This window comes from Amphibalanus amphitrite, unplaced genomic scaffold (genome assembly GCF_019059575.1).
Source record: "Amphibalanus amphitrite isolate SeventyFive unplaced genomic scaffold, NRLGWU_Aamphi_draft 000727F_arrow, whole genome shotgun sequence".
Lineage (NCBI taxonomy): Eukaryota > Metazoa > Arthropoda > Thecostraca > Balanomorpha > Balanidae > Amphibalanus > Amphibalanus amphitrite.
In genome coordinates, this window is record NW_024882221.1 from 70,905 (window position 1) to 131,852 (window position 60,948).

At 54.8% G+C, this 60,948-nt stretch overlaps 1 protein-coding gene across 1 annotated transcript; it reads right to left on the bottom strand.

The window, feature by feature from the left end:
- Positions 1-6,441: 6,441 nt before the first annotated feature.
- On the bottom strand, positions 6,442-56,463 carry LOC122365280 (homeobox protein aristaless-like). Its single transcript, XM_043336374.1, has 4 exons — positions 56,372-56,463; positions 30,195-30,645; positions 29,393-29,438; positions 6,442-8,033 (listed from the first exon to the last, which is right to left on the bottom strand). The coding sequence occupies exons 2-4, from the start codon at positions 30,572-30,574 to the stop codon at positions 7,404-7,406; spliced, it is 1,056 nt and encodes a 351-aa protein (XP_043192309.1). The 5' UTR covers positions 30,575-30,645; positions 56,372-56,463; the 3' UTR covers positions 6,442-7,403.
- Between the last annotated feature and the right edge of the window lie 4,485 nt (positions 56,464-60,948).

Below are 60,948 nucleotides of genomic sequence, written 5' to 3' on the forward strand. Positions count from 1 at the left end.
GGCCGGGCGGCGCGTCATGTCGATCACTGGCGAAAGCTGAAACCATGGACCGCTGTAAGACTGATGGATTTTAACGAATATTAGTTGAGCACTGTGTACTGTGCAGACGTTAGAATAATAGAGTAAATGAAAGTTTTCGATTGAACGATTGCAAAAAAGTATTGCTGCAAAGAGAGCAGTGCGAAGAGTGAGCCCGTTCAACAACATCTTGTGGTAAGAGTTACTTTATCCATATAAGCAAACATTAGTATCTTCCCATATGCAATGTTTTGCAATATGAATGGGGCGGCACAATAACAGGCTCCGGCCCGCCTCCAGCAACGTGAAACGGTGTTCGAACGAGAAGGCAAAGCCAAGGAAAACAGACATCGGATAATAATGATGGTGCTAAATAAGGATTTCACCATAAACTTAGCTTAAGATTGATATAAAAAATGCTAAAAATGAAGCCAATAAACGCCTAATTGACTTGTAATGGTCCATTGAAGTTGAAAGGCACCGAAAACAAATGCTTAAATGCAGGATTACGTACGAAGAAAGCTAGTTTTAACGTATGCATGCATCTTCTTTAAGCCGTCTAATTTGGTCATCAATTTGTTGTCATCTTAGCCGGCGTTCCATCGATTCAAATACCTGCGGTCTGTCGTGGTCGTCCCGTCCGCCGGCACGCCGCTCCGCTGCTCTGCCCTTCTCCCGGCCTCTTTCCTCCCGGCCTGAGAGACGACCGCGAGACGCGGTAAAACCGATCGACGGCGACATTAATGTCGGTGGCGACAATCGTCGCGACGCCGCGCACTTTTGACGACGAGATATTGTGACGCTGCCGCCACCGGACGAGCCGCTCCGCACGAGGTGGTCCTGTGACGTCTTATGTGGTGGATGAGCCAGCCAATGGGAGTGCTCATTCATCAGTGAGAGTCGGTGAGAAGGGTGCATTGTAACGGTGCACGGGATGCACAGATAGATGGCTGATTACGATAACATTGGCGCCTGGATATGCTAAGCTGAATGAATTACGGTGTTGTTGGACAAGCAAAATTTAATCTGACTTTGTCAAGTAGAAGTTTGTAGCTTTTTTCATGAAGTGAGCACATGGGTAACTACTCAAAATTTGACTCAAATCATGCAACATTTTCCTATGGTGTGAGATTTCAACAGAGGCTTTGAAAAGAAAGTTGATGCAAGTCCTATAGGAATGTGAAAACTAACGCAAGTCACGTTCTTAAAATACATCCTTCGTAAGAATGTATAAGCAAGCACAATCCATTCGGTGATGTCTGGATCAAATGCGTGAGAACCGAGTGACTTCAGCGCACTTGTAAAGCCAGCATCAGCCAGAGGTGTGCACATTTCTAGTCCGCTTGTTTGTATAAACCCCATCAACATGATCGGTCCGTCTCGCATCGGCGGCTGTCGGAGACATCCCTGGGGTGGGAGATAAATTCCGCCGCGGCGCCGACACCCGGCGACGTGCAGTGGACAGCCTGCAAAGTGGCGACGGGCGCCGAGAGAAATGGCCCCTGCCACGGCCCGCTCGGCGGCAGCGTTCGACGGCCGACTCCCACGGCTCCGGGAGGACCGGGAGGAGCTGCCGGCGGTGCGGCCCGGCGCGGATTGTCCGGGCCGGCACAGACGAGCTGTACAAGTGGCGAAAACTTAATCGGAGTTCTTATTCAATCAAATCGGTAATATGTCGTAAGTTGTTTTGAGAAATGAGAAAACTCAACTTTGTGTGGACTGTCTGAAGAAGTGGTCAGAATTAAGAAAACGAGTCATAAAAATCGAGTACAGGTAATTAAACAGCTAATTGTGTCCCGCTCTGTAAAAGATCGCAGGCCGCCCCACGATGCCGTCAAGCTTTTACCATGTCCCTGCCGTCGTGAAGAAGCGGAGCGCTGCCGGACTGCGGACACCGAGTCGCCGCCGTCCCGTTCTGTGCACGGCGGCCTCCCGGCGCGGTGCACAGTTGATTGAGAGACCAGCCGTGGCCAAATGAGCCTCCCGACCCCCCGGTGGCCGCCCGGCGAGCGCCGTCTCTCCGCCGCCGTGTCGAACACTCAGTGACGAGTCGAGTCGAACACGGCCGCCGGCGTCACGGCGACGCTTCGTGACGCTCCCGGAATCGCACGGGTCACGCCTGTGACACCCCCGCGAGCTGTCTCACGTCAGCGAGGCGGCTGTCACTCTTGGACGCAGCGCCGCTTTCGCCACTGCCGCGCCGCGACCGCCTCCCGCGCGCCGTCCCTGCGGCGCATTTTACGGTTTGTTTCGTCTAAATTAAATGCATGCGAGACGACGGGGTCCGTGTAACCCGGTTTAATGCCGGCCGCGGCAGCCTTTGTGGCTCAGCGGGGGCCAGCCGGGCAATTGTGGCGCGGGGGTCGGCCCGGCGCGGCGCGGCGTGGCGCGCCGCCCCCCGTCGACAGGAATCATAGCCTGTGCTCGGCGCTATCGCCGCCGAGAGGCTGCTAATTGGCCCGGCGGTGGGACGAGCTGACCCACCCCCGGAGTCGGCAGAGCGGCCCGGGCAGAGCAGGGGAGGACTGGGAGAGAGGAGTGAGAAATGGACGATGAAAGAGTTAGCAAGCTAGCAAGAGTGAGGGCTGGGGCGAGGCCCATAATGTTTTTTTTGGGGGGGGGAGGCGAGAAAGAAGCAATATATTAGGCGAAGGAGTAGGAAGGACGAGCAACAGAACAGAGCGAATAGTAGATGATAGGATAAACGAGAGCTGCAGCTCTCGTGGTCTCACCATGGTGAAAGAGAAAGGACTGGCCGAGAGAGGATGGAGGACTGGGTGAAATACGAGAAAGGACGGACTGATATGAGAGGTAGGACGGGGCAATTGCAGGCATGGAACTGTGTGCTGTTTCCTTTTCAAGAACTGTTGTGGTGGCAAGCCAATATCTGATTAAACGCATGATTTAGAGGGGCTAAAGCCTAAAGCTTAAAATCAGAGCTGCGGTACCGCCTGCCGGCCGCCAGTGACTGAATGCAATAACATGAACAAAGGTGCCTTTATTCTTTGGTGAGCCTAAGCGGTGCACATATGTGCCAACAAAGTCAGCGTTTAGCACTGACAAGGAATGCGCCAGTATTTTGCATTAACATGTGCAACCGTATTCTGAATCTCGTGTTTAGGCGTCTGGCGCGTCCATGAGGCCGTGAGTCACTGCAGCGGCGCGTGGAGGCTGCTGCTGGGAGCGCGGCCCGCAGATTCCTCCCGGCACCCGGTTCCCACGAACAGGTGAATAACGCTGGCAGCGCGAGATGGCCACGCCACGCTTATCAGCACGCCGTTCGGATGCCAGCGCCATTCATGCCTGACTAAATTTGTATGGGTGCTTCACTTTTACGAGCTCCAGTAATGAAGAGAAATTCACTAACCAATAACACCATTTATTGCAGAAATACTGCGGCTCGCTCCTGCGCTAATACTTAGATAAATCCACACAATTGATTGTCTGCCTATTGGCGATCAGTGATTCGCTACTTGACTCCGGCCACGTTTGGGATTTATTCCGGCGCCGGAGCGCCGGAGCGTTCGCGCAGAGTAATTGGTTTTCAGTGTAGCGCTCCGGAGCCGGCCGCTCGAGCTCCAGTGCGCCTTACAGACGGGGTGGTTCGCCCGGCTCATCTGCTCAGAGCCATCGACCGCGAGATACGACTCCGTCCGCCAGTAATTCTCTGTAAGCATCGCGCCAGGTTAGCCGCGCTCCGGTGAGCCTGTATCTTCATCAGGTCAATTACACTGCATCAATATTTCACAATTTAATTTAATATTACGATGAAGGCTGTGCGCCGATGGGCGACTCCTAATTACCGGTCGGCTATTAGTGGGCCGCTCCCCGCTGCTGACCACAAAGGCGCCGGGACGCACCAGAAAGGATTTCGGAAGGAAATTAATGAAGCCGAAAATGTTCACAGGGTCTTAATAGGATTACACAAGAGCCCATTAAGGGGGCGGACCCCGGGAGAGCGCGAGCTCGCTCTCCAGTCGACAGAAGCGGAGCAGCGAAAAAGGTGGCTGCTCTTCAATTGATGAGAGAAACGACAAAGGACGACCAGCGGCGGGTAGCGGGTAGCGGGCGGTGGGCGATGTACTTACGTCGGACTTGGTGACCGGCTCGTGCCGCGGACCCCCTCCCGCCGCCGGGGGGCGGGGGGGGGGGGGGTATCTGCGGACCGTGAGGCGGCAGATCAGTTTAGAGCCCTAATCGGCCGCCTTGCTAACGGTCTGCGCCGGGTTTTCCGGCCGTGCGCCGCTGCCCGAACGTTCAGCTCCGGACCAAAGCCGGCGGCGGCCGAGCTTTTCGGCGAATAAAAATGTCCTGTACCGCCGGCAAGTGGCGTGATTTGCGAAAGTCACCCGGGACCATCAGGCCAAAAACGGACAGTCAAATCAATTTACCTTATCTCCTCTAACGGCTATGTTCGTGACGATAATATATTCACATTTCAGACAGTATCAGCTTACTGCTTTGGAAATTACCGCCATATTCACTAGCACCTGGCATAAAACTCCACCCTGGGGCCTCATAACGGTGATGTAAAACAATTTCATATCCATCGATAAATCAATGCAGATTCACCTTCATATCAACACTTCAGCGGCACAAAAACGGTTAATTGCCTGCTCCTCAGGACCAACAACAAAGCCGGGGGTGGTCACTCGGAGGCCGATTACCCTTATTCAATCGGTGAATGTAAACGACACGCTATAATGACGGCCAAGGGAGGGACGGTCGGCTTTGATCAATGAACACCACTACAGACACACAGAGACGGACTGGAAAACACGGGGGCGCGCCCCGCACTGCCGAGGGCTGCGGGCGCTCCGCTGAGTCGCTGAGTCGGTGAGTCGGTGAGCTGGTGAGTCGGGCGACTCGTGACGAGGGGAGAGAGGACGAGGGGACCGCGACACGGAATCACTCATCCCCGCCGGCCCACCGGATCCCATTAGGGCGTAATTACAGCCGGAAAATCGTTTTATTTCCTCGCGACTGACATTGCCGATAATCCGATAGGCGTTGTAAAAACACTGCACGCACAGATACGCCGCGCCGCCGCGAGCCGGGACTCGTGGGTAGACTGAGCTGGGGTCTGCTGGGGAAGAGAGAGAGAGAGAGAGAGAGAGAGAGAGAGAGAGAGAGAGAGAGAGAGAGAGAGAGAGAGAGAGAGAGAGAGAGAGAGAGAGAGAGAGAGAGAGAGAGAGAGAGAGAGAGAGAGAGAGAGAGAGAGAGAGAGAGAGAGAGAGAGAGAGAGAGAGAGAGAGAGAGAGAGAGAGAGAGAGAGAGAGAGAGAGAGAGAGAGAGAGAGAGAGAGAGAGAGAGAGAGGAGAGAGGCAGAGACAGAGAGACAGAGACAGCTTTTATAACAAAACAACTTTTCTTGCAAAAGATAATGCTTTATCATTCGCTGACTTAACTCTATTTACGTTTAGCCGACATTATTCTGGGGCAAACAACAAGCATAGGAATATATTCCGTAGCCTGGAAGCATTATGAAGCTATTTATATGTTCTTAAAGCCCTTACAGAAACGGTTTGTCCTAATAAGGGATAGATCCACTGACCTTATGTTGATACTATTCCCCCAACTGTGCCTCGGTAATAGAGACTAGCATAGATAAATACATGCGATCTACCTCGGGACAACGATGGACAAAACCCTGTCATCACTTAGCTGATGTGGGGAAACGGTCGGATAGTCCCAGACGGCACAGACGTCCAAAGCCGCACAGCCTGCGGCACTATCGGCAAATCGCCCGGGAGCCGTGTATAGCAGCCGTGTATCGGTCTGAACTAAGCCAGGGAAACACCGCTCCGTTTGTTGGGAGACAAAATCGACTACACCAGCCGGCAGCTGGAAAACACCGTTTCTGAGACGCTGGACGGCGCAGAAATCCCCGTGAGACGGAACGATCAGCGCGCCCGGTACCCGAGCCGATGGCAGATTGTGTTCGGTGGCGGCGATTTCCTAATTTTCGTGACCTTATCAGCGATGTACCGGCCCAACAATCGGTGAACGGGTGTGCGGAAAATGCTGTTAGGTAGCGCAAAGAAGTGACGTTTTTGGATGTTTCGATATCTGCTGTGATCACTCGCCGATTCGGTGTTGTTGTAGTTCATGTTTGGGCCGAACAGATGATTTGTCACGGCCTTATAAAACTGGCGTGCTGTTTAGAATCGATTAGATGACATCTGCAGTGTCGCTCTTTGTGCAGCTGACATGTGTATGCGGCTGATTGATGGTCGTATGTGACGGCTGCCGCCGACCGCGCCGAACCGATCCGCAGCCGACAGCCCCGCCGCCCGAGATGAGCGACTGCAATCCGACACAGAAAGATATCCCTGAAGTCTCGCGAGAGTGCCTCAAACGCCTTCTTTGGAAACTGCAACGCGTCACAGGCCTCTAACCTGCAGCAGCCCAACACACTCTGTGTACCATTTTATCAACAGCTTTATTATATCAACTTAATGAGACACTTTATACACCAAGCTTTGGTAATATTAGCACGGCCTGAGACCGCTGTATCGGGAGCGCTCACTCCTCCCGGGGTGACGTCACACACACACGCACACAAACAGACAAACGGACGGACGGACGGCGAGCGTCGGGACGGCCGCCGCGCCCAACATTGACATTGACCACCGTCCGACAGTGACACAACGACTCTAGGACCATAGGACTCCGGGCGTGATGCTGCACCCGTGCGGATATTTGTGTGCTCAAAGCGCCACTCCAAGGACGGAATGCTCTATTAAATAGGAAAACAGTCACAACATGCGTCGTCTTCACGGTCAAAAAATGCACGGCAAAGTCAAATTAGGACCACCAACAGATCGACACGCACATTTGCTGACACCTATGCAGCGTGCTGCAATTCATCATCACACTCGCACATTTTTACCATTTGTTCTTTAAAGTACTTAGCTACCTATCTATTTGCGGCGAGACCACCGCATGTGATTGTCTCTCTTGTTGCCGTTTAACGTGAAAACCTCGCATTCAAGGCACATCAAGTCAAATTCAAAGGACTGCAAATACTGTTACAGTTTAATACTTCCGGTGACTACCATTCCCACCCCCCGACACTGCGCCATCGTGATTCAGTGCACCCATCGCCACCTGTCTCGAACTCGGAGCAGATCGGCGGTATACCTACCGCGTGCTCCGACTACCCATATCCCAACCAATCAGAACGTCTATCACTCTTTTCTCCCGCGGCGCACACAGCTCACCCAGCTCACAGAGCTCACACAACTCACACCATGTCTCACCCGGCTCAGTTTCACACCCAACAACAAGTCTGTCGCCGGCCGTGTCTCCCGGAAAGTTCCAACCGAGACGCCCGCGTCGCCTATCACGCCTTTCCGGCCGCCGCCGCCCGCCTAACCGCCCGTCTAACTGCACAGGTCACCGTTCTTACGCAGCAGCTCGAGCCTCATCTCGTGCTCGCGCGCCTTGAGCCGCAGCGCCGCGATACTGGAGGTGCGCAGCTCGGGGCTGCCGGGCGAGAGGCCCGACGGCGCGGCGGCCGAGGGTGGCGGCGGCGGCGGGCCGGCCGACGGCGCCGCGGCCCCGCTGGCCGGTGGCAGCGGTGCAGACGCCGGCAGCGCCATGTTGGAGAGCAGCGCCTTGTACTCGGGGGAGTCGAGCGGCGGCCGGTGCGCCGACAGGTTGGCCAGCAGGCTCTGGAACGTGGGCGAGTACGGGCTGCCGAAGGGCACCAGCGGTGGCAGCACGGCGCGGTAGTCGCGCAGCGCCGACAGCGGGTGGCCCAGATACCCGGCGCCGGGCAGCAGGCCGGCCGGCAGCAGGCCGCCCGACAGACGCGGCGCGCCGCCAGACAGGAACGGCGACTCGAACGGCTTGCGCAGGTAGCTGAGGTGCGAGAACGGCGGCTGCAGGGGCGAGATGGACGGCGCGCTGGAGGGCATCGCCAGCGGCGTCTGGTACGGGTTGTACGGGTGCGCCTGCGGACCCACCTTCTCCTGCTTCCGCCACTTGGCGCGCCGGTTCTGGAACCACACCTGCAACAGCGGAGAACCGGCGTCAGGGAGGTGTCCTCACACACAGTGTCATGCGAGGCGCTGGATATACTCTTGTCTGGATTCTTTCTTCATGTCACAATGTTTAGCGTTCACGAAACAGTGAAGTGCGTGTCGTATAGCAGACAGCGTTAAAATTATCGAGAGCTCGCAACTAGTTCGGCGCATGTGAAATCGTTGATTCAGTCACTCAAGCTGAAATGTGAAAGCGATTATCGGATGGCCAATCGTCTGTAAAGCGGCACACTTCACGGCGTGAAGGGAGGGGTTAGGAGGGAGAACTCGTTTCGCTAATGCTCAGTATCCTCTATCCACAACTGTTTGTCGACTGTTCCATAAGTCCCGAACAAAGAGCACCAACGTTTGTACAACTCGGGGCAATGGTAGTAAATGCAAACCTCTATATTCCCATACTTCACGCTAATAACCACGGAGTTTTTCCGAAGCGTCCGTGAGTGCCTTTGTCCTGCAATTACGGGCCTAATTAGAAAATGTACATTGCTGGTTACCACTGCATACTTAATGGAAGCGCATTAACGCTGAGTGCAATCGTCAGCTCTGTAAACACGTACACATCAATCAGCGCGAACATCAAGGAAACCCAAGTGCAGTGGCCACTCACAGTTTGATGCAGTTTTATGAACGGCAATAATCGTTTATAGTTTAGTCATTGCCTACCTACATTGCGCTATATGGCGGGCAATGTCATTCAGCGCATTCAGTCACCGAGTCATTCGGGGCACAACGGACGAGGACAAGCGGCTGGCCCGGGCCGGGCCGGGGCAGAGGGACCGGCCGGTATGCGATCGGGCCACCTCCGGTCGCCGGTCCTCCACGCGGCCCGGTCGGCGCTACACGGAGAAATTATCACATCATGTCGGCCCGTCCAGGCTCCATCAGCCAGCCGTAATTAAGTCGTTATCGGACTTTTTGTCCGCTTTTTATCGGTGTCTATTTAAGCTGCACTGTCGCGGCCATGTGACCAAATTGTCTTTCATTGTTATGAACCCTTTTTCTATTATCTGTCGGCCTTGGACGGGGTTAATTGGGTTATTCGGCCCACTGCGGCCGTGAAATGAGTAGAAGAGATGGACTCAGTGAAGCGGCCAGCCGAACCGCTACCGAGGAACGCAGGAACTAACGACAGGACAGCGGGCGGTGGAGTCCGAAAGGGTCACTATCCGGGAGCGAAATGATCCGTGTTCGGTGTTCATCTAACCGGGAAAGTGAGCGACTTGTGAGACTGCTGGCGAATGTGCTTTGGATAACGCGCTCTAGAAAATTGTTTTTGAGTGATCACATCGTTAATGAACTTAGGCTATTCCATGATTCACCCTTTGCTATTGTGATGCAGTTTTCAGTTTTCTGAGTGTTATGTTATTTCGGTCCTTAAATTTCAAACCATGGCAACATCCACACCCTTTTGAAACCCACCCTATCTCCATGCCCCCCGCGTGTCCCTCACGTTGCGTGTATACTGTATATCGACACCAATCCCCCATTTGTCTCCGTGTCGCCATTTCCGGCGCACGCGCCACTATCGTCTCACCTCGCCTGCCAGCTCGTAATGTGAGCCGGGTCCCCGCGGCGCGGCGCGCGACATCGGCGCGAGGGACGGCCGCTGCTGGCCAGACTGGGACGCCCGGCGCGCCGGCCACCGCCACAAAAACCCAGCACAGCGCGCCGCCGGTGACCGCCGCCCGGTCTCGTGATCCATGCACATCCCCGCCCAACTGTCACGTGACGTCGGCACAGTCGCGATAATAAATTTGGTCAACACTTTAACAGTAGAAATCAATTAGCCAGCGCAATAAATAAGGCGTGTAAGAGGGAGTGAGACCATCCGAAGCGCCCTCCGATTGTGCATAAATTGTCCGTGCGACAGGTCGCATTGTATTTGCATAAGTAATGCTAATTTGGAGCCGATAAGAAACCTCAGGCCGGGGCGGAGCGGCGCAAAATGAAGCGTTTAATGCTATCAAAACACCGGATAAGTTATAGCACTAGTGTGCCGATTGGGAAGCAATAACGCTGGTCACGCAAAGAATTCGCAATTTCTCGCGATTACGTGTGGGCGTGTTCCGTAAACAGCCCTCGGGCTTCAGAGAAGGTGTCTGTGAGATTGATGGCGTCATCAGACGGGATTTCTTGCCGATATATTAGCAACTGAATTTGCCTTGTGTCGCACTCATGACTTTTACAATAGCTCTTCCCCATCAGCAAGGTCTTTTGAAAACTTGTAGGGAATAATGCCTCACACGATTCCATCAAAGTGGAACTAATTCAAAATTCTTGTTCAGCTAATTAAACAAAACTTGCTCGTTATCCTTTCGTTGGTGTTTTAGACATTTCCCGGCACGCGACATTATTTCTCCACCTGTCCCTCTCTGCGGAAGGTCCCTGCAGTCACCGGGCCACCGGCCGTCCCAGTCGAGCGAGCAGGGAGGTGAGCCGGGTGGTGAGCAGGGCGGTGCGTCCGACTGCCCTGGTGGCGCCTCCATTACCGCGCGAGCCGTATCCAAAACGAATCACTAATTGTGACGATTTTTCATCGGCGCATCAGCACGATTTACACGACGTCAGGGTGATAAATCTGGAATTACCGGCGCTGATAACGGCTGCCAGCCATAAATTACCGGGCGACGTTGACAAGGGCGGACTGGGATCGGCCCGGCCCGGCGGACGGCGGCTCTCCTCCACAGAGACGGCCGCCCGTGTGTTCTCTGCCGCCCACGCACACTCGATCGCGCCGAGAACTTCAGGGCGCAGAGCAGCTGATTCTGACTGAACTGGTGTTATAAAATGCAATACCCGAGCACATGAAACATGAAGCAAAAAGGTTGATTGGATCCGTAAGATAAAGAACCCATCGAAAGGATGCAACGATGACTTAGAGAGGTGTTAATGAGATCACTTAGCGGGGCAGACCACTACAAAGAACTCAGTGTCGAGTAGGAACGGACCCTCTTTGCTTTGCCCCTCTTTGCCCACCCTGAAGGGGAAGCGCGTGCCAAAAAACGGTGTGCGGACGCGCTCGACGGGGCGCGAGTAAAACTGTTTCCTTGTCGCGTGCCGGGCCCTGTGCTCCGATGGCTATCAGTGGTTTTTGTGGGTGGTTCGACTCTCATTGTGCTCCGTTGGGGGTGTTGGTGACACGGGGTCACCCGGCGGGCCGCCGAGGTCGCCGACGCGACGGAGCTACACACTCCCGCACGCGCCGTTCAGAGGCGGAGTCGCTCCGCCGCGCGGGCATGTCGGCCCAGAGTGGCTGCGAGGCTGCACGTAGCACTGGAGCCTATAAAACTGTCAATTGCGATGTGATAAATCATCTTTTCCTTATTGATGGTGGTATATGACCGATATGGACTGGGGGCAGAGGCACCAGTCTAAGCCTGTTAAGTCTTTTTTTGCCATTTGTTTAACGGCTTTGCCCATTCACTACCTGTGATTTATTTTTGTTATTTAATTAAAATGGCTATATTCCAGGAGACGCCAAGGCCGAGCTTGACCATACTCGAGCCCGTTGCACCGCAAATCAATGGTATGTGAGAAGATAAGTGCTGTATGATAGAGCGTTTTGGTTGTTTACAACGGTTTGCTGCGAAAACTGCATGTGTTGTTTTACATCAAATGATGGTGATTCTTGCAAAATAATACAGTAATTTTGCCATTATCCTAATGAATGGAGCTCTGCTTATGGTTGAACATGGAAACATTCATTCAGTAAGCTCTGCAAAAGCAAAAATTAGCCGTATTTTGTCCAAACAATTAGTCGCAGAATTAGGACAATTACCAATAAACCAGCGTGACAATGAGCCGGGTGAGTCCTACCGTATAATTACCGGGAGTATGTGCTGCCACTGCCCTACCAAAATGATCAGCGCGGGCAGATTTAGATGCACCGGAGGCCGCTGTCGAACGGTTTCCGCACAAGGCCTCCTTTGTCCGCGGCATGGGCGGTAATCGGCGGCTAGCCAGCCACCCACCAGCTGGCGGGCAGCCGGAGCGTCCCGACCGAGCCCTGCATGGTCCGCGCGCGGTCAGCCGGCCGGTCTGTCCCGGCCCTAAATTTGACCCGACCGGCAGCGTCGACCGCCTGACGCCGTCCCAGATCTCGCCCTAATTGAAAGGAGAAGTAGCTGTTGAAATGGCGAGCCGCCCGGCCGGTGAATTAAGGTGTCACGGACGATGAAGAACTGCGTCCAGACGCGCTACGACTGGACGGAGACGGCATGGTTTCCCCAGAGAGGGCTCCGGTCCCAGCTGTCGGCACGCGCTGGATCCGCTCCGGACCCGCGCTGGGGGCTCGTCGTCGTCGTCGTCGTTGTTCCCTCCAGCCCCCTAGGGGGCGTAGCCGATGAGGCTCAATTGGGCGCGGTAGCCGGCGGCCAAGGCCGCCACCGCGCCGTCGTCCCTTGCCATAGACGCTTCCAGGTGAATATTACCCAGGCGCCGCAGGCGGCGTCCCGCCAGCGCCGGGCATCGGAGCAGGACGTGTCGTGGAGTGTCCGCCTCCTCGCGGCAGACGCGGCATCGTGCAGCAGGGCAGCCCATGTCATTGCACTGCGGGCAGTCGGCCTCGGGACGGCGGCCGATGCGGTGCAGGTACTGCGCCGAGCCGCTCCAGTGTCCTGCTCGGAGCTGGTGAATATCAACCGCGACGGCACGGTCGGCCTCCAGGACGGGGCCGGGACGGCGGTCGGCCCATATCGCCCGGTACCAGCCGTCCGGCCAGCTCTGCTGCCAGGCGCGCGCAGCGTCTCGTGCAACGGCCTTGCATATCGTGCCACCGTCGATCGGAGTGTCATGTTGGGGTAGGGCGCTGGCCTCGCGGGCGAGGGCGTCCGCTCGCTCATTACCGGGGAGCCCGCAGTGTGCAGGGACCCACTGCATGGTTACTGGCTGGCCCCCCTCGGTGAGCGCGGCCAGCAGCCTCCATATATCTGCGGCCAGCGGAGTCCTCTGGGCCGCCGGGCCGCTCCGCAGGAGGGCCAGCGCCGCCATCGAGTCGGTACAGACGACAGTCGGAAGGGAGGTGTCACGGCCATCCATGTTCAGGAGCTCCTCCAGCGCCGCTCTCAGGGCGAATAGCTCCGCGCGGGTGCTGGAGCAGAGGGCGCCTGCCGCGACACGCACCTCCCTGATGTCGCCGTTCGGGGAAATGATGGTGGCTCCTCCTCCTCCATTCAGCACCCCATCCGCGGCGGAGCCGTCTGACCATATCCAGGTCGCCTCGGCCGGAAGCTCCGCCAGACGGCTCTCCGCTGCCTCTCGTCTTGTGTCCGGGTGGCAGTCGCGGCGTCCCCCGGGACCCACCTCCAGGACGATGGTCACACCGGGGACATCGCGCCACGGCGGCCCGGCGGTTGCTAGCCGCGCTTCAAAGGTCAGCGGCGCGCCGCCGCGGCAGACCCGTGCTAGGGCCTCGCGACCGCGGTCCCTCCATCCGGTCGTCGTCTTGAGGCGGCGCGGCGGGGTCGACTCCGCCAGGGCTCGGAGAGGGTCGCCCTCTGGCAGGGACATCGCCAGGCCCAGTAGCCTGGCTGCCACCACCGAGCGGCGCGTGCATGCGGCGGGCATGCCCGCCTCCGACAGCAGGGCGAAGGCGGGTGTTGAGGCGGGGCAGCCGGTTATCACCCGGGCCGCCGCCCGCAGCTCCCTGTCGACCAGCTCCAGGTGTGAAGCGGAGGCCGCAGGCATCCACGCCCCCGCCGCGTACTCTAAGGCCCCCCTGATGTACCCGTTGGCCACCGACCTCAATTGGCGTTCGCCCAGTCCCCAGCTCCTCCCGGTCATGCGTCGCAGCTGGGCGACACGGGGGCGGACCTTCTTGCGCAGCTCGGCACAGTGGGCGCCGAAGTGAAGGAGGCGGTCAAAGGTCACGCCCAGGAGTCTGAGGGAGGGGCCGGCAGTCACCACGGCGCCAGACACCTTGATGCTCAAGCTCGACGCGTCGCGGGCCCATTGGGATAGGACGAGGGCCTGTGTTTTCTCGCCGGCGACCCGCATTTTCCATCTTGATGCCCAGCTGGCGATGATGTCCGCAGCTCGCTGGGCTCGGCGGCCGGCCTCTTCGACGGAGGCGCCGCTGCTGAGCGTCGCCGTGTCGTCGGCATACATGAAGATGTCTGTGCCTGGCACGGTCTTGAGCGCCGTGATCAGGTCGGCCGACCACAGCGTGTAAAGCGTTGGGGCCAGAACACTGCCTTGCGGGAGTCCGGCCCGGAATCGGGCGCTCGCCTCCTCGGCCGCCGTTGACCTCGACCGCAGCTCTCCTGTCCCGGAGAAACGCCCATATCCATGCGGACATGCACTTGGGCACCCCCAGGCGGAGGAGCTTGAGGCGGAGCATCTTGTGATCGATGACATCATACGCCCGTGAGAAGTCGAAGGCGAGGAGTACAAACTTTTCCGCGGTCTTGCCCTCTTCCGGTCGTCCTCTCGGTTTCGGCTTGTTCCAGCCATCTTGGACCCGCTGCACCAGTCTTGCCAGGTTCTCTTCAGCCGATCTGCCTCGTCGGAAGCCGACCTGTTCGGGCGGCACGAGCCCATCGCGCTCTACCAGATGGTTGAGGCGGGCGGCGATTAGGCGCTCGGCCAGCTTCGCCAGGTGGCTAGTGAGCGCAATCGGCCTATGGCTGGCGATCATCTTTGGGTCCTTCCCAGCTTTGGGAACTGGGATAATGGTCGCCCGGCGCCACGCAGACGGCACCTGGCCTGTGGACCAGGACAGGTTCAGCAGTCGGAGGAGAGTGGTCTTGGCACCCGGGCCCAGGTGGCGCAGGTGCTCGGCGCAGATGTCGTCTGGGCCCGGCGCCTTCCCACACTTCATGTTGCGTAGCTGCGTGTCCAATTCCTGAGGCGTAAACAAGGAACAGGCCTCGGTACGGGCATCGGAGCAGACGCAGGGCTCGGCGCGGAGCCTTGTCAGCTCGGACTTCGTCTTGCGGTCTTGGAGCTTATTCCGGACCTGTCGGCTGACACTGGCGTACTGTTTGGCGAACGCCGCGGCCTTGGTCCGGTCCTCCACGGCGCGACGTCCGTGGTCCCCGAGCGCTTGGCCGGGCGGAGCTTGTTCCGCCCCCTCCATCTTCCGGAGAATCTTGTGAACTCTGCCGATGTTGGCAGGCCGGTTCAGCTCCTCGGTCGCGAAGTTCCTGAAAGAGCGCGCCTTCGCCTCCTCCTCGATCTTCGCTGCGCGGCGTTTCGCCTCCACCCAGCGGTCTCTGGCATCTGTCGATCCGGGAGCGGCGTCCAGTGCTGCCCTCGCGCTACGGCGGTCGCGCACAGCCTCCTCCAGTTCAGGGTCCATGGCCCAGGGCTTGGGGTCGGATCTGGCCCCGCGGGGGACATGCAGCACGCTGCACTTCAGCAGCGCGGCAGTGAAGAGCTCGTTGAGTCGCTCTGCCGTGACGTCCTCCGGGAGCCCCGCGAGAGTTGACTCGCAGTCGTCCTCGTAGCCAGTCCAGTTTGCCTTGTGAAAGGCCCAGCGCGTCTTGCGTATCCGTCTTGGGCGGTGTCCGCTCATCGTGACGGTGGTGACCATCGGCAGGTGGTCGCTGCCGATGTCCGTGCCCACCGCCCACGTGCAGCGGCGGGCCAGGTCACGGTGGCAGAAGACGGCGTCTGGAGTGCTGGGTTGTCCCCTGTAGCTGGTCCTGGTGTGGGAGCCGTCGTTGAGGGTGGTGACACCGGTTTGTGTCATCCAGTCCGCCAGACGACGCCCCGTCTCGTCCTCCTCCATGCAGTGCCGATCCCAGGCCGGGTGGTGGGCATTCCAGTCCCCCAACAGTAGGGAGTCTGGGTTGGTGGGGAGGGCCGACGGGTCGAAGTAGTCGGACCTCTGGTCTTCTTCGCCAGGTCGGATTGGCGGCCGGTAGAAATTGTGGATGTCCAGGGTTGGCGCAGGACTGCTGCTCTTCAGGGCAGAGTTGCTGAGGTACAGGCGGATGCCGCACCACTCGGTAGTCGTGTCCGCCATGGCCAGGGGGGCGGTCTCCAGCTTGTCAAAGTTGAGACCCTTGCGGACGTAGATCGCTACGTCGCCCCCCTTGGCCGGGCCTGAGTTCCTCCGCCCCCGTGCCCTTCGGCGCACGGCCGCCGTCTGGAACCCCGGGATCTCGGTGAGAGATGAGGCGCTGAACTGTGCCTCTTGAACCGCGATGACGTCGATTTTCGACTCCGATAGCCAGCCTTGGAGCTCTGTCAACTTGCGACGTAGTCCCTCGGCGTTCCAGCAGGCGATCTGCAGGCGGCTTCGAGTCTTGAGGTTGGCGCGGTATCGGCGGTTCTTGGCTCTCCTGCTTCGACCCCGGGAGCTCCTTCCGGCGGACGCCGCCGCACCCCCGCCGCCGGCACTAGCGGCGGGGGGCGCCGACTCACTCATTCAGCGCAGGCCGGCGCCGCTGCGGACAGCCTCCAGGCGGCATGCCCTCGCGCGGCACCGGCCCGCTGAGCGTGCACCAAGTGTGCGGGTCGACGTGCAGATGGTGTAGGGACGACGGCGCGGTGGAGCGTCGGCCGCCGGCGCCCGGCCCCGAGAGGGCGGGCTGGGACCCGATTGGCTTCCCCCGCCGCTCTCCACGGCGGGGGCGGGGACGAGCCCCACGGAGTCCACCACGTGAAGGTGGGTCCCTCCAGACTCCGCGCTGGGGGCTCGCTGGGTCCGTTGGACTCGACCCTTGCTTGGAGAGGAAGTCAGAACTCATGGAACCGATTCGGGCTGAACGAATGTTTCCTCTTGGGTACCTTCCAGTCACGATTTATGGATGGACAGACGGTGGCCGTGGGGCCCAGTCGGCTCGCAACGGTTGAATTGCTAGCAGCAAGTCCTTGCAGAATTAAATACTGAAGACAATAATACGATAGGCAAGTGATAGCACACTATAATGCGTGATTGAACTTGCACTCCTGCGTAGTAAAGTAATTTTAAATGCGCTCCGCCTATGCAAATTGTTTGTCAAATTGGAAACTGTCCTTATGATAGCCACTTGTCCTAATCGGAGCATTAATTTAGTAACCAAGCGTGGGTATAAGTTGCTGGTCGTGCTAGCTAGCCTGGCCTGACCCCTCCGTCCGGCTCAACCGTACGCTCTCCCCCGTCATGAGGCTTCACCACGCTTTCTGCCCGCGGCTTTCACCCCCTGGCCGTGCCGTGCGGCGTGGCGTCGGTACCCGGCGCGGTCCTCCGAGCTCCGTGTCAGCCCGTCGTGTCAGCGTGTCAGCGCACGTGTCATGTCGGCGTGTCACCTCGACACCGGCTGGTTAGCGGGCGGAGGGCCGCCGCGCGGCCGTAATGGCGCCGAGGGAAGGGCTGCATGTGATTTAGCGTGGGGACAGGTGCCGCCGGGCCCGGCACACACACACACACCCCTAAACAGACAGACAGACAGACACACGCGGCCGAGTGGCGCCGTTAAGTGGCCGGCCATTGTTGGGGTGGCGGCGGCCATTCCACTAAATTATGCACCAGGACTGAATTGTAAAATGGATGGCCGGCCAAACGCAACGCATCGCCGCCACGCACTGGCCAGCAAATGTAATTTGTGCAACATGGCAGGACTTGGCCGTGAAAAGGTTTATGGGGAGGGTGACCATTTGGAACGAGTGTGAAACGGTAGGACGGTAGTCTACATTGGCAGCAGAACTCAACAGCAGGCTTATTGTTTTAATGTATCGTTTTGATAAATTAAGGTAACGTTGTTCATGCGATAAAAATGTTTCCAGGGATACTGGAGAATGCCTCCGCCAAAGAACGGTTCCAGATGGCAATGCCGGACATCTCCATCTCACCACTCACCAGTATAGGTAAGTAATGAAACAATGTATCAAGGGTTCTTCTCGTGGAACGTCTCTGTCTGCTGTACAACTGATAGTTACCCAGAGTAGCACCGTCTCTAGGGAACTGGCTCGTGCCCTTGGAGGTCAGTCCCTGCCCTGACCTCGTGGCGTTTGTGTGTGCGGGCCGGGCCGGCCCTCCCGCCCGCCGCGGGCGGAGCACCGTTCGACAGACAGACCGGCCGCCTTCGACTGCCCGCGGGCAGCGAGACGGTCGGCCCACGGGCGCTGACTTTTTGCGTTCGAGACCAGCGGCGCCGGACGAATGCGTTCACGGGGAATGATACATATTACGGCGGCGAGCATCATTACATAACGAGTAGTACCGCACCCGCCTAATGAAAAGGTACGACGAATGCGATACAGATTACACACCGTTCTGCCGAATTACAGTTTGGGGCCATTACGAGCGCCCGCGTCGAATTCAAATGCTCAGTTAATGGGTATGATTGTGTTACGACAGCCAACTGGGATGAGGGTGCTATTAATTGGCCCGAGCTGATATTAATAACAGTAAGCGGAGTTTAATGAGGGCCCGTCGCTGGAGCCCGTGGCACGCGCGGCGCGGTAATGGTGGCTAAGTATACACGGTAGTGGCTCTCCGCGCATGCGCCGAGCCCCCGGGGGTGGTGTCAGCCAAACTGGAAAACGAGCCAGGCCCTGTTTCGTGTGATAAAGTATCTGGAGTTTCCTGGGTGAAGTTTGAACTTTGCCGACATTGACGCGCCGTTATTTGTGTTTTTCTGTGACAGATTTGGGCATGGCAGTTGATATTATTTTATGATCTCACTTTCCAAAGAACGGACTTTCGATGCATATAAAAGGAGGAAGGTTTAGTGTCATTTATGCGGAGGTGGCATAGCTGTTTTGAAAGCTGCCTTCAAACAACCTACGGCTTGCCACTCGTGTGAGTTGCATTTGTATCGCCGTAACAAGCGGAAGGGAGCTTAACGGGATTACAGGAGCTCATGTTTTTCGAAACTGTTAACGAGAAGCATTTGCCTTTCAGTTTATTTTCCAGTGGGTGATGATCAAGAATCTGATGTAACTTATTTACAATGAAACGGCTGCTGCCTGCTGTTGCTAGGCAACCATCAAAACAAAGGGCGACAAAAACTGGCTTTTGCGGATGACGTGGCTAAATCATGTGCAATTTGGCCGGTCTTCAGATCCGTCCAATCGGACTGAATGTCATTAATTGTGCCGTGATTGAACCAAATCGGCCGCGGTGTTACGTGATGTGGTCTGACACAAAAACCCGATGAGCCGCTTTAATGGGGGGAGTGGCCGCGCGTCCCCACCAGTCCCTATCCGTCCCGCCAGTAATGCGCCACAATCCGATCGGGACGATTGGTACCCCCCAGCGTTTGGTCTACTTTGGCTATTACTGATGTCTGTGTAAGGTATCGATTGGTGACGTGGCTACAGGAAGCTGTTTATGATAAGGGGAGTCCAATCGCATTACGGGCTATACTGTCGTTATTACATTTTCCCTATCAAAAGACTGAGGCGCTTATTCCCTTTATTGTGGCAACGGTACGGTAATGGAGAGGATTTATGCGGGCTGGTACGGTATTTACTCAAATTAGGTTCGTTTCCTCCAATATTCTTACGTTCTTTTCCACTTCGCTGAGCTGTGTTTTCATGTTCCGGAGTGAACGAGGAAAAGTTGTCGACCGTATCACGCCATCAGCCTTATCTATGGGAAATATTAAGACAAATGCTACCACACATAGAACACTCACCAGACATTACCCTCCCACACAGTCAATTGGAGCTCGATGACTGTCAAACAAGTTAGCTATAAAACGGATATCGGCGACTGTGCAGGTAATGTTCCACCGCCGCCACTAATGCGCTTAGACGCTATGAATTTTCCTAGCGACAAATGCATTTATCTGTGGCGTGCGCAATGATACTGGACGGATATTTACAGTCTTGCAGGCGCTGCAAAACGAATGGTTCGAATGGTTAAAAGAATTTCACTGCCGGTTATCGTTACCCACATCTGCGTAAAGGCTTCGTTTCTTCTTTTCAGATCACTAATATCCCGCAGTTATCTAGACGCAGTCCCCTAATTCAAAGGCGAAAAGAGACATTTATCAGACACCCCAGCGCCCCCTTTCCCCTTTCCTCAGCCCTTCCCCCAGGACAGCCGCACATCTCCGAACAATGAGCAGACGTGCCATTTAGCGGTCCAATTCGTGTAATACGCCACCCTCGGCCGGCGCGGCCGCCTCTCAGCGAACACTCGTAATAAAACGGTGTGTCTGCGGTCAGTTGAGTTTGCGTGCGGTGCACTGGGCAGACGCTGTCATTACCACACTTCGGGACTCGAATTAGAGCACCCCGTCCCCGGTGATCGGAGAGGTTCGGCCCCCCGCCGGCTCAGCCCCCGTCCGACCTGGACCGGGGCGAGATGGGGGAGGGGCGGACCGGGGGAGACGGGGGAGCTGAGGGCCGCCACAGGAAGGGGTGGGCGTGGAGGACAGGCGCCGTGGGTTTTGGTCGCCAGACGAGGGGATCGACCGGAAACCGAGCTGGGAGGTCTCGCGCAGGGCGTAGGGTCTCCGACTGCCCTGAGGAGGTGCAGTCGGAGACCTGCGGGTTGGCAGACGGCGGTGAGAAGGGCTACTTGTTATATGCTGCCTTTTTTGCAAGACACTGTGATATGGAAGTAATTCTATAGCGCTTGAAACCACGATATTTATATAAAAAGTTTTATAGAGAGTTGCTATTGTATATAGAGCAAGCGTCCTGGACAGCGTTTCTGTCGAGTTTTTCAGCACTTACAGACGATTTCACCGCTTTTCTCCCACAAAATTTCATGCATAAATCTGCCACTTTCACTGATAACTTGCATTCTTGTAGTGACTCCTTCATCGCCTTGGTAAGCATATGAGGCACCCACCCTTTACCGGGTCCCTTCTCCGATTCCGAACCCTCCCCCTTCCTGCAATACCCCCCCCCCCCCCTTCCGCCATCACTGCTCCACTGGGCCGGCCGCTGCGGCTCCCACTCCCCTCTATTTACAAAGGCCGCGGCCCCTGCGTCATCGCCCCGCCCCGCCCCTCTCTGTGCGTGCCGCCTCAGCTCGGCAAGCACCGCTTCATTATTCTAATAAAAACGCGGCCATTTTGACGCACTGCAAAGCGTCGCTCGGCTCGGCGCGCCGGTCGGCGGCGACGGCAGGGTGGAAATTTACGGCTTCCGTTCGGGCGCCGGCCGCGTCGGCCGCGCCGTAATTGAATCGCACCGGCACGGCGCGCCAGAACGGCCGCACGACCCGAGTGCGTCACAGACGCCGCCAGGGGCCAAAAGTGCCGTGTCAGGAGCGGCACCAGCCGGTCAGGCCCTTTGGGGGTGAGAACTAGGCGAAGTGAGTAATTAGCGCTGCTGGCAAAGGGTGAGATGAACCCGGGGTGGTAACGGGAGCCTGTAATTATTATTGATAGAAACTGATGGTATGCAATTTTGAGTGAACGCATTTCTTTCTCATACCAATTAAAGATTTTCCTTATATTTATCCATACGAGGTGCCACAGTAATTTTGTATTTTTTTTTTCTTTCTGTTCTTCTGCATGACGGCAATTTATTACTTTCACAGTTTATGTCTGGGTTAGCGTATCAGTACGTCGTTTCTCAACTTCCCACAGTGTAACAGCAAACCGAAATATCACGCATTGTGCAACATTTCCCGCTGCCCCAAGCCGGCGGCTCTGCTCTGTCGGTAGCCGATCCACCTATATATACGCCGGCGGGGCACCCCGCTGCGCCCCGTATCCGAGGTAGCACGTGCAGCCTGCAGTAACACCGTGGCGGAATCACCCGAGTGAGTGACGCCTATACTTCAATCTTGGCGAGCGCATTTGAAGTCTGTCTAGCGCTGGAATGCCACATTTGAGCTATTCAGTCAGCCTAAATGACGGGCTTGAATAAGCGAATGAGCGATATTTGAAACCATCTAGGACTGGATGGCACACATCTTGTGCAATGCGGTGCTTTCTGTAATCAAGGTAGGTTTAAAGGAATTAGCCTAAGTAATCCCTAGAATTACTGTCAGTTATGAGGAGTATCATACGGGGCACTCCCTAGAAATGAATATTGAATTAACTGCCCAATACTTAAGAAGCGTTGTAGCGAGCGAGCAAACGACAGCGCTCACGCAAAGTGGAAGTGCCCGATGCGCGCGGCGCGGCCGTTCGGAGACGGGCCCGACGGCGCCGGGTTCGGGCGAACCTGGGCGCCCTGATCGATTGCACCGGGTCGGCGGCACCGGCGCTGCCATTATGCGATCGGCGCTGGCGTCCGCCGGTGTACGGGCCGGACGACATCGCCGCGGCCGGCCGGCCCGATCCGTCATCGGGCGAGGGACATCCGCGGCCTGCAGGATGACGGACGGGCGACGGACCGCGCGGAGAGCGACCGCGCCGTCCCGTCGCCAAGAGGGAAGTCGCTGCAGATGGTATTCTGGTGTGGACAGCAGTGAGCGTTTGGCCCGCCGCTGTCAACGCCGCCGCCACAGCTCAACCACCCAGAGAATGAGTAAAAGTGTAAGAGTACCGTCGCGCGGCGAGGTAATGCGAGGTACCGTCAGAGGCCAGGACACTGGGCTGGTCTGCTGCTGCTGCTATCTCTATGACCGCTATGCGGTCTCATACAGCTTCTGCATGACGGTGCAGAAGTATTCAATCCCAAAATCTAGGTGATGGACTGAGCAGCCTAAGACTGCTTAGTATTTCATCCTCTGGTGAATCAACCACAAGCCACAAAGCCGGAGGACAGCTCTTCTTAACGACGGTAGGGTGGCAGGCGCTCGTCACTAGAAGACACGTGTTGGCAAATATTGGGACACTTTTACGAACATCGCGTGTAATCCGGATGCAAATTCTGACATTTGGTTAAGCCTGCGAGGGTCAACATGCGCCGTTTCGTGGTTGATTGAGGTAGTTTCAGGCCAGTAAACGTCGCATAATAACGAACGACCTGATAACGACCTGAAAACGCCTCTGAAGAATGTCTGATCCTCCAGGGAATGGCGATGCGGGCAGTGTTGGCCCGGGGCCGTCCGGGACGGTACGCAGACTGCCGAGGTCACGCCCGGGGACCGGAAAGGTCGGGGGCGCCGGGGGAGCGCCGAGGCTCCATCGACTAATGCGGCCGAGCACGCGACGTGGCAGTAGCAGCTAGAATGTCAAGTAGTCGTGACCAGGTACCAATTAGTTTTATGTTCGCTGCACTATTTATAAAATTACCTTTATGGGGACTGATGCGCGCTGCACGGGCGATGACTGGACCGGGCTGATGTGGCCCCCGCGGCCAGTCGGCCCAGTGCAGGGCGGCCCCGGGGCGGACCGAGCTGTTTATGATTCGCTCCGTTACAGATGGGAGTCTGGGGGCCACTGCGCACCGCCGACTCACTAGGCCAGGTGGCCAGGCGGGAGGACGTGGAAGCTGGCGTGGAAAAGGTGGCCGAGCTCCGCCGATTGCTAACTGACCGACCAGCGAAAACACTCTAAACTCTGTCGGCAGTTGATGCTAAGATTCCGGCTGATATCCCCATAGTCCGTCCACACCCTCCGAGTTGCTACCAAGCAGCTTACCAAGTCTTAGCACCTCGGTGCCTCCGTCGTAATAGCCCCGTCCGCTGATAACGCGTGATGCTCGCACGTGGAGGCTAGCTCCTGTTATCGACAGCGGTGGAAGTGGTCCAATTAAACCTCCAACACTAAATCTTACAAACACCATCACCATTATCAGGTATCTCAAACTTCGTCACATTATCGACTCTTTAGCATATTCCCCGGACATGCCACTGAATTCGGAAATCTACTTACCATATCTCCTAACTACCTTCGCCGGAGGTCGATCCAACTCGATAACACCTCTCGGAATTAAAAAGGTACCACACACCTCGTCGCGTCCCTGACGCCATCCGGCCTGTTTTCCCTCCCGATGTCTGTGGTCACCCCTGAGGGTCCGACCGCCACCCCAGATGGAGTCATCAGACGCGTTCTGCGCTACTCCACGCGCTGCTCGCCCCCACACCCGGGAGCCGGCGGCACAGGACACCCGCTCGTCTTCGTGTCGTCTGCGGCCAGCGCCGTTCCCAGCCATATATTAGCCAAATAACAGGTCCCGGGCTGTCAGAGCTGTCGCCGGAACGACGCACCGTTCCGTGCCATCAGCGAATTAGCGCTCCACGACTGGCCTCCGCGACCACCCCGCGTCCCGCGGAGCGACGTCCCGGCTTCCTGGTGTCCTGGTGTGCAGAGAGCCTGGTGTCCTGGTGTCCACGGATACTGGTGTATGATGTTCTCGTAGGTACTCTGGCGTACTGGTGTTCAGACCACGACGTCCTGGTTTTCTGGCGTTGGACTGTTCTGGCATCCCAGCGTTCCAAATGCCATGTTGTCTGGTGTCCTGGAGCTACTCTTGGTGTCATGGTATTCTGGTGTCCTGTAGCTACTCTTGGTGTCACGGTATTCTGATGTCCTGATGTCCTGCTGTCCGGATGTCCCGGCGTCCAAGTGTCGCGTTGTCCTGCGTTGGGCCCTGCGCTGGTGATGAGGCGATGGTCTGGGAAGTCGTTACACCGACGGCGGTGGCCGGAGGGGCCGGTGAGGACTGGGGTAGCGCTGCCGGATACTGAGGGGCCGGCACGGGCTGCAGTGACCTGTGAGGGTGCTGGGCGACCTTGGATGGGACGAGGCAGAGCCAAACAGCGATTGACGCCGGGTCGCAAGCTGATTTGGAAGTGGAATGGGATGCGCTCTAGTGTGCAGCTGAAACTGATGCACTGTGAATACTGAATATGGGCAAAATAACCATTCAGATGAAAGTAAAGGGTTGTTGTTTCGTCTAAGCCATATCGCATTAAGCGGCATGTGCATTACCTCTGATGCATCTATTTTGGTTTACGGTGCATCAAGGAGCATTACCTCTGTTTTCCACCCTCCAGCACCTTATTTTCGAATCCCTGCCGCGACCTGGAGCCACGATACGACACGACTTTCCGATCTGACATCATAATTGTGCTCACGAGCGGACGGCTTTGATTGGCCTTGGCACGCGGAGGTTGCGTGCGCCAGGTGCGTGAGCCTGTTTGTCCGCCATCCGAGACGATCAAATCAACAGAAGAACTAATGGCCGTCTGCTCGCAGGATGCATACAAAGCCGGACGGATCTAATCTTGAGAAGCGGCGGGATTCGATTCCACCGACTGCGTCAACAACAGAACGGCGCCGCGCGGTCCCGAGTGCGTGCGCCGACCAGTTCCTGTCATAAATCTGGTCAACTACCGGTGACGCTCTGTTAGCACCTTCCGTTCTGTGTAATTTCACCGTTCGGGGCAGCTCACCGGTGGCCGACTGGACTGCAGGAATCCAGACCGCGCGGCCGGCTCGACTGTCTGTCTCCAATCCATCACCCATTCCGCGAGCCTGCCATAGATTAATGACAGTCGCGCCGGTTCGCGCGCAGTGCCATAAATTCGCCGGAGCCGATACTTAGCAGTGGGCAGTTGGTCACTGGCGTGTCGCCGGCTGGGCGCCCGGGGTGCCGCTGCGCCCCGCCGGTCGCTCGCCTGAGAGCCTGTCGTCACTGGACGGTTCGTGTCCCACGGGGTTGATGCATGGCCCGAGCGGGCCCTACGTGCCCATTACGACACTGGTTCACCCATTAGTGACGATACACGCCACCTAACGAGCACCGATCGGCCTTTACAGTAGTAGAAACACGGCCCGGTCCGCCCACCGCCGGCGCCACGCCGAAATCGCTGCAGTGGACGCCGCTGCAGGCGAAGGCGCAGTTGAGGGTAGCGCAGGTGAGGGTGGAGTTGCTTCAGTGTTTTTGTTTGCAGTTGCCGCTGTTGCAGTTGAAATTACTGCAGTTAGCGGTGCTGACCTGTCACCGTTGCCAGTTTTGGTCGAAGAACGAGCACAGAGTCACCTCAGCAGGCTGAACCGCTCGGTGGTCCGTGTCGTGGCGGGTTCTGCGGTGACGGCGGCAGCGGTGGCTGAACGGTTGCTGCAGACTTCACCACACCTGCTGAGTGCGCTGTCCCCTCCCCCATCGTAAGGGCTATTTTACCGTGCAGAGTGGGCGACGGCTAGGCCTTCTGGACAGACAGCAGAAGTGGAGCGCGGTCGCCGACAGTGCCGGCCACAGGAGTCTGCAGCCCGGGCGAAAATGACTCCGAGCAGCGAGGTGTGCCCGGCCTTTGTCATGCAATCAAAGCGCCATAAAACACCGCTAATGCTGTGCTGTATGATTTATGTTGGCCAGGGGCTGGAGATGAGACATCGAGTCTGTGTTCTCGCTGCCATCTTCATCTAATTTTAATTGGTGGCATTCAGTAGTCCCCATTCCTCATTTCTATCCAATCACGCGACAAATAACTTTGGTTAAAGGAATATCTACCCATTATCATAGATGTAATATCATAGGTATAACGTAACTTCCAAATATACTGAGCTCGAATAAAAAATAAAATTGAAAATAAGTTTGAAATATAAAAAAAAAACGTAACACTTATATAATGTGGACTAGCTTGAATACCAGTGGCCGGCCGTGCCTACATTGCATAAGCTCAAGATTCATGACGCACGTCTTATACCGTGTAGTGCGTAAGCTAATCTTCTGTATGCTATTTTCCTCCTCAGACTGGTAGTTTCCAGGAGGGGAACGGTCAGAGGCGAGCGTCGTCCACTTATTCGCACACCTTTATTCCTACGCACCACTTCATATCGACCAGGCCAGACGCCGAGACCCCGTCGAGCACCTCTCACGTCGGCCGGTCGTCTCGTCGGAGCCGACAGCTCCATGGTCGTCGGCGACTACAGCTCAGCCGCCGCCGCTGGGCCCGCGAGGGTCACGGCGTCGCTGCAGGCGGCCCGGCGGCGGCGGTGGCCCGCTGGGAACGAGCCAGGCCAATCAACGCCGTCCACCACCGGAAATGAAGAGCAAATAACCTAATGGATGGCTAGCGGCGTCCGCGGCGCGACTGGCCGGCTCCAGCCAGCGCGCGGCTCGCCGGCCGGCCTGCGCACGGGGAGTGGACGCGGCGGCGGCGGCGGTGGCGGACCGCGCAAACAATCTGTGTCGGCCGAACGTGGTCATTTATCTCACCCCCCAGTTACATATTTATACGGTTCGTCGACACCGCATCGGCCGCGCCGGAGCTGTCGATTCGTCTTACGGCGTTCGCGGCGCTCGGGCGACGAGCGGCGGCGGCGGTGGAGCAGAGAGACCGGTGCGGAGGCGGCGGGCATATTTCACCGAGCCTGGTCCGTCCATCCGACCGGCCGGCCGGCCCGCCACCGTACCCTAATCCCATTAGCCGTGGAATTTTAACCAATCCAGCAGAACTGGTATACAAACAAGTTGTGACTAATTAAATTAGCGTGAAATGAGCGGGGCAGGCAGGCGAGAGCGATAAAAATGAATCATGGTCCGGTCGGAGCCGCAAGTACCTGTTTATGGGCGCCGGGATCTTGTTTCCGTGGCCTGGACCGTTTAGACACACAATAGTGAAGCCAATATCTGAACACTTATATCGTTCCCATGCTAATAAGGAGGCTGTGCAGCGTCCAATGGCCCGCTCGTTGGGCGCCAATGTTACACCGACATGAACGGACGCGCGTCATTTCACGCCGCGCCGACATGCCGGGGGCCAATTGCCGGGCGTTCCGAGTAGCCGGTGCGGCTCGGACCACGATGGAATGTGGCCGGGTACCGAGAGCCAGGCCGGGCCGGGGCGAATCGGGGCGAACCGGGGCGAACAAGGCCGGGGAGGGCGAGTATCTGCCTGGAGACTAGCGTAGACGCTCAACTTTCCATCAAACTGTTTATCGCTGCCGTGCTTTGACGCCGTCTCTCACCTTACTGGAGCGATACCCAATAGTGACCTTACAGGGACCCGGAGCGACCTAAGAGGGGCCCGATGGCGACCTAAGAGGGGCCCGATGGCGACCAGAGAACGGCCTGAGAGCTGCACGGGAGCGGAGCCGGCCGGGGAAGGTCGGAGCGCCGGCGCCGGCTGCCCGTGATGGCCGCTCGCGCCGCGTGCAAGGCCGTCCGATTGCGTGCCGCGCCGAGACCGCGCAATGATCAGGCAGTTTTGGCCGGTAGTGGTCAGAAGCACTGAGCCGCGCTGCCGCCGGCCCGGCGTTTCTCAATTGGAGGCTGTGGTACAGGCTGGTCACGTGGCTGCTTTTCTAGGTGTTCTGTGCTGGTGATAACACATCCCCGACCGCATAGTGAATCTTCAACTCACTGCTGTATGCCATGGTCGCCACGGTTGGGTCGGTTTCAGCGAATTCAGCTCATTACAGTTTTAGTTGTTTTCCTCAATAGCGTTGGAAGCGGGGGCGGCGATGCGCGACTTCTGTTTCTATGTGCGGATTTCTGAATAACCAGTAGCCACCCTAACAACACCACTGCCGCCCACGCCGCAACGGTGGCTTACACGAGGTACCCCGACCGCCTCGGCACCGCGACTCGCGCGCGCCGCCGGCCGCGCGCGAGTCGCTCGCGCCAGTCGCGACTCGCCGCGCGCCGCCGACCGCGCGCGAGTCGCTCGCGTGCGTCCGCTTTGTCCGGTCGACTAACCGGGGGCGGGCCGGGCGACAGCGGTCATACATTAGGCCAAACCGTATGACTGATGAGATTGTGTCTGCTCGACGGCGCGTAATGGCGAGATGGTGTGAGGACACGGACCGGGGAGCGTATCGCCGCGCGGCGTGGCCTATCGCCGGACGGGCACGCGCGCCGCACGGACGCCGCCGCTAGAAAACGACTCGCTGTCCTGCCGGCCTGCCGACGGCGGCTGGTGGCTGCTAACGACTGCGGCAGTGGTTCCCTCATGCCAGTTAGCATGCATGGACATTTCCCAGGCTGTAATTCGTCACCATGGCAACCCGCTGCTAGTATGACGTGACGCTCCGTGCTTAATTAATCGGAGAGCTCCGATCATCACGAAAAAAAACGCATGCCTACTGCCGACTTCCTCAATGCAATTGCGGTTGACTCATGGCGTAAGCGTAGTTTTGTACACGATTGTCGTCGTTTACGGCCAATTACTGCATCATGCAATTCGCGATGATTTGCAAAGAACGGTCGCCGCTCTCAGAGTGCGCTATCCGGTGACGACCGGAAAGCTCCATATCCTCTGCAATGGTCCTGTTTATTACGCTCTAAAGCCCACAGGTACAAACTGAGTCCGGAATCGGTATACGGCATATAATCGCTTTACAGCCCGGCCGGGCATTAACGCGCCGGTGCTGCTCAAATAAAAATTAAATTAGATTCGACGCGGCTTTGTGTGCGTCCGACGGTTCTAGCCGAGCGGAGAATGGGGATGAGGCATAACAGGTGGGTATGTGAGCAGTCGCTCTCACAGCCTGCCCGGCGCGGAAGGTCGCGCAAATGGAAGGTCTGTAAGTACAGTGTGGCCGGCAGGTTACAATCAGTTCAGTTCATAGCTCGGCGGTCAAGTCACATACCTGGATGCGTGCCTCGGTGAGACCGACTTTCATGGCCAGCTCCTCCCTGAAACAGAAGGCGGTGGTGTCAGCGCACGGAGGCGGCGGCGGCGGTGGTGCACAGAAGGCGGCGGTGTCCGCGTTTTTCCGCGCCCGATTGACGTGTTGTGACAGTCCGCTTTGAGCGGCGCTCGTGTTGGGGCGACGTTGACAGCGCCGCCCATCCTCATAAATATAAATACGCGCCGACGCGACATGCGCACTGTGACGCGCTGTGTTGACAAGTGTTCAGAGGCGTCTGAGACCGGCGCTCGCGCAGCTTATCTCAGCCAATGGACAGTCACCGTTATTCGGCAATGAGCGTCGCAGGATGTGTACGTAGAAAATGTGATCCACTCTGCATTAGATTTGTGTTTTGTGCAGCCTAGAAGCGTCTTCAGTGAAAGAGTTTTGCATTTGTTTTTGGGTCTTAATCAGACACCTGTCCAAGTCAGAGACAGGTGACGCTGAAAATATGTGACGTTAACGCTCCCTAACGGTTTTTATATAAAGCTGTCAATGGTTACGTGCCACTGACTGACGTTCTTCTGATGTGACGACCCTATTAAGAAGGCTGTTCATGACATCGTACTGCTTCACTGCATACTATGCCAAGACACTGAACAATCGGAATCGATTAGGGGATAGAAGGAGGAATGACCGTTGACATACTAAACAGCCCACAGGAGTTGAATATTGGCGGACCCTATGGCATTTGACCTTTTGATTTAGACGGCGACAGCAGGCAGCAGGACGCGAATCGCCCTAGCAGCCCCGTACCCACCTGGTGAACACGTCCGGGTAGTGTGTCCGCGAGAATGCCTTCTCCAGCTCCTCCAGCTGAAAACTGGTGAACGTCGTCCGGTACCGCCTCTGCTTCCGCTTGGGCGGAAACTCGGCGTCCATCTCGGTGTCTCCGCCGCCGGAGGCGCCCTCGCCCGCGTCAGCCGCGCCCGACGCCTCCTCGTCATCGTCGCCCTCGCCCTCGACATCAATGGGTCGGTCGTCGTCGCTGGCGGCGCCGGCGGCGGCGGCGCGCTCCGGGTCGGCGCCCTCGGCGGCCGCCGTCATGTCGGCGCGCACGCGCAGCAGCTGGACGGCGTCGCGCGGCGCCGGAGCGGCGTCCGGTCCCGGCGGCACGGCGGCGCGCTCCGAGACGCCCATCGTCTGTGACGGCTGCGGGCTGCGGACCGACGACTCGGGGGTACTCGCGGCCGCGCGGGTCGTCGAGTAATCTGCGGGCGGAGAGAGGGGCGGTGTTAGCGCTCGTGGTGCCAGAAGCGAGACTTTGAGAGGGAAGAGAGATGTACTGTGACATCTGAGAGTTTTTCAGGTGCCGAGGTCGAAGCGATGTTCATTGCTGATTGCTGAACATGGTAGAGTCTAGAGAAGTACGAAATAGCCGATACAATTGCTCGGGTTTAGGCCACAGCTGTTGCAAAACGACTTTCTTGTTTCCTTCACTAAAGGTGTTCCTGGTGGCACACTTTAGACGGTGACCCTCACGTGGTGCCCCGTGCCATGGTTTCTGTGTTAGCTCAGGGTCCTGGAGTTCATACCACCTGTGTCGATCGGGGCCCCGCGGGTCAGACCACCATGGGGTCAGTTCGGGGCCCCGGGGTCTGACCACCCCGGGTCCGTCCGGGGTCACCGCTCTGCCAATCAATATCGGCACCTCGGTCCACTGACCGGTCCGTCCAGCGCCGGCGCTTCGACCTAATCGCATGCGTTGGCCGCGTTGCAGTGCAGTGCAAATATTTTATTGCCAGACACCACGCGATTGATGGCTATCGCATTCCGACGGCTGAAAACGAGCTGTTTCTACAAATTGTACACGGCACCTGAGCTATAGGCGCCGAAGTCGGGACTGGCCTCTGCGAGGAACTTTGGCGACACTTGGGGCGGCGTAAATGTCACGTGATTGGTGTAGGTATGCTGCGACAAACTGACCACAAGGTACTATCTGCAGCGGCGAACATGATGTAATTACTGTTACAGCCTCGCCTCGCGTGTTGCTTGTCGTCTAGTCGTAGCGAAAATTATGCCAAGTTGCTGTCATAACACTTGACCACAGCCTCAACTGTCGCAACACGCTGAGTGAAGCGCTGATCAGAAATAGCACGGCATCTGTGTGACTGTGCTCCATTCTGCTTCATTATGGCAGCTTTGTTGTTACATCCGTCACTCCTGCCGACAGTTTCTCCGGCATTAAGTCTGACGCTGACGGCACAATGAGCCCTCCCGGCCCGGCCTTCCCCACTGGAGAACGGAGGTGCGACCTGTGCTCTGTTAGCACCTGTGATGGATCGACGCCTCACACGCGGCCCGGCCCGGTCTGTCTACACGCCAGCTCTGTGATTTGACACAGTTGGGGCGCGACTGGCGCCGTATCAACGGGATATAAAAACGTACAGATGAGCAAACTGAAGGAGCCTATGTAGCTGCAACTTAAGCATTTTGGCTCTGCGACGGCCCTCAATAAGGCGGTGATGCCTTTGGGCTTTTAATGGATTAACATTTGAATTGCTAATTTGTTTTATTCATTGCTTGCTCATTTTATGAAATTCCAAACGATGTCAACGTTAATTACATTCACTATACTGCAGAGCCAGGGTCGCTCTTCAGGCTGGAGCTTGAGGACCTTCGAGCATCCGTCGTTTATTCGTCCTCTCCAATAGCCGCGCTATCCAGCCGTACCGAACAGCCGTGTCCGTGTCGAAATACAAACAGACTATGTAATAGAAGCCGGCGCCGGCGCCATCAAACAATTACATCAATTGCGTCCCGCGCAGGCGGAACCGATTGTTTTACTTCCCAGCACGTCTGGCCCGGATGGTTTCCGGTGGCGGGCGGGGGCGGGGGCGGGGGCGGCTCACCACGAGCCAACATGGCGTCCGCGGGTCGGCTGTCGCTCCGCCCGGGGCTAAACACACAGCTGGTGTGGGTGAAATGGTGTAACGACATCGTGATACGACCCCGCGCAGCCGGCGGGGGCGGGATTTTCGACGGTCACCTGCCGCTTTAGGACAGCCATGGAGGAGTGTGCGAGGGGTAGAGAAGCAGGAAGAGAGGGGACAGAGGTGGAGCACGCGCCCTGGAACAGAGACACCGTCCAGAGGGCGGTTCTCGGCGGCGGCTGTCGCTGATGTCGCCGAAGTGACAGCTGTTTGTCGTCGGCGGGCCGGCGCGGCGGGACGCGGCCCCGGCGGCCGATACCATCGGCGGCTCGCGACGCGGCGCCGCCCTTCTCACCGCGCCGGCACCTGTGAGCTGGCCGATACCGGCCGATATACGGGCGATATACGGGCGATATTGACAGGGAGCCGCCCGAACCGGCCGGCCGGCGGCGCGGCTCCCGAAATTTGTATTGTTTACAAATATGACGGCGGCGCGGCAACTCCACCCGTGCTATCTGATGGCTCGGACATGCGACACCGGCCGGGGCGGCGCCTCACTCGGCCGGCTATGAGAAATGGAGGGGAAGGGAAAGGTGCATCACAACCATCGCAGTGATGTGATCTAGTGGGCGGCGTGCCACCTTTGAAATGAGATCATCCTAATATGCTGTTTAGACACGAAATTCTTCAGAATAACTTCCTCGTCAGATATGCATTATACATGTTGGACACGAAAGAAAATAGAACATAACGTGTTCAGGTAATTAAAAACCGTGTAAAACCAAGTTTCTTGCGAAACACTTTTGACACAAAAATGTAAATCGTGCAACTTAATAAAGCGGGCCTGTCGTTTTCCCCTTTGTCGGCGCGGCGCGGCGCGGCTATCGCGCCAGCTGGCGGCATCAGCGGCGCGTCAGTGGCACTGATGGCGCGATACGAGGCGCCGCTAAATCCGCTCCGGCTACCGCCCTTCCCGAGCCATTGTCCTGCCATTACCCTGGCTCCCCGCCCCCCGCCGACGACCCCCTCCCTCCTCGGCAGCGGCACTCCAAAGCCGTCCTCTGCAACCGCACTTTAAACTGGCCCCGCTTATCGGCGCCGAGACGCGCCAGCCCAGTGGCGGCGGCGACTGCGGCGCTCCTGCGGCGACTGTGGCGCTCCTGTGGCGCGGCGCGGCGCGGCTCTCAATACCTCGTCTGTCGACGGACAGCGGCGCTGACGGCTGGCCACTTTGTCAAAACGCAGCGGCCACGCCGGCGCATGCTGAGGAGAGGAGACGCACGCCGGCGACCGATGGTATCGCGGCGCGCGCTGACAACACCGGCCCGTCGCGGCGGCGCGCGCTGAGCGACTGAGCCGACACACAGCGGCACGGCGGCGCGTGCTCTCCCACTGTCGGAGCGACAGTCGGCGAGGTGGGGATGTTTGCTGCTGATAATGATTCTGGGTTTGGCCGGGTATATCCGACTTAGTGCTAATTATGAAAGGACTTGATACATTTATAACTTGTCAGGAAGGACCATGGCATCACTGAAGTCTGAAGTCCGCAACGTGACTGTTGAGACAGCTCTTTTCGTCTATACCTACGAGCGTGGGGAACTAGGTTTCCAATAATTTATGACCACCACGGTGGTCTGAGAAGGAATTCCAGCATACCGATTCGCCGTGATTCTCTCACCAACCGAGGACGCTTGGCTGCGCTGAACAGTGGACACTGGACAGCGGACATGAAGACCGAGCCGGACAGGCCGGCCTGCGGACACGGTGTCTGCTGCCGCGCAGGCTGACAGATGAGCCGGTCTCGTATCGGCCGCCATGACAAGTGCGCCATAACGTGTGAGGAGTGACACGGCTGCGGCGTGCATTTATCACCCCGCCGCACACTGGTCGGAAACGCCCTCACGAGAGGCCACGGGCGATTCCGGAGTTTCGGATTATTCTTTATATAGATCGATTTGAAATTGATCAAATTATTATACTTAGGCCAAAAAAACTAATTCGGGTGACCAAAATAACTGTAATCAGCCCCCGAAGATGGGGTATCCCAGAACTCGGAAACTGACGCGGAGCAAGAGGTTTCTTGAGCCGGATATTCAGAGTCTTATTGCTGATAGACAACAAATTGAAATCCCACATATTATGCATCAAAATGTTCGTTATGAAGTTGCCGACTGGTCAGTGCAAAATTTTTGGTATACTTTTTCCCTAACTAAGATTTACTGTAGCTTTTTTATGAAGGCTCTCCTACAGTAATTCTGGAATATAACTGCAAAGTTTAGGTAAGGAAACAACAGGTAGTCCCATCTAGTTCCACTCTGATTTTTTGTGAGATGAAGCAGGATTTAAATTTACACCAGGGCAACATAAAAGCTAACTGCGCATATTTGCGCAAAATTTGCAGGAGCCCCTCTTCCTACCCAACTACCGCCCGCCCCGCCCCAGTTTCGGCTCGGCCGCCGCGCCCGGCTTACGTTGACCTGTGTGGCCTGCACGCATCCATGCGTAGTTGACTGGTCATTAAAAATAGATGCGCTTGAGTTAATGAATTTTGTGAAAAGCGCGTTTTATGTATGCATTTATGCATGCATTGACATCAAAAGCCTTCCACATATTGCGTGGCGATTACGGCTTGCATTTAGAGAGCCTTGCTATTGACAACCATCACTCGGCTGAAGAAAGTGGAAATTGAAACCTTCGTGAATATAAGACGCTGCAAATATAGGACACCTGTCACTGACGTCGGGTTACCTTGGGCCGTCTTTTTACATTAGATCACAATTCCGGTATTTAACCCTCGCCGGCCGAGGGGGGGGGGCGGGTGCCGCCCCCCCCCCATAGGGTTTTTTCGCGATAGCTCCGAACACGCTGGCGATAGAGAGCTGAAACTTGGCATACCTGACCTTTGATCCAAGCCGCATCTTTTGACACCAACCGCATTTTTGGGTCAGGTCAGGTCACTGACCTATGACGTCATAAGTGAACCTCTGCACGGTCTTCAGATGTCGCAACTTCGCAACGCCCTCACTGCCAGAGGAGATGTCACAGGGAAATGAAACTTGCAGGATCTAGTATCCATTATGAGTCCCACAACTTATATATCTCGGATTTTTCCTAAAGGTCATATGAGGTCAGGTCATTTTCGTGACCTCACCATTATAAGTCAATGGGGAAAAATGAAAACTGCTATTCTGGCGCCGGGAACGATCTCCAACTATCTCAAGCACACAGAATCGTGATTTGATGCACTCCTTGCAAAGTTAGATGCGTCACTTTTGCAATGTTGACCTTGCGTGACGGCATTTATGACGTCATCAAGGTCATATTAGTTTTTCGTCAATAACTCTTGATCAAATTGAGCTAGCGAGTCGGGAAAGCCACCAATGGACTCAGGAAGACCTGCCGAATCGAATGATATGCGACATGACCTCTTTCGACCAACTTCGTGACCTGGGGGTGCTGACCTGACCTTGACCTGAGGTCAACACCCCAAGTTGACCTGACCCGGACAAAAAGTATATCACTCGACGCGCCGGAGCGAGACGAACACGATGCTGCCAAAATCGGCGCTCTGTGGCCGTTTTTTGCGAAGTTATTCACCAAAAACTGAACCGTACCTTGGGGCACTTGACCTGACCTCAGAGGTCACCGGTTGACCTAGGACCTTAAAATCGGGTACCAATCTCTGCGTCTCGTAACGGCGCACACGCTCGTTTTTTTCCGCGACGCGCTAGCTCCACCAGGGGCGAAACGGCGAGGGGGGGGGGGTCGTACCCGCCCCCCCCCCCCTCGGCCGGCGCGTATGTAGAAAACCAATAGGTCCGGCGAGGGTTAACCCTGGCCGGACCGATTGGTTTTCTATATTGACCGGGGAGGGTTGGTACAACTCCCTCGCCGTTTCGCCTCTAATTGAGCTAGAGTCTCGCGGAAAAAACGAGCTTGTGTGCCGTTATAAGACGCAACAATTAGGTACTACCCGATTTTAAGGTCTTAGGTCAGCCAGTGGCCTCTTAGGTCAGGTAAGTGCCACAAGGCACGGGCTCGGTTTTAGGTTAATTACTTTGCCAAAAATGGTCGCACTGCCGCGATTTTGGCATCATCGTGTTTGTCTAGCTCAGGCGCGTTGAATGTTATACTTGGTGTTCGGGTGAAGTCAACTTAAGGTGTTAACCTCGGGTCAAGGTCAGGTCGGAGCCCCTCAGGTCACGAAAATGGTTGAAGGAGGTCATACCGCATATCATTCGATTCGGCAGGTCTTCCTGAGTCCAATGGTGGCTTTCCCGACTCTCTAGCTCCATCTGATCAGGAGTTATTGACGAAAAACTTATATGGCCTTAGTGACGTCATAAATGACGTCATGCAAAGTCAACAATGCTAAAGTGAAGCACTGGACCTTGCAAGCAGTGCATGAAACCATTCCCGGTGCCCGAATAGCAGCTCCCAATTTCCCTTGTTGACTTAAAGTAGTGCTAGATCCTGTATTATACTCAATTATGACGTCATAACTGAACAGATTCACGTCATATATTTAGTGCTTGACATCCGAATGATAGCTTACATATGACAGAGAAGGTATGCAAAGTTTTATGAAGTTTGCTTCACTAGTTGTGGAATAACAAGCAAAAAACTTTTGCGGAAAGGCCGCTGGCCTCTCGCTGGAGCGTTTCCGACCAGTGTGCGCCGCGCCGGTCAGGGGAACGCTGCCGGTTGGGCCCCGCGCCGGGCGCTGGGAGCATTGCGGGGATCCATGCTCTATGTCTCAGAGAGACAAGAAGGCCAAGGGACAGTGGCAGCGGGACACATCTCTTTTTTTTAACAGTTTATTGATGGAATTTGCAGGCTGCTCACAAGATTTATTCTATTCGAAAGTGTGAGTAGTTTAATGACAATTCTAAAAAATAAACGTGGTGCCAACACCGTGTGAACGCCAGTAGCGTCGGCCACTGTTCGTGCGACCGATATCACTTTATTCGTTCTCAGAGTTCACTGATGCGTCTGATTGCCTGAGTGACCGTCATGAAAAACGCATTGTAGACCAAACATTGAACAACTAACCGATTTAAAAACTAAAAGCAGAAGCGATAGTGCTGAGTGCTCGCCACACACAGGCCTTTTGCAACGCCTTAGCTGGAGGTAAAAATCGAGGGTGCTAATTTGTGAACTCTGTTTTCGGCCGGTGTCGCTGGTGAAAAATAGGCCGGGCCTTCCCTGTTTGAGCGCCAGTGATTAGGGCCATCACTTGTACGGCGCATCGCAGCTTGTTTCTGGCCCATTAGCGCGGATTTTTCCTCGGCCGCTGGGCGCGACGAAAGTAGAGGCGTGTAGCCGCCGCATGCAACACGACGGCCGACATATAAAACGGGGCGGCTCGGCCTCAGATCGGCCGATGGCGCCGCTCCGTGTGTTGTCCCAAATGTGTCCGGTCGGCGGGCCGGGCCCGGCCGGCGGCGCGGGTCGGTCGGAACGGGTCCGACCGGCACCGCCGCACGGTAGCCGCCCGACGATAGCCGAGGCGCCGGCACCGGCCGCCGAACGGTGGCAGAAGCTGTCACCGCCGCCCGACCATTGTCACATAATAATGGGACAGGAACAGCAGGAGGAACGGCAGTGAGCTGTGAGAGTGGAATGGGCCTACACCGTTAGAAGGAGAGAAAATGCTTGCCGGGGCGTGTAAAGGACGTTAGACATATCCGTATAAGGTTAATAGGTGTGTGCAACAACAAAAATATTATAGGTAGGTACAGGATGTATTTACCACAAATTTGCATGCATTATTTTGGTGTTGTAACCTTGCAGTTGTATTTTATTTTATTGGTCAAGTTTTATCACAGTTGTCATGCATGTTAATGACATTGTACCAGATGAACAGGTAAATACCCTGTTTTGAAATACTATACAGGCTATATCCTTCTCACTTGGCCATGTTTATGAGCTGTTTTGTGGTCATTTCTACCATAAGTACATTATTAAGGCCGTAAAATACATTGTTCGCCAGAAGTTATTGTGACGATGAGTCACCTTAGCCATCAGTCAATCGTTGGACCATTCGACCGCTTGGGTTGCCAGATTGTCCTCTTGCTACATTACATGCCTGATAGAAACATCTCATCATTGCTCGAAGAGCCCACCCACAAAGCCAACGGCGGACCGAGCCAGTCCCATGGATTCAATTTAGATAACACAGCTCGGGAAATATATGAGTGCTTGATTTGTGGATGTCAAACCGAGCCCGATCCGCGGTGACGTTTATTCACAGGGTGATCGTGGGAATAGGTGCTGTTTCATCAGCCGGCGACAAGGTCTTCTCGTGGTAAATACCACTCCGATCGCCGAAACTGGCAGAGCTCACGACTGTTTTTAGTGTTTCGCTTCCTGTCCAGCACTGGACTACATTCAGATGTTTTAATTCGACGTTCCTTCTGCCAGGCACTCTGAGCATGTCACGGGAAACAAAAGCCATTCATTTTACGCACTCCGAGATCTTTTTAGCGCCTCCCTTTCAAACAATAAGGACACGCACCTTTCAGGTCCCGTCGTCGTACGGCACACCAAACGTCATAATTTGCCACCCAATTAGGACGCGGGGAGTGAAACACAGACCCCTCCACCGGGCGCGATGTCCGCCACAAACAAAGCGCAATTAGAGTACAATTTGGACACTGTGTGTGGCGCGGGGCGCAGAAAAAGCGGCACCCTTCACGGCAGGCACGCAACGCGCTCACTTTGTGCCGGGACTCCTGTCGGGGGCCGGACGTGGCCTGAGGAGTCTTGGATTGGTGGGCGGTCTCACTTCCGCCAAAACACACACGAGAAACGATAACCAAAGGTGACATTGTTACCATGAAAGTGATATTTAAGCGTATTTTAATAATTGTAAAAAATGTGAATGGACAGAACTGGATTAAAGTGATAGAATGCTTAAAATGAAAACCCACATAGCTCAGTGCCGTTGGAAAAGCCATGTATAGCTGAACTGTACCCAAATATAATCCATGTCTCTCTATCTAAGGTTGCTTACTGCCTGCGATGAGGGCCACCTTTACAGCGTGCGGCAATAGTGGCATCCCCGGCACACCGGCACGGCGCAACGCGCGCGCTGCGTTTATCGTGAAATTGCAGCGGCGGCGCCTCTAATTAAGATAGCACGCTGCAGTTGAAGGATTTCAGTTTGCATTTTATTATGAGCGGTGCCGCGGCGACTATCGGCGCTGTTACAGCTATTGGAAGGACAAAGCCCGGCGCAAACAGCGATAGGACGCGGGCGCGGCAGATAGAGGGTGCGACGGTGACGGCCGCGCCTATAGAGGACACCGCTCCGTCACTCGGCAGCTAAACCGCCGGATTCGCCTCTGTGTGCTCAGAAAAGACGCTCGAGTGCGCGCGTCATTGTCTGAAGGCTGTGTGTCAAAGGCGGCGTGAGGAGACCTTTTGCTGTAATTTTATTTGAGCAGTCTTTAAACAACGGATTAGATCGTTATACTGTCCGACGTCCGAGGTCCGAGGGTCATGTATCGGCGCGTTGTGGTGGGCTGTTAGGGGCGGGTATCGGGCAGGGAGGGGACGGACGATTAACCTTCGTGTACGATACATTATCGAGCGTCATTAGCCAGTTTTCCGTTCTTGTGCTCGTATCTTCCGAGATAGCGCACATAAGCCAAATGACCGGTGTGAATAGATAATTACGCGGACCCCAGGAAGATAATTGAAAAGAAAATGAATTTATAACATCTCGGCCCGATACGGTGATGAGCGTAATGACTATATAACTTAGAGTGGCTTTCAGGGCGGCAGTGTTTTTGCTGCCGGCGCTGCCTCCTTTGTTGGAGGCCATGGGTGGCGGCTGGCGTCCGGCCGAGCCGGGCTTCCCTCGGCCCAGAGACCACCCCGAGACTCCCTGTGATTGGCTGCCTCTCAGTGACGTCACGCATCTCGGTGGCCCGGCCAAGGTCACCGAGTGCCGCGGGCGAGACGGAACCGCGCCGGCTCACTCGCACGTGCGTGTACCGTTATCAATCGATGCTCGTTGGTAGTTGGTTGGTAGGGGGGACGTTTGCCTTTATTACGACCATCGGCACGCGGTGTTGTTCATCGGCTCCCTCCGTCCGGGAGCGGCGTTCATTAGTCGCTCGGCGTGTCGACACACGACGGTAAATACGTTGAGCGATGCCGACGTCACGCATACGACGGACGACGCACGGCAGCCGCGGCCCAGCCGGCGGCCCGCAGCGGTCACATTGGCGTGCATTCACGGCCAGCGCTCAGCCCTATTGGCGCAGCCTGATTATTTCTGGGTAAACATGCGGCAATTACGGCAGTACATTTGTCAATGACGCCAGTTGCGCTGAGTAACGCCGCTGATTATTATTAAATCAGACTTTAATTACGGCTGAAGCGGACCGAATTAGCTGGCGCCGCGGGCTCGCCGGTCGGCGGACGGGGCCGGCCGGCCGGTCGGCTGGTGAGACCCGCGGCACCCCGAGCCGCCCGCCCGGAGCGGGGCGCCCTCTGCTGTCGGAGTTCATCCCTCCCGTCCCTGCCGGCGCCGCTACCGGCTCCTCCGGCGCAGGTCGGCCAACAGAGCTGACTGGCAAGCCTTCCTCAGTCTTATCTCTTTTAAACTTGCTGTTACAGTTCGCTGATCGACGGTCCTGCCACTGTCCTGCTGGCGGCGGTCCGAGGGCTGCGGGTTGTCTGCCGCCGGCGGGGTGTCTCCGCCGCCGCCGCCGCCGCCGGTCGGGTGCGGCAGCGGCGCCGGCGGCTGACGGCGGCGGCGATACGGCGGCGTTTTTGGCGTGGCTGTCGGCCGTCCGACTGGTGTATTCAATTAGGAATATCGGCCCATCGACTTGTCGGCGACTTTTTGCCCGGCGGCTTTTTGTGGGGCCGGCCGGGTCAGGCGGTGCCGACAAACGGAGACCCGCCGCCGCCGCCGCCGCCGCCGCCGCCGCCGCCGACAGCGCCGCTGCTGACACAGCGTAGGGTGGCGGCGGCGGTGGCAAGTCGAAGAAGTGGCTGCTGAAGTTGAAGAAAATGCAGCTATTAGGTTTAATGGCGTAGAAGAAACGAGTTTTCTGATGAAACAGAAACATTTCTTACTGTTAGAGTATTGTTTGTTGAGAAAAAGAAACCTAAAATTTGAGAAATCTCAATAGGAAAGGTGAATACAAGCATTGGATTTATACTGATCAAGAAACGTATCCTTAAGGATACGTTTCTTGATTTTGGCTCGGGCTCGGGCTAGATAGGTACGTCGCAAGAATTCTTGCGACGTACCTATCTAGCCCGAGCCACTTCACATCTCACCCGGCAGAGGGATGTATTTGAGCACCATCTTAATTTTGAGTCGAACCTTTTTCGTCCTGCAGCTCAAACTCATTTATACGAGCTACCAGAATCATTTCCAGCAGGGAACACCCGTCCAGCCCTGCCGCGAGGCCATTTCTGACCCATTTGCAGCGACCAATCAAGTTAAGGCCCACCTGGCGTGCCCATACTCCTCACACGATATGACATTATTCGATATTTAATCATGACACCATTCATCAGTCGTAAGAGCCCAGTTTGCGCTAAGGTGAAGTCGAGTAATTGAGTGTGCTGATAGCAGTATACATTGAGTAGTTTGCTGAAACGAGTCGCCAAGAAATGAACGTCATTCGAGCTCTGCCTGAAACTACTGGGAAAGACCGTTTTAGCAATATATTTCGCCGAATTACTGACCTCTTAAATAAATACATTAGACTAGACACACTATTACTTTTGAGCGTGAGGACAGACTGAGCAGAGGCGTAATATTAATCCCAGAAGGCAAGACAAACGGCTCTAGTCACTGCCATGAATAGCGCTGTAATCCTTCTACCGCCGGCTCTCTCCTCGAAAGCACGCGCTGAGAGCTCATGGGGCCAAAAATACAAATACATACGTCAAACGGTCGTATGCGTTCCCAGGGGCACAGCGTCGCCTTATACAATCGAATCCTTAGAAAAAGTCTTCCGATAGCTTATCGGAAGATCATTTCTACGAAGCTTACGCAAGGCTTCGTATTCCTAGCTCCTTTACGTGTTTGTTCTGCAGCGCCCTGGGGTGCTTGGCTTGACGAACCTTCACAGCTCATTGTTTGACGCATTTGGAATCGCTCATGCTGGCGGCGGCGCCTCTTCGGCCTTAAAACGTCGTGAAATTTATTGGGACAATTCGATGCTGTTTGTTGACGGCCTGCTAATATGGTTTCTTAAAATGTGGCCCCAGCGCGGGGCGTTTTGACGCGTCTATTTGTCAAAATGGGACGTTCATAGTCATATACCGCCTGAACCGCGCGGCCGGGTCTGTCGGCTGATCGAAGCGGGCCGCAGCAAACGGCGCTGAGCTGCGGTGTCGGACAGCAGCAGAGTGTTGTGGACGCGCACTGAGGAGTGCCACATCGGCTCCAGCGCGGCACAGTGGCCCCAGAGCGCCACAACTGCCGAGTACGCCACATTGGCCGCCGATCCACCCAATTCACCCGATGACGCCACCGCGCGCGCACGAATGCACTCGGCTCAAAGGGGCCGGCTCCGAGCACGTCAGGAAGGCGTTCACTTTGCCAGGTCTTTTCTCAGTTATCGGTCCATCTCCGCCGGAGCTGGCAGCGCTGTGAGTGCCGCCAATGAGCCAGCCCATTAGCGTCGGTTTGCGTGCTGCCTCCGCCGCAGTTTCGCGGCTCAGCGGGGGAGCCGAAATTGTTCACGGAACGGAGGTAATCGGCTCTGATCAATGTATCTTCCCGCGTCCAAACAATAACAACCGGCCCGCACGGTGCGCCAGGGTAGCGTGGCTCACCGCGGTGGTCCCAGTTTTGTCGCGCACCCCCTAGCACGCGCACGCATGCACGCACCCGTACACACGCGTCCCGGGTACAGTCGATAGGTCGGCGATTGCCTACTGACGCGCCGATAGCGCCGGCGACTAATTGTCGTGGCTAGTTACTGACTGATTAATGCACTCAGTCGACTGTGCGTCCGCCGCCGGCGCATGGGCGCACTCAGGGATCGCTGCGTGTTGGGGGTGGGGGTGTCACATCAAAAGATCCCTCATTACACATTAACTCAAGTCTCCACCCTGATTAATTAGCCTCTCCTCTTTGCAGTTTCTCTATTTTGGGATGGGAAATCCGAGTTGGAACGCCTGGTGATTCCCTACTGTGGGTCACCCCGTGCAGGTGACCTGGGTGCGCCGGTGGGCTTGATGACCGGCGGCGCTGTTGTGACAGCCGGTGACGGGATGGGGCGGGGATGGCACGGGGATGGGACGGCCCTCATCAGCTGCTGACAGCGGGCACCCGGCCCATCACCGAGCCGCCCCGGTACTGGGGCTGTGGCCTGTGGGGTGAGCGGGACCGAGCGACCGCGAGTCAGGTCACTGACACCAGCTGACGAGCTGACTGGTTTGGACTCGGGTGCCCGTTAACGCTTCTTACGGGATGGTGTACCGATTTTTATGTTTGGAAATTTTGTATTATGGAACTGTGGCAATTGCTTGTGATGACTCCATTAATTTACTTTAGGCTAAGAGAGCCTTCTTGAGCAGTTCGAATGTGTGCTGTCTCAACTTTAATGCAATGTTCTTTTTTTTTGCTAAAAGAGATCCGTCTAGAGGTCGAGGAGCGGCATATCAAGCGGCCGGTGCTGATGTGTGCTGCTACCGCTGATCCCAGCGCTGACAACGGATAGTCAGCGGTACGGAGAGGCGCGCTGCCCGTCAGCGTCCGCTGAACCCCGGACCGTCCCGTGACAATGCAATGGCAGCCCGACACCGCCGGACAGGGTGTAAAGCCCATTAGACGGGCGCCTCGAACGGACTGCGGCGGCCAGGAAAGTCGCCGCTGCCAATACGTCAAACTTCAGGACGTTGCCGGCGTGTCGAACAGTTCTGGAGGGATTAGGGCGCACGGCAGGCGCGAGTGTAATCACTCAAATGGGGTGTAAGTAGTCGAACCGACAGTTTTTGCTGCTCGAGGTGATTGAGAAGGACAATGGCTCCATCGGATTACACCGATCATTTTTGGCCAGAATGTGTCATTAAGTTAGTGTTTGGAAGTGGCGTGTCCCCAGCTTCTAGCTAACTTGATAAACCACGTAACACCATAATGGGGCGGGTACGAGCAAAAACAGCGCAAAACATTGTTGTAGGATAATATGGGGCTAGAAAACTCACAGGAACATGGCACAAAAATTTGGTTACACATCGCTTAAACTGTTTGATTATTTTCCCCGATCAAACAAATCAACTGAAAGTGCAGTCAAATGATTTGATGATTTTGATCATTTTCCCTGATCAAACGCATTAACTGAAAGATGGCAAGTGCCAACTATATTATCAACTATATTATTATTTTATATTATATTATATTATATTATATTATATTATAGGTAGCATTCTACTGCCGTGATCGGTTAAAAAGGGTCGTTCAATTCCTCATTGATGTACGTTGAGCGTGGCTAAAACAGAGTCTGACATTACGAAACATTGGCACACGAAACACGATAAACGTTTATGCGATTCAAAACATGAGCTGTCTGAGGGTGTATCGAGTCCTTACAAGTACGTCTTATTCCAGTGTATAATTCCATCTCTCATACAAAATGTATGGACTGCATGCAAATGTAACACACGGATTGGCCGATCATCTGTGAGAGGACATTAGTGATTGTGCTGACTGAACTCTGATAGAGGCAAGCCCCTGAGCCGTCGTCCAGTACACAACGGTACCCAGGTGGTAATGCTTTTTTGTTACCCTCACCAAGTGTTGTAGTTTTTTATATATAAATTGCAACATACATACATTGCTCTGTTTTTTTCCCATTGACTTAGCACATCCAACAATAACACATCTGTTTGCCGATGAAAAGCCAAGTGCCCGTCGGTCATGCATACATGACCAATTTAAGCTAGTATGCCTAGCAATAAGCATTGGTACTCTAAAAAAAACTCTTCGATATCTAGGTGCAAGATTTTTAATGTTGTGAAAATTTAACACAAAATCATCTCTTGCATAACCTCATGACTCATATATTCGTTTTTAAAGAAAACATGTAAATGTGCCCAATTACCGAATATTCCCTCGCACGATCTAACTACGTTCGCTTCTGTAAACAAAACAAAGGAGGAAATCTGTGGTGTTCGTGAGTGGTTGAATAGGTCCCGTCGCCTGTTAATGCGCTCGAGTTCTTCATCAAATAACACCAATTAGATCCATTGTGGCCTCTCGTTGCGCTACATCTTTATGTGTAAACCTTTGTCAGAGTATGTTTTGGCAGTGTCTCATTACGACTATAATTTCCATCATTAATTTAGTGTGCTCCAAGTACGGAGAGCTGGTGACGGGATTGCACATTCTATTCCCCTGAAACGGTGCTAACCTGTAGGGACAAAGCACCCCCGTCATGCAGCCGTTATTAGTGTATAGATATCCGGACTGAACCGCCCAAAACTGATACTGCTTGACGCATTACATTTCTTTTTCATCTACGGCTAGCTTAAAGTTGTGATGGTATTACTCGAACCAAACGTGCCGACATGACTCACTGCCGGCACGTGAAGAAGTTGGCTGAGCAAAAGGTTTATACCTTTTGCGTCCTTCCTGTATCATTGCAGATCAAAACCCAGACAAGAGTGAGACTTGCCACTTTAGTTCGTACCATGCAGGCATATCCACATGCACTTATCATCAGCACAAAACGGTTATCCCAGAAACCAAGAAATACCCGACTCTGGTTCTGAGCGCCTCATGGGATTATGCATAATTAAGTTGTATTTCCCACGGAGATGATACAGCCGCTGTAATTCGGGCCGGTGCTGTAATCCAATCCCGACCATGCAAGCTGACTGCGCGGCACGGAGCGAGATTAAACACCGCCGCTGTGGAGCGGCCCGCTCGGACCAGGGAAGCGCGTGATGCGACCGGCCGTCTTGGGCGACAGCTCGGCGGCGGCGGCGACGCTGTCGGCGCCGCGTTGGCCGCTCCGGCCTCGTGCGCGGAGGCCGGCCGGCCAGCGACCAATTGGCGGCGTGCAACACTGCCCGTCATCCGGCGGCGGCCGGGCCGGCGCGGCGCCGACTCATTAGCGGCGAGGTGTTGAGCGCGCCTGCAGAGTCGCCGCCGACAAAATCAATCAGTCGGCGCGGCGCGGCCGGCTGGCCCCGCCCGGTGTGGGCTTAGTCCCGCCCCGCAGCCGCCCGGACCGGGCTGCGGCTTTCGCCATCCATCATCGGCGCCTCTATCTCCCCCAGATCGGTCCGACGCGCTATCTGCGCCGCCCTCTTCTGAAATCAATAGACGCTGATCGCGCCGCCGGCTAACGTATTCAAAACGGGGCCGGCCCGCTCCAAACGCGGCGATTGGGCGCCACTAAATGGTGTCTGATTTACACCTGCCCACGCCCGCGGGAAGGGGCGATCCTCGGCGCGGATAGTGTTACCTGGAGATTCATCTGTCCGTGCTCGCCGCACCAGAGCCGCCGTGTTATCTTTGTTTAGATTGCAAGCGGCCATTTTATGCTTGGATGGCTGGGGCCAGTTCGGCTTTGTGTAGTGACACTGTAAATGAGATGCTAAGCACGACACAGCAGCGCCTTGGCTGAGTTGACATGGGTCTGATCGATCCACATGGTGTTGGACGGTCGGTGATGCGTCATGTGATCCACGAGGGGCCACTGCAGCGGACAAGGCCGGTCCAGCCGGTCCCGACCGGACCACAGCGCACCTCTCAGGGTGAAGGGTCCGCCGGATGTGCTCTGTGCCCCCTGACCACCCCTGGGCCCCTGACCGCTACCGGGGGAGGAGCCGGACGCCCGCGGGCCCACCCGGCCGCTGATGTCGGGGGAGGGGCCTAACCAGCGGCGCTGTCGCTGTCGGCACGACATGTAATATTCATCGGGGCCACACGGCGGCGGCGGCGGCGACACCATCAGCACTTAGAGCGGGCGACCCTCCTCCCTGCGGCCAGCCGGAGCATTCGTCACCACCGGCGACTCAGAGCGCCATAACTGATCGCATTATTCGGCGGCGCTGTGCGCGCCCGGTGACCGGGAGCGGACTGCTCTGAGTGTGCGGCACGGTGTCCCGGTCGGCGCGGCGGCCGGGAGCCATGGACCAGTGTGGTCCGCCAGTGCCGGGCGGTCCTCTGGTGCCCGCACCTTTCTCCGATCCAAACTTCCCTGCCATCTTGGATGGCGCAGAACAGCAGTTGTCGGAAGTTGCGGCCAGCCGTCCGTTGCATGACATTCAGGTGGTCCAAGACGAGCCTGGTTGTGAATCGGCTCGCGCCACTCTGGGCAGCTGTGATGCGGAGCGCGCTCGCGCTGGCCCGCTGCCAGCCAGCTCCGGCGGTTATTCGGACGGCGCTGAGCGGCTGTCGTCCGCAGCGGGGCGCCCGTGTCAGCCGCTGCAAATATGCGGCCCATTTGTCGCGTTTTGTCGCGGCGCACTGTGCCCGTCATTGACGCGCTCGGCGGCGGTTTGTTTCGATTTGTCACCGGCTGTCGGCTGGTCGACTCCCGTGTGCCGCGCGCGCCGCCCGCCCCTATATTGGTATGCTGTCTGCTCTGTTTGATGACGTCACTAGTGTAAGACTGCGGCGCGCGGCGGCCGCACCGGCTTGTTCAGAACAGATCGCTCGCAGATGCAAGTGACGACAGCGGTTTAATCATATGCGATTTCTTCACGACACTGGAAACGGGAATGCCGGCCGGTCGCAAGACGGATGATCGCCGGACGGCAGCGCTCAGAATTAAATAGTTTTCAGTTTTCTGCATGCAAAGCATGCGTGCCGATACCGATATGATTTGTCTTCCTCAGTGGCTACAAAGTCTCGCGGTGGAAGATTAATAGCTCCGAATTGTGAATGACCTGAAGTGTCGCATGAAATGCATCCGCCTTCGAAAAACCAAGTGGCACCCATAATTCTGCAGCGGGTCATGAGATATGCGCTACAACGCCCATCGTATGCATCGTTTTCCAATAACACAGCGGCCGCGATGTCGCTGTGATGGGCCGGCTCGTCTCCGAATACTGAGCAGGCCTGGGTGGCCGCCGGGTCGGCCGGCAGCCTCTCCCATTATCTCCCCTCCACTGGCCAGCCGGCAGGGACCATCTCCTGCACAGAGGTCACCGGGGCGCACCAGATGTCCGGCGCGCCGGCCGCGGCGTTTGTGGCGACGGCGGCGGACGTGACGCGGTCGGCGGCGGCGGCGGCGGCGCGCCGTTATCAGCTGATCGCGCCGGGCGGCGGCGGCGGCACTGGCGGCGCGCTGCGGCGATCACACGGCGCGGCGGCGCGGCGGCGCCTCCAATCGTGTCGCGACGTTTACGACCGGTGGCGTGTGATCCCGGGCTGCCGGCGAGCTGTCCCGGCGACTCGGTCCGGCTGGCCTGTCCCGGCAGCGACTCGACTCGTCCCGGCGCGTCCCGGCATCCTCAGTAGTTCCTCCCGGCAGGCGTACCCATGTCACTGAGTTGACCCCAGGGTTTAAATTAAACACGGCTCAGGTGCCAACCGGGCACCTGTCATCTGACACCTATATGTCGATTTCAGGCTATAAAGGTTAACGCCGAGCGTTACCGAGAATGAGCGATATTTAGTGTCAAACTGACATGACGCCGGCCGGACAGCGATGGAAATCAAGCCACGACCGGTGGATTGAAAAGTCTGTTCGCGGCGCCCGTCCGGCGGTGGCTAGATGTTCCTCTCAATGGGTCCGGTCCGGCCGCTCCGCTAAAGGCCAGACATGCGCCGCATACAATGGGCCTTGTATTGTAATTGTCTTCAATCGGACCACCGTGGTGGGCACCCAGCGCCTTCCATTAGCCTATCGTCAGAATGCAGACGACAGGCGGCCTTCCACCCCTCTGCGGACCAACCCAGAGAACACCGTCATCCCCGTGCAAAAGTGTTTCAGTAGTTGGCTGCAATGTTTGAGGGTAATCTGATTTGGCTACAAGCATGTGTCCAGATGTGGAACGCTGCGCCGGCGCCTCATCGCTGCCTTATTTTGTTATTGTAATTGGTAATTGTTCGCCGCCAGGCAGAGGCAGCTGCAGTCAACACCTTGCCGGCGGTGGTGGTCACTCCACAGCGTCAGCTGGCTGTCTGTCCGGCTGGTGGGGGGGGGGGGGGGGGGTGAAAGGGGAGGCCTTCTGACGACTCCAGTCTACCCCAGGCCCAGATACCCGCCACCGCCACCGCCGGATCTGACATTTCGCTCGATCGGCAGTCACTCCCCGCACGACGGCCTGCGGTCGGCTGCTGCCGAGCTATGACGTCATATATGCAGTGACGTCACTCACAGCAGACCCTGTGAGTGACGTCATCCAGCGAGCTATTGTGGAAACCGGGCGCTGAAGTGCCCTCAGGGAACAATACCAGACCCCATCGTTCAGCTGCTAATGGTTGTGAGCCGGGAAGAAGATGGAACTGCCGTGGCATGTGTAATAATGCCCCAAAGATATGCCACAAATTATGGGCTAACTGTATTCACAGATACCACAAATAGTCTTCTGCTGTTAGGTAGTGGCAATAATAATGCCGTAAATGCAGTCACGAGGCTGGTTTACGAGAAGCATAACGATGCACGCGTCATTTACCTGCGCTTTATCACTGTTTAACCTCATGTCATGAAAAGTTACAATTTAATGTGGAAGCCCACGCCACCCGGCGCACTCCCAGGTGAGGGGGCCAAATCATGTCATTTGTATGCGCCCCGTTCGGCGCGCCGGAGCTGCAGGAAATGTCCAATGAACGGCCTGCGGCCCACGCTCATCGCCTGGCTGACGGGCGGCCCAGGGCAGTTTTCAGAATCGCTCCGAGTGTGACGGCGCGGCCGGTCCGCTGTCACTCCTCCGTCACAGGGGATGTCCTGTCACATCGCGTCACAAACGCGTCACGACAGCTGGGAAACCCCGCGGCAGAGACACGTGAGCGTGTCGACCGAAAAGAGTTCAAAATTCCACCCCTGTTCGAGCCGCCGTTGCCCAGCCAACTGGTCTGATCAACTGGCATGAGGCACTCGATCATCGCGGCAAATTATGCAAATAGCCCGGCGCGCATCACAAAACGAGCGCCCTAGTCACGATTACGATCATTGACGCTTATTATGATGTGAAGATAAGTGCTCGGCTCCGGAGGCTGACTTGCGAGCCGGCGCTGCGTGCCGGCGCGCTGTCAGTTTAGCCGATGTTAGCGTCTTGGACAACCCGCGCGCCGCGCCGAGCGGCCCGAGAGGTGTTGATGTCGGGCGCCCTCCGTGTCAGTGGGGCGCGGCGCGGCGGCCGACAGTGGCGCTCTGTGGCGAACAGTGGCGCAGCGCGGCCAACAGTGGCGTGCTGTGTGCGCCGGTATTGTGTGCGGCCGCCGGCGCGGCGGGGGATCGTTAGTTGGGCTTTGTGGAGCGGCTGACCGCCGGGATACCGCAGGGGTCCACCACAGGCCCACCTGCCTTCATCGTGCCGGCCGACGGACGCCAAATGAAGTGTCAGCGCTCTCTGCACACTGCCAGCAGCGTGGAACCGAAACTAATGACATTTTATGCAGCGTTGTTCATTGCTCACTGCTCAGGCATGTACAAAAGTAGCTTAGCTTTTTTCTTTTAAGAACACATCATTGTCAAATATCCCTGGTGTAGCAAAAGCGCAATAATTTCCCTGCGTGTTACCCGTGTCATGTTTGTTGCTTTAACGATTATGAAGCGAGTGGGGAAGTGTTAGTAGTGTGCGAAGTTTCTGCCGATTTTTCTTGCCTGGTCAGGGGGCCGTTAGGCAGACGGCAGCAGCGCATTGCGAACCAGCCAGCAGCGCCTCCTTTCACAGTATTAACCATCTGGCATCTGACGTCTGATTATTAGCCGAGTGACGGCGGTTATTAATGAAAATGCAGCATGGGCCGGCGTTTGCAACTGTGCAGGGAGACATGACTTCCGGTCGGCAAAGCTTCGACAAAATAACTATTAATATAGTGCATTTAAATGCGCAGCCTTGCGTCACTTAGCGGTTGATGTGCGTCAGGTTCACTTAGCGCGACCTCGGTCTCATAATTCGCACAGAGATCGGCTCAGCCGCCTGCAGCCCGGCGGGATTTCGACACCGTTCTGCTGTGAGGTAGCGCGCCAGATCGTGTCATGTTGCTCTGCACTGCAGCTGGTCCGAACACAGATCGGTCGTGGTGTCAGAAGCCGAACAATTAGCACCAGTAGCCCTTATCGTGCCTGTCATGCTGGTTTCGATCTAACACCCAATCCTGGGAAAACCGCCACAGAATAGCGCGGTTTCACAACGGTGGTTGAAACAAAAATACAGGCGCTAAACCCAACTCACTCCCAGAAGATTGAACAAGAAAATTATTAGATTACATAGGGAAAGTAGTCCTTAAAGGAACTGATAATCCGCCCAATTTTTCAACATCACTATGTCTGAAAACACTTGTGAGAAAATGGATAAAACGAGCGCCACACGTGCAATCATGCACGGCGCTGTGGTTGGACGCCCGTCCGATCACCGAACAATGGTGGCTGAACATAACTAACAAGCTCCACTCGCCGCTCGTTTGGACATGGCATCTTTGCAGACTACCGCTGCTACCTGGCGCTGCCGTGTGACGAGCAGATCATCGTCACCCACCCGAGCTGAAACAGGTGACCGCCGCCACCGCACCGGCGCGACAGCGGCGACACTGAAACCGGAATCTCGCCTCGTGCGTTTTTGTCGAGGCTCCTCCCTGTCATACGATGGAGAGTGAGCTGTTCGGAAAGAGCGGGTCGACGGCAGTGGGTGTTCGACACTCATCTCACCGACGGGTGAACCAATGATGTCACAACTGGACCAATGACGTCAGCGGCACGGGGTTCGCCGGTTAGCACCTTGGCATCAATCAAAGATGCAATATTCTCAATCATAGGAGGATGATCGCTACAAAACTACATTTTTTGCTGTTATCGATAATGTTATCCCCATCTTCCTTCCCCTTTTTGCGTTGATATGTTGATGTTCGAAAATGCTGTACAAGGATAGTAGGTATAAGTTGATGCATACTACCTTTACCAATATTCAATCACCATCCCTAATTCTTGCGTGCTATATTATATTGCGATGCTTTACAATAATATGGTATTTTGAATGAACTTTTCTTCAGTTCATATTACGATTGAGCCTCAGCCTGCCTCATATAAATTAATTAATAATTCAGGAACACCTGCAAAAATAAAATATCGCGAATAAATTGTGAAAAGAGCCTCTTGCAATCGTACTCTATATTTGCAAGTGCAGTTTTGCCCCTGGCTGAAACAATCCTAAAACTTCGCCTTATAAATAAATAAAACGTTAACACCTTGCTCCATCTTAAAACGTCAGCAATGTTAGATAACAGTTGTTACAGCCACTAATTGCTGGCACACCTGTAAGCTCTCCAAAGCTCCAAAACAGCGTGTCGCGGTTTCAACGCTGACAAATGAAGCCTGTGAGCGATTTTCTGGTTAGAACAACTGATATCATGCTCGTCTCCAAGGTTCACATCCTCTTCAATCACGAGTATCTGTATTTCGCTCTGTCGATCCGCTACTGTGCCAGGGATTCGGCCGCTCTGCGGATTTCGGTGGCATGTGAAGGACATTGTCACAAGCAAGGGAGGCTGGTAACTGGCATCCATTTAGACATGGTCAGATTAAAGCTCATAGCCAGACTAATAAGCTGTGTTTTGCCTTCGCTTTGGTGTGAAACATATCATTACGGCTCAAACAATTACGTGGTAAGCATAAAAATCACTTCGTAACCACACGATATACGATTTATAGGAGCTTACTACATCTCTTATTCTTTGTTATGGTACCGCATTTCAAATATTTTTGGTCAGTAAGAACAGTAAAATGTGTTAGCAATAGTGAAAGGATCGAATAGGTATATTTTAAGCACTCTTAAGCACACATTGGTGCTTATTCAAGCTGCAAAAGAGAAACATCCGTTGGGATTTCGTTAATCTTAGCAAACCTCTGTCAAGCGATACCTAATTTCATTTTATTTGGACGACTTGAGACAATTTCGACAATTGAGACTTACAATGCAAGCTGACAACATGAGACATTTATTTGAATCTCTACATAGTTTTACCAAGGTTTATAATACACAAAACGTTTTAAGTGGATGGCAAAATGTCGACATTATAGCCATTTTTCATCCATATTACAAAATACAATGCTAAATTTTATAATGCTAAAAAATTTCTTGCAAATGCTACAAAAAGGTTCAATAATTTAATAAGCAATAATTCATAACTCTGCTGGCAGCATGTTTATGGGAATGGCAGCCTGATCATTCCACATGGACAATAAGCAACAACCCAGAGCGGTAATAAACTGTCAAAACAAGGACAGGTATACGTTTTCAGTGGTCCCATTTGGTATCTGTATTTCCCACTAAACAGCAATTAGCACTTCCAAGACTTGCCGAGGTCTAATAAACCGTCTGCCCGAATGACGGGCGGAGAATGAGGGAAACAGCGAGCCACCGGGTCCGAACACATTAAAGTCGGTCTCACTTCCTGGCCGGCACTGCCAGTCAGTCCCCCTCGCAAGCAGCGCCAATCAAATTCTGAGGAGGTCGTATGTACCAGACCGCCGCCACAGCCTGCCGCTTCATTTCACAGCCACATCTCACGACAGCGTCCCACCGCTACATCCCACTGCTACAGTCAGCCGTCACAACCCGCAGCCACAGCTAACCGCCACAGTCGGCCTCCACAGCCAGCCGCCACGGCCTGAGGCTACCGTCTGTCACCGCATCCTACGACCACATTCCACCGCCAGTCTACAGTCTGCCGCCAGACTCCAACGCCAAAATCCACCATTACAGGCAGCCGTCACAGTCGGCTGCTACAGTCCACATTTCTTCACCACAGCCCACAGCCCGCCGCCACACTCCACGGCAGCATCCCACCGCCAGTCAACTACCGCAGGCCACATCTAACCGCCACAGCGAACCACCATATCCCACCTCTACAGTCGGGCCCCACGGTTCACAGTATCAGCTGACCGCCACAGGTAACCGCCACAGCTAACCACCACAGCTAACCACGACATCCCACAGTCACAGTCCGCCGTCACAGTCCGCCATTACAGACAGCCACCACAGTCCACCGTGCTGCCACATCCCACTGCCACATCCCTGCCGCTACAGCCGATCGCCACAGCCCGCCGCCACAGTCCACCATTACAGACAGCCGCCACATCCCGCAGCCACAGTCCCGTCGCCACAGCCCGCCATAGCTCTAGGCCGGACCAGTGCCGTGTAACGCGTCTATGCATACTCGACGGCCTCTAGCGTTACATATTTACAGATCTCAGAGGGTGATAGGAGGAGAGGATCACAGACAGGTCAGTGTGAGAAGGGTTTAGGTGCAATCCTGTGCAGTATTGTTCTGATTGTTGGGCCTATGGAACGCAAATGCTGAGAATTGCATAGGCTCGGAGCCAAAAGATACTGATAATGATGAACAGACGCACTGTCCCGTGTCCGAGTTGTAGGGTTTTGAATGATAATTGATTTCATTATCTATCACCAATTCGATCGTTCGCACAAATTTATCGTCCAATGTAAGAACACATTGCAATTGTTATTTTTGAATTAAAATCGTGCTAAGAAATCAGAAAGGACGCTCGGCGTCGCATCTTTCTTATTTATTTCCCTTAGTTATAATATATCATATTTTCCGTTTATTGCTGTTCTCAGTTTTGTGGGACATTGGCACCAATTAACAATTGTCATGCATGAACAGTCCATCTTTTGCCCAAAGATGGACTCTTTGCGTACATTTCAAAAGCATTCAGATTTCGAACGGTTCAGGAGAATGCCAGTTGCCAGATGCCAATTTATGCAAACTAAATATTTTTGGTACGCAAAAAGGCATTGCTCTGCTATAGTATAACGTTACATAATCTGGTAAAGCGATATATTTTATAGCATGTTAACAAAGCTACAAACAGCAGAAATACCACGGCTGCCTTTCGCCGCCCGAGCCTTCCCACACGGATTACACACGCAGAGCACGACTCCGTCTCTGGAAACAAAAGCTGCGTGTTCTCGCACTGCGCGTGCTGCTTCCTCTAGTGCTATAATTAATAAGTCGGTCGGCACGTTTTCTCTGTACGGTGTTGGGCTACCAGGTAACGAGCAGCCAGCGAACAGTACACCGACCGGCCGCGACCTGTCAGTCGGAGCGCGGCTTGTACAACTAATTACACACGGATGTCGATTTCTCCGCGCCTGCTCCGACCCACGCGCGTGTGTCCGAGGGGACCAGTGGCAACACCTTCTAACTACTGGTATATTGGTGAGATTAGATCAGTCAATGCCCAAAGACTAGGCAGTGACGTATATCGGATCTCAGGGTGATATTGTAATGTAGCAGCTTGGCAACTTCTGCTCTGGCCGGCGTATTTTAATCTTGCAGTCCTAATTCTGCTGAAGTAACCTTTAAAAATTGCCAGCAAGGGTTACCCGAATAAGTTTTACAAAAAAAAGAAGAAATACCCGACATGGCATTGGAACTACAGGCTTATTGAAATTTTTATCTTAATAAATGCATTTGATAAGTCCTAGCTAGGCATTTACGCTCATGTCGGAAAACACATGAGTTTCACACTTACTGACGCAGTCGAAAAAAGTGGTGATTCCATTTTGCCAGAATGAAGCATTTTATTCATTAATTATTTGATCTTGTCGATGTGGAGCCATGGCTGGATGCCTACGTTGGCGACCCTTAGGCCTTAGGTAAGCAAGTATATTTTCGAACGGCAAAGTGAAGACGATGTGGTTGCTGGATGTAATAAATCCATTGACTTTCCCCAAATATCTTTCATAATTTCATATGTGGACTTAAGCAGCAGGGCGACCAAAATCATACATTTATACATAATCATCGCGCTCAGAGGTGGCGTAGAAGAATATCCGATCACCGATAATTGTAACAAGCACCATTCCAAGGTTGTGCGACCACGTACGACACAACCGCTCACAATTCACGCCGCTGACCGAGCTCTAGTCGGGTACTCACCAATCGTTGCGTTTTGTCGGTCGGCACAGCGCGGGCAAAAGCACAGACCCGGCGCACCCCCTCACACACGACGAGCGACTGACCGCCGCCGCCCGGGCACCTGCCTCACAGAGGGCAGCACTGAGGAAGCGGCGGCGCGGGGCGGAGCCTCCGCGTCTCAGCCAATCGCCGCTCAGAGGCGGAGCCGGAGCCGTGCAGCAGCCGAGGCTCCGCCCCCTCGCCGCGCGCCCGCCGCTCAGATGCGGCCGATAAGCGGCGGTGCAAGAATGGCTGGTTCCTGAGAAGGCTTCCCGTGTCCGATGACGCCCGATGTCACCGCGCTCGCGGCTAATTCACCTCTATTTAAATATCCCATTGCTTTGGTGAGGCGTGTGGCTGCACAGCGGTCGGCAATCACGGCACTTCACTGTGTGGACGGGGCGGCACCCCCGCCATTGTGGCACGTCGTATTTGTTTTGTCGCTCACCTCCAGACGTCCAGTGGGAGGAATAATACCGGCATGAGCTGCACTGGCCAGAAATAATCGATGACAAGGTGTGGAAATGGACTATTTTAGCCGAGCGGGGCGGAGCGACAGTGGGAAACAAATCACGTGTGGCTGAGGACAATGGAGCTGCGGGCGGCTCTCAGTGCAGCCGGCCAGCAGAGGGCTGCACCGCGCTGACAGATGAAGTATTCATCTGCACGTGTTTGGTGGTGGCGGCCGCCCCCGTTTGTGGTGACGCGCCGGGCGATCGATCAGCGACGATCACGCCTTTTGTCGTCACCGCGCCACTGACGGTAAGGGCGACACCCGCGCTGCATTGCACGGTAATATCGCACCTAACGGTCGCTGGCTCAGCTGGACGCCCGCCAGTACATAAATAGAGTGTTATTTCAATGAAGGCCAGGACTGGGGCGACAAGGCTATGGAGCCGCCTTTTGTCACTGAAGTTTGCATAACAAACCTGGAGTGTTTAAAGCGAACAGGTATTAAATTGTTAACGAATTGATCTCTTATTCTAGGCGAAATGAAGGTGCATGATGACGCACACATACCTATCACCTCTTCGTTCTAATCTCGATTATTTTGTATTATTTCTCACGAGAATACTTCATAGTGGATTAAACCTTTTCATTTTTTTTTTTATAAATTTAGTCCGAATGGTTGAATGGGTGGATTTGAGGAATCAGAGCCCGCACTAAGCATAGCTTGTTGTGCTGACCCTGACCCCACCACCCGATCGCGCAATTCCAGTTGTATGGCAGAATTTTGTCCGAACGTTTAACGTGCCCTCACGACTGGACACGGCCCCCTCCCCTTCATCAATGTAACTTTGATGCCCCATTTTCAAAAAAAAAGTTTAGTTAATCGAAAATCCAATTCCCTCGTCCGCAGCGAACCAGATTTCTTTAATTTTTGCCTTTTCATTCACAAGCCAGAACCATTGAGCAGAATTTTGCGAAGCCACCGCGCGTAGGTGTCTCTGCATCAATCTCGGTCAGAGTATTCCAGCAACAAAACAAGCCCTGCAATAAACCATCAGTTCAGACATCTGCCCAAAACCACTTCAATTGCCCCCAAAACTGTACCTATATTTCCCAACTGTTTAAGTTATGATTTTCAGTTGTTACAGTTCACATATGACGCTTGCTATCTGACATTCGCTGTCACCACACGTTCTCACTTGACAATGAAACATGTAGTTTGGATCTAGGGAATTCGACGGGGTCAACTTTCCCGAAGACATATTTTCATAAGGTGATGACTGATAAGAAAAGAGGGTGCGAAGCCGAACTCGGGTAATCTATCGAAAACGGGCTTCAGCCATGGATGCATGTGTACGCTGGTATGTGCCGTGCTATCAATAAGATATCCGTTAACTTTTGTCACACTCGAGCGTTTAAATGTCCAATGGAATCTTTACCAAATCAGCGAAACCTTATTGTGATGTTCATGACATACGACACCAAAGTCCAATCTTACCAATGCCGTAAATAGGATTTGGCAGCACTGGGCGGACTTTACGGCACCGATATCAAAGACATCCTTTTTATTTACATCCAGCTAATCTTGTCTAATGGTTTTGATAGTGTGAATAATTATGAATGTTGCCTGAACGAATGAATAAGTGAATGTGGAATAGTTCTGAATGTTACCAAATGCCCTGAATGCGCATTCACGGCATTTGGTAAGATTGGACCCAAGTATCAGAAGAAAATTTATAGGCTGACCAGTGGTCGTGTAAGAATGTGCTTTGTTCACGATATGCACCGATTCGGGGAAACAACTCATTGTATATGCTGACGATAACCGCTTTAGCGGTACTGTCGGATATACACTTACATTCACTCGTCATGAGCACCAGCGGATCCAAGAGGGCATTTGGGAAAAATCCCTCCCTTCGTATCGGCCGAAATCGATGAAAATTTCCCGTTTTTTTTTTCAAATAGAAAAGAACACCAAACAGTTTTTAAAAGGAAAAGTTTGCTTTACACTGCACAGTAGTGAGAAAGGAATTGAAATCGGAGGAGTTCTTGGAATTTTGAGAAACTTTTTTGGCAGTACCTATCCCTCGCAACGTTCCAGAGCGCCTTTGTGAATCCGTCTATGGTCAAGTGTCTTTTTTTCTAACATCGAAGCCTATCGTTTTTCTCACAGACAATGACAATACAAAAACAATGTAATAAGACCAGACGTTTCGACAACAAAGTGCCTTCGTCAGTGGAAAACAAGATATAGGCTTTACATCGATAAAAAATATAGAAGACGATCTATCGATGTAAAGCCTATATCTTGTTTTCCACTGACGAAGGCACTTTGTTGTCGAAACGTCTGGTCTTATTACATTGTTTTTGTATTGTCATTGTCTGTGAGAAAAACGAAATGTCTGACTCTTCTAATCGAAGCCTATTTCATTTCACATTAAAATGCTGGCACTGCAGTGCTAACTGCTAGGTATAGGGACCGAACCAGCCCAATGTATGTGGAGTATTTACCTAAAATTATTGCTTAAAACAACTTGTAAAATAATATTCAGACTATGAAATGATACAAATAATAAAGTGACAGGTATATTTAATATTATTCACAACAGTGGCATTGCTGGCGGTGGAGGATGAGGACTGCAGGCAGATTAGGATCTGTTCCCGTGGTTGCACCAACCTCCTCTAAACTCCTCTAACCACCTTTCGTTCCTGAAAATCATTCCCGTCGCTTCTCGAAGCTCCTTTAAACTCCTTTCGATCCCTCATCCCACCACCACTATTTTCCTCCTCCCTCATCCCAAACGAAAGTTGGATTTCTGGATGAGACTCTGCGTAGACATATATTGGCGGACATAATACAAGCTTGAATTGTTTATAAATGAGCTTTGTTAAATTGTTTAGAGATTATCTCAAAATTAATATTGGCGCGCCATAGCTCGTCTGCTATTTAACTAGCCCCAGAAACAGCTCATTTCCTCACAGAAATGTTCCCGTGGCTGCTCCAAGACTGCTCCTCGAAGCTCCTTCTCCGATATTTTTTTTTATTAACCACGAGAACAAACCATAGGTAAAGCGCTTTTATCAAGGACGCCGTCTTGGTAAAAGCGAGGTGCTCACCAGGCACGTCTTTTAAGCATGTCCTCATAGGTATCAGCCTGCTCGTAAGCAGCTTCTAAACTTGAGACCGATATTTCCTCATCACCAAACTAGTATAAACACTCTCGCACCAAGCTTGGCAAATCCAGGAAAGTAATTCCTGGGAAGCATGACGGAAGCATGCATGGTTCCTGACGATTCCGCGAGGTATCTGTATTAGGTCCTGGGCAATAGCACTATCCATCATTGTTCTATATAAGCCGACATATTGTGAAGTGATCATCGGTCATTTGAGTGTTCGTGGCTCAGCCATGCGGTCAGCTTATGCTTATTGGCAACACGACCCATTATCGTCACAGACAATCAACATGCATTGACAATATATGCTAATGCAACTGCATATGCACGCTCGAAGCATACCAACAGTTGTAACTATTTCAGAGGATGAGGTGCCGACGATGTAATGAACCATGTTTCAGTACATGTTATGCCAAGTGAGTTTTGTGGATTTCAAAGACTTCTTCAGACGTTGAATGGCTAATCTGACGTAACTGGAGAACATATATGCAACGTTTTCCTGGCTGTGTCAGCCTCGGTCTCTTTGAATCTGTGAATTTGTAGGTTTGTGTAAAGGTTTTGGAGTTTCAGCACATCACTCTTAAGTGTGTGCAATGTTTCTCCTTGAGAATTAAAGCCGACGCATATTAAGATGTAAGAGGAATTCATATTTTGTTGGCAATCAGCACTGGGCTGCATCGCTTGCTCTTATTTACAGGCTTATTAAGGCCGCAGCACAAGTACCGGGCTAGTCATTATGTAGGTTGGGGTACAAGAGTACCTGACTCGCCATGGTCGGCCGTATGTTCTGAAGGGTATCGCGCTGCCACGGTGTTCCGGTGCGCACCGGTACCGGCTCACCGGGAGTCCCGTGATCGACTCTGTTCCCCGGCGCGCGGCCGGCGGGGAGCCGTTTTTATTGGGCCTGATTGTGTTCCGCGGGGCGCCGGCTCCAT

Bases quoted from the DNA above. Each gene is read 5' to 3' on its own strand.
- LOC122365280 (XM_043336374.1), bottom strand. From the start codon at position 30,574: ATGGGCGTCTCGGAGCGCGCCGCCGTGCCGCCGGGACCGGACGCCGCT. The intron at 29,439-30,194 runs GTGGGTACGGGG...CTTCTGTTTCAG, and splicing joins TACCCGGACGTGTTCACCAG to GGAGGAGCTGGCCATGAAAG. The intron at 8,034-29,392 runs GTATGTGACTTG...CCGCTGTTGCAG, and splicing joins TCACCGAGGCACGCATCCAG to GTGTGGTTCCAGAACCGGCG.